This window comes from Aegilops tauschii, chromosome 6, assembly GCF_002575655.3.
Source record: "Aegilops tauschii subsp. strangulata cultivar AL8/78 chromosome 6, Aet v6.0, whole genome shotgun sequence".
NCBI classification, from domain to species: Eukaryota; Viridiplantae; Streptophyta; class Magnoliopsida; order Poales; family Poaceae; genus Aegilops; species Aegilops tauschii.
Window position 1 is genome coordinate 492,345,301 of NC_053040.3, and position 71,191 is coordinate 492,416,491.

General features: G+C 46.3%; 5 protein-coding genes and 1 long non-coding RNA gene across 9 annotated transcripts; 5 read left to right on the forward strand and 1 right to left on the reverse strand.

Annotated features, from left to right (window-relative positions):
* Window positions 1-11,521: 11,521 nt before the first annotated feature.
* LOC120966019 (uncharacterized) lies at window positions 11,522-15,335 on the forward strand. Its single transcript, XR_005758974.2, has 3 exons — window positions 11,522-14,719; window positions 14,837-14,938; window positions 15,036-15,335. It is a non-coding gene; the product is annotated as an uncharacterized lncRNA (long non-coding RNA).
* Window positions 15,336-18,090: 2,755 nt separating this feature from the next.
* LOC109777453 (F-box/kelch-repeat protein At1g57790-like) lies at window positions 18,091-22,357 on the forward strand. Its single transcript, XM_020336086.1, has 3 exons — window positions 18,091-18,939; window positions 19,756-19,940; window positions 22,330-22,357. The coding sequence occupies exons 1-3, from the start codon at window positions 18,091-18,093 to the stop codon at window positions 22,355-22,357; spliced, it is 1,062 nt and encodes a 353-aa protein (XP_020191675.1).
* LOC109777454 (uncharacterized) lies at window positions 22,137-24,692 on the reverse strand. The gene is made up of 2 exons (XM_020336087.4): window positions 23,965-24,692; window positions 22,137-23,288 (listed from the first exon to the last, which is right to left on the reverse strand). Exons 1-2 carry the CDS (start codon window positions 24,507-24,509, stop codon window positions 22,568-22,570), a joined length of 1,266 nt encoding a protein of 421 aa, XP_020191676.1. The 5' UTR covers window positions 24,510-24,692; the 3' UTR covers window positions 22,137-22,567.
* Window positions 24,693-55,617: 30,925 nt separating this feature from the next.
* On the forward strand, window positions 55,618-56,343 carry LOC141026256 (uncharacterized). Its single transcript, XM_073502268.1, has one exon. It carries the CDS (start codon window positions 55,618-55,620, stop codon window positions 56,341-56,343), a length of 726 nt encoding a protein of 241 aa, XP_073358369.1.
* A 2,141-nt stretch (window positions 56,344-58,484) lies between these two features.
* LOC109739856 (uncharacterized) lies at window positions 58,485-62,200 on the forward strand. 4 transcript variants are annotated; one of them, XM_020298937.4, is made up of 11 exons: window positions 58,485-58,874; window positions 59,566-59,842; window positions 60,018-60,092; window positions 60,198-60,256; window positions 60,322-60,457; window positions 60,555-60,651; window positions 60,768-60,834; window positions 61,014-61,112; window positions 61,347-61,436; window positions 61,536-61,690; window positions 61,803-62,200. In XM_020298937.4, exons 2-11 carry the CDS (start codon window positions 59,587-59,589, stop codon window positions 62,005-62,007), a joined length of 1,239 nt encoding a protein of 412 aa, XP_020154526.1. In that variant the 5' UTR covers window positions 58,485-58,874; window positions 59,566-59,586; the 3' UTR covers window positions 62,008-62,200. The 4 variants fall into 4 exon arrangements, with proteins under 4 accessions (XP_020154526.1, XP_020154525.1, XP_020154527.1 ...); XM_020298936.4 differs by having other exon boundaries at window positions 58,715-59,468; XM_020298938.4 differs by having other exon boundaries at window positions 58,729-58,874; window positions 59,572-59,842.
* A 3,097-nt stretch (window positions 62,201-65,297) lies between these two features.
* LOC109739857 (protein LAZY 1) lies at window positions 65,298-70,390 on the forward strand. The gene is made up of 5 exons (XM_020298940.4): window positions 65,298-65,467; window positions 66,026-66,095; window positions 67,258-68,063; window positions 69,444-69,711; window positions 70,089-70,390. Exons 1-5 carry the CDS (start codon window positions 65,462-65,464, stop codon window positions 70,106-70,108), a joined length of 1,170 nt encoding a protein of 389 aa, XP_020154529.1. The 5' UTR covers window positions 65,298-65,461; the 3' UTR covers window positions 70,109-70,390.
* The last annotated feature ends 801 nt before the right edge of the window (window positions 70,391-71,191 follow it).

Consider the following 71,191-nt stretch of genomic DNA (forward strand, 5'->3'; position numbering starts at 1 on the left):
GAAGGAGCTCATCAACCTTCCAAACTGGACGCCTCCGCCTCCTCCTCCTCCTCTGGCGAGTCAGGGCACTCCACCTCCTCCTCCGCCTCCTCCTTCGGCGAGTGATCAGGGCACTCAGCCTCCTTCTCCGGCGCGTGGCGGCACTCCGCCTCCTTCTCCGCCTGCGCCGGCGCGCCCGAGCAGCCAGCCTCCTCCTTCTCTGCCTCGTCAACAAGGGCGGAAGAGACCCGCCGCCGCTCCGGCTGCTCCGGCGCGTCGTCCTTCTCCTCTGCCTCGTAAGAAAGGAAAGACAGCCGCAGCCGCTCCGTCTGCTCCTTCGTCTAGCAGTACAGCCAGAGGCGGGAGGCAATACAGATTCGGTCCTTCTCTGAAGACTCCAGAGAAGTTACCATACGAGAGGAGCCTGGAGGAAAACACGAAGATCGTGCGAGCCGAAGTGAAGAACTTCTTTGAAGGGGTGAATGCACAGAAACATCCACCTCCGGAGGAGAAGATAGATCCGGTGAAAGCGAAGCGTACTCTGGCTGCCCTGAAGAAACCACCAAAGTCTCCGCCGAAAGGCAACTATGAGCGCATTATTGAAAAGTCATTTATCGAAGCGGAGCGGTCAGGAAGTATTGTCAGTGATCAAAGGTTAGCAGAATGACGAGCTGGGAAAAAAATTGCCCAGCTCGGCGAACAAGCGAACCAATCGTTCCCCCCGCTCCAGGTGTCTAGCGATATCGTCGCTAATGATCCGGGCGGGATGGTGCCCGGTTATAACAATCTTGGAGATTACCTGCCCGATGATGTACATTATGATTTCTTGGAGGTGGACGAACACAAATACGTGTACGGGAAGCCTCTCGTCAAAGATGAAAGATCTCTAACAACGATGATGTGAAGATTCCATGATTGGTACATGAAAACCTACAGAGAGTCTGAGGGGAGGAATATTTTGACGCTGAGAGTTAGAGAGGAGCATGACCTCGTTGGAATTGAACTGTTGAATGTTCCATTTGAGGAGTTCTTCGCGTTTTTCAACCAAAAGGCCCTCGATAAATTAATGATCACTTGCTACTGCCTGTAAGTAGTACTACTTCTGTCATTAATTAAGTCTCTATATATAGGTCAGCTCTTTCATTGCATGTATTTTTAATTATCCTCACTATATTATGCAGATTGAAGATCGCCGAATTGAAGAAAAGACAAATCGGTGATATTGGGTTCATTAACACAAATCTCATAGATGCATATATGGTTGAATTTCAGGCTAGAGATACCGAGGCCAAGCTGCTACAATCGTTTGTATTAAATCAAAACAAAGCTATAATACTCTTCCCTTGCGAATTCAAGTGAGTGTTACTATCTTGTGCATATTCGGTTTCCCTTATTAGTCGAGGTTATAGTAATGTAATTGATGAGTTATGCATGCATGCGCAGGTTCCACTATATCCTCCTAGAAATTAAGCTTGAGCAGGGACTAGTGAGCGTGTTAGACTCGAGACGAAAAGATCCCAAGGAGTATGCGGACATGACTGAAATTCTAGAGAAGTAAGTTAAATCGATCATTATCGCACCTGTCACAGCCTGATTTTTGGCCCTTTCTTTTTCATTTGTTTTTCTGAGATTTTTGCTTGAGTTTTCTTTTTCCGTGGCTTTGTGGTCTGGAAACTGAAGAAGATGCCCTCTTCTTTATTTCCAGAGTGGCTTGTCATCCTCAAATATTTCCCTAGATCATATCATTTCCATCCTAGCCCAATCCCAAAATTCTTTTGCTAGGGAATATTCCTTTTTCTATTAAAGGAATAACCCTGTCTGCCCTAGGTTGTGAAGCAACCTATATTTCCATCACTCCTAAAATTTCCAAATAATTCTCATAAATTGTTTGCGTCCTATCTTCATCAAATATGGCAACACTTTGCATTTCCATGTTCAAAATATTCCTCCAATAATTCTTTTCCCATTCTGCCCTAAATGGCACTTTGTGAAGCAAGTGCTATTTTCCTTTGCCGAATTGCCCTCAAACTCCTTGGAAATCTTTTCCTGTCCATATCATTGCCACATGCCAAAATGAAACCTCATTTTCCTAGTAGTCATTTAATTATGATTTTCCAAAGTTTCTGTCCAGAAAGAAACTTTGTGAAGGAGGTACAAGCTAGACATATCCAAATGAGTAGAAATTTTGCATGATCCTTCATATCATCAAATCATAGCCCTCCCCCAATGTAGAGCTCATGTAATGCCTCCATGTGAGCTCATGTTCAATTCTTGTATTCTGTCCAAAATTTCAGTTTGTTAAGCAAGTATATTTTATCTTGCTCCATTATGTCTGTAAATTTTCCTAGGCCTTATATTATCCATATTACCTATCTCCACCCAATTTGGGCATATTTCATACAGCCATTTTCCCTCTAGAATATTTGCAAGCTTCTGGTCAGTGGGGATGTTTGTGAAGGAAGTACCATTTTGGTTAATCCAAATGTTATGAAACCTTTTGCAGAATCTTCATATGACCAAATAACTCAGCCTTGCCCTAGTTGAGCTCAGGTGGCTTGACCATTTGAGTGCATCATCCTGCTTTCTTTTCTGGACCAGTTTATGCATTTGCAAAGCAAGTGTATTAATTCTTGGTCCAAATCCCCTCCAAATCTCCAGGATCATATTCCTTCCTAATCTAAACCTCCCAGACAACTCCATTGACCCCAATTATCTCACTGTTGATCAGCAGTACTCATCCAAAATTGATACAGCAACCTTCAGAGGAGTTATCCCATCGATCCAGTGAACCTCTTCTTGATATATCTACTTCCTCAGCCTCTCTGATGGAAGGAAAAAACACTAGACAACGTTTCCTTACCTCTTGCGTCCCCTCCTTGCCGGCCACAGTGGTGACCACCGTTTTGGCATGTCACCCGCGCGCTCTAGCGCCTCTGTCATCTTCCCCCTTGCTGTGCGTTTGTCCCCTCGTCGCCTAGCCTTGTCTAGCAGCTTCCCCGAGAAATCGCCGTCTCTCTGGAGCGCTTGCCCCCTCCGATTTCCTCTCCGGTGAGCCGTCCCCGTCGCCGCACAGTAGCACCCGTGAGCATCGTCGTTTCCTCGGCCATGTCTTCTTCCCCCTCTTGTCCCCGAGCCCCTCTCGTCTCCGTGACCCTCGTCCACTTCCCCCTCGTCGCTGTCTGAGCTTGGCCGCGAGCACACGCGTCCGCGGCGCCGGCCACGCGTCCGCGGCGACGCCAGCTCGGCCAGCCCCTCCCCCGTCTATTTAAGGCCTCCCCGACCTCGCCTCTCTTCACCAGCGCTCCTCCCTCACTCCCTGAGCCCTTCCTAGCCAACCCCTCGAGCTCGAGGAGCTCTCTGTGGTCGCCATTGCCTCCATGGCCGCCACCTCCCCTCGCTCAAATTCGGGCAAGCCCGAGCGCTCATCTTCCCCTAGTCGCCACCAATAGAAGCCCCTCACTCCTGCGATCCTCCCCACGCCCTCTCCCCCTCGCCGGATCCACGGTGGCCTCAGGCCCATCCGCACCCGAAGCCATTCCCGCCGGAGTCTTCACCACCGCTGCCTCGGTCCGTCCCGGAGTCCGTGCACCCCAGGGATGGATGCGCCACTCTTCCACGAGCTCGCCGGTGTGCCGAGCACTGTGAGAGGTGGCCGGAGCCGGCCGGACGGCAGCCCGCAGCGCGCGCCTTCCCTCTGTGCAGCGGGCGCGCGAGAGGTTGAAGACGAGGTGAGGAAGAGAGAGAGAGGTGCGCGGGCCCCACGCGTCAGTGAGCCAGGAGCCGGCCCCGCGTCGACTCGGCCCGCTGACGTGGCAAGTGGAGACGTAATTGCGCGAGCACGTTTTCATCTACCGAAAGGGTATTTCCAATTTGCGCCTCTGCCTTATCCACTCAGGGACCCGTCTGTGAATATTCTTTTTACAGAAAAGTCCCTGATGTTCCAACCCTCATATCTCCGCAACCGTAACTCCGATTTAGGTGATTCCAACGCCCACGTCTTCGTCTCGTTGAGCCCGTTCTGTTCCTATCATTTTCACTATGTTTCAACATTCTGAAAATGACCATGTTGCCCTTGCCCTAATCAGCCCCCTTCGAGAGAGTACCCTTTCCGGCGATTCCTTCCGCGGTCATTCCGCACTTCTTCCCGGAGTATCCTTCATCCCCAGGCAAGCCACAACCACCATTTGCATGATAGCCATGCAGAATCCTTGATTTTCAACTTGAATCTTTAATAATTGTCTGTTTGTTTTGCTTCTGCGGTTGGTATTTCAGTTAGGCTTATGGATCGGTGTTTACCGTCCTACTATGTTTTCTTGCACTCTGTTAACATGCTCTACCTGCTAGTATTACTTTCATATGCCATGCTTGATAGTAGTACATGTTGGCGCTGGTCTTCGGTGCATGACTGTCGTCTGCTCCGAGTACTGTTGTTATGCATGTTTCTTTGCATCCAGTTGATTAAATACTTGCATGGTAGTTTTATCGTTATATTATTGCATGGTATTTATTGTTGATGTTAGTGGTCATGTTATGCTTTGGGTAGTGCTCTAGTTGTGATATTCATGCTCGTCACTATGCCATGCTCATCCAGATATATGGTTAAATGTTGTTGTTATTCTCGTTGATTGTGATGCACCCCCATGCTTATGTTAGTATCATGTCCATGCATTGTAGTTGCATCATGTTACTTTTATCATGCCTCAGCATATTGCATTCAAGTTTAACCGGATTAAATTGAACTTGAACAACTGTTGGCTGAGTCATGGTGCCACCATATCGTGCTAACCAGTGCAATCACGCTTACCCTATGGGGGGGTCCTAATTGGGTCTACTGTCATGCCTCTCACCGGTGCCTCCCGCGAGGGAAGGTTATGCGCGGGCGCTACCCTGATCAGGTAAGACGGCATATACCTTGTGTGCTCGTTTTTCTTTTTATGGATCCTTGTCCCCGTTTGGGACCTTTTGCCACGACGGTGGCCGTTGGTGCCTTTGGTAGGCACGGGGCCACCCAGGACCAAGCCCAAAGGGGAGTTGGTCGGAGTGGCCGGGAGAGTGTCATGACAGTAGGACGGTTTTGTCGGAACGCTTTGGTCCACCTGAATGGGAGTGTGAGGCCAGGGTTCCGTGGTGTGGGTACAGTGTGCTAACCTCTGCAGAGTGTGTGTTTAATCTATCGATAGCCGCGCCCGCGGATATGGGCCCAGTTATGTTGGGGAACGTAGCAGAAATTCAAAATTTTCTACGCATCACCAAGATCAATCTATGGAGTTTACTAGAAACGAGAGGAAAGGGGTGCATCTACATACCCTTGTAGATCGCGCGCGGAAGCGTTCAAGAGAACGGGGTTGATGGAGTCGTACTCGTCGTGATCCAAATCACCGATGATTCTAGCGCCGAACGGACGGCACCTCCGCGTTCAACACACGTACGGTTGAGAGAGACGTCTCCTCCTTCTTGATCCAGCAAGGGGGAAGGAGAGGTTGATGGAGATCCAGCAGCACGACGGCGTGGTGGTGGAAGCAGCAGGGATCTCGGCAGGGCTTCGCCAAGCTCAGCGAGAGAGAGAGGTGTTACAGGGAAGAGGGAGGCGCCAGGGGCTTGGATGCACAGCCCTCCCTCCCCCCTCTTTATATAGGGGCCCTGTGGGGGGGGCGCCGGCCCTAGAGATCCAATCTCAAGGGGGGCGGCGGCCAAGGGCCCCCCCCCCCCAAGTCAGGTGGGGCGCCCCCCACCCCCAGGGTTTCCAACCCTAGGCGCAGGGGAAGGCCCATGGGGGGCGCACCAGCCCACCAGGGGCTGGTTCCCTTCCCACTTCAGCCCATGGGGCCCTCCGGGATAGGTGGCCCCACCCGGTGGACCCCCGGGACCCTTCCGGTGGTCCCGGTACAATACCGGTGACCCCCGAAACTTTCCCGGTGGCCGAAACTGGACTTCCTATATACAAATCTTTACCTTCGGACCATTCCGGAACTCCTCGTGATGTCCGGGATCTCATCCCGGACTCTGAAAAACTTTCGGGTTACCGCATACTAATATCTCTACAACCCTAGCGTCACCGAACCTTAAGTGTGTAGACCCTACGGGTTCGGGAGACACGCATACATGACCGAGACGACTCTCTGGTCAATAACCAACAGCGGGATCTGGATACCCATGTTGGCTCCCACATGCTCCTCGATGATCTCATCGGATGAACCACGATGTCGAGGTTCAATCAATCCCGTATACAATTCCCTTTGTCTATCGGTATGTTACTTGCCCAAGATTCGATCGTCGGTATCCCAATACCTCGTTCAATCTCGTTACCGACAAGTCACTTTACTCGTACCGTAGTGCATGATCCCGTGACCAACCACTTGGTCACATTGAGCTCATTATGATGATGCATTACCGAGTGGGCCCAGAGATACCTCTCCGTCATACGGAGTGACAAATCCCAATCTCGATTCGTGCCAACCCAACAGACACTTTCGGAGATACCTGTAGTGTACCTTTATAACCACCCAGTTACGTTGTGACGTTTGGTACACCCAAAGCATTCCTACGGTATCCGGGAGTTGCACAATCTCATGGTCTAAGGAAACGATACTTGACATTAGAAAAGCTCTTAGCAAACGAACTACACGATCTTGTGCTATGCTTAGGATTGGGTCTTGTCCATCACATCATTCTCCTAATGATGTGATCCCGTTATCAATGACATCCAATGTCCATGGTCAGGAAACCATAACCATCTATTGATCAACGAGGTAGTCAACTAGAGGCGTACTAGGGACATGTTGTGGTCTATGTATTCACACATGGATTACGGTTTCTAGTTAATACAATTATAGCATGAACAATAGACAATTATCATGAACAAGGAAATACAATAATAACCATTTTATTATTGCCTCTAGGGCATATTTCTAACAGTCTCCCACTTGCACTAGAGTCAATAATATAGTTCACATCACTATGTGATTGTAATGAATCCAACACCCATGGTGTTTTATCATATCACGCTTGTGAGAGAGGTTATTAGTCTACGGGTCTGAACCTTTCAGATCCGTGTGTGCTTTACAAATCTCTATGTCATCTTGTAGATGCAGCTACCACGCGCTACTTGGAGCTATTCCAAATAACTTCTCTACTATACGAATCCGGTTTACTACTCAGAGTCATCCGGATTAGTGTCAAAGTTTGCATCGACGTAACCCTTTACGACGAACTCTTTTACCACCTCCATAATCGAGAAAATTCCTTAGTCCACTAATTACTAAGGATAAGTTCGACCGCTGTCATGTGATCTATTCCTGGATCACTATTGTACCCCTTGACTAACTCATGGCAAGGCACACTTCAGGTGCGGTACACAGCATGGCATACTGTAGAGCCTACGTCTAAAGCATAGGGGACGACCTTCGTCCTTGCTCTCTCTTCTGCCGTGGTCAGGTCTTGAGTCTTACTCAATACTCACACCTTGTACCACAGCCAAGAACTCCTTCTTTGCTGATCTATTTTGAACTCCTTCAAAATCTTGTCACGGTATGTATTCATTTGAAAGTACTATTAAGCGTTTTTGATCTATCCTTATAGATCTTGATGCTCAATGTTCAAGTAGCTTAATCCAGGTTTTCCATTGAAAAACACTTTTCAAATAACCCTGTATGCTTTCCAGAAATTCTACATCATTTCTGATCAACACTATGTTAACAACATATACTCATCAAAAATCTATAGTGCTCCCACTCACTTCTTTGGAAATATAAGTTTCTCATAAACTTTGTATAAACCCAAAATCTTTGATCATCTCATCAAAGCGTACATTCCAACTCCGAGATGCTTACTCCAGTCCTTAGAAGGATTGCTGGAGCTTTGCATACTTTTTAGCATCTTTCAGGATTGACAAAACCATCTGGTTGTATCACATACAACCTTTCCTCAAGAAAATCGTCGAGGAAACAATGTTTTGACATCCTATCTGCAAAATTTCATAAATAATGCAGTAACTGCTAATATAGTTCCAACAGACTCTTAGCATCGCTACGAGTGAGAAAATCTCATCGTAGTCAACTCCTTGAACTTGTCGGAAAACATCTTAACGACAAGTCGAGCTTTCTTAATGGTGATACTTACCATCATTGTCTGTCTTCCCTTTAAAATCCATCTGCACCCAACAGCCTTACGACCATCAAGTAGTTCTTCCAAAGTCTATACTTTGTTTTTATACATGGATCCTCTCTCGGATTTTATGGCCTCGAGCCATTCGTCGGAATCCGGGCCCACCATCGCTTCTCCATAGCTCGTAGGTTCATTGTTGTCTAGCAACATGACTTCCAAGACAGGATCACGTACCACTCTGAAGTAGCATGCATCCTTGTCGTCCTACGAGGTTTGGTAGTGACTTGATCCGAAGTTTCATGATCACTATCATAAGCTTCCACTTCAATTGGTGTAGGTGCCACAGGAACAACTTCATGTGCCCTGCTACACACTAGTTGAAATCATGGTTCAATAACCTCATCAAGTCTCCACCATCCTCCCACTCAATTCTTTCGAGAGAAACTTTTCCTCGAGAAAGGACCCGTTTCTAGAAACAATCACTTTTGCTTCCAGATCTGAAATAGGAGGTATACCCAACTGTTTTTGGGTATTCTATGAAGATGCATTTATCTGCTTTGGGTTCGAGCTTATCAGCCTGAAACTTTTCCACATAAGCGTCGCAGCCCCAAACTCTTAAGAAACGATAGCTTAGGTTTCTCTAAACCATAGTTCATACGGTGTCGTCTCAACGGAATTGCGTGGTGCCCTATTTAAAGTGAATGCGGTTGTCTCTAATGCCTAACCCATAAACGATAGTGGTAATTTGATAAGAGACATCATGGTATGCACCATATCCAATAGGGTGTAGTTATGATGTTCGGACACACCATCACACTATGGTGTTCCAGGCGGTATTAGTCGTGAAACAATTTCCACAATTTCTTAATTGTGTGCCAAACTCGTAACTCAGATATTCATCTCTATGATCATATCACAGACATTTTATCCTCTTGTCACGACGATCTTCAACTTCACTCTGAAATTACTTGAACCTTTCAATAATTCAGACTTGTGTTTCATCAAGTAAATATACTCAGCATCTACTCAAATCATCTGTGAAGCAAGAACATAACGATATCCACTGCATGCCTCAGCACTCATTGGACTGCACACATCAAAATGCATTACTACCAACAAGTTGCTTTCTTGTTCCATCTTACTAAAAACGAGGCCTTTCAGTCATCTTGCCCATGTGGTATGATTTGCATGTCTCAAGTGATTCAAAATCAAGTGAGTCCAAACGATCCATCTGTATGGACTTTCTTCATGCATATATACTAATAGACATGGTTCACATGTCTCAATCTTTTCAAAAAACGAGTGAGTCCAAAGATCCATCAACATGGAGCTTCTTCATGCGTTTTATACCAATATGACTCAAGTGGCAGTGCCACAAGTATGTGGTACTATCATTACTATCTTATATCTTTTGGCATGAACATGTGTACCACTACGATCGAGATTCAATAAACCATTCATTTTAGGTGCAAGACCATTGAAGGTATTATTCAAATAGACAGAGTAACCATTATTCTCCTTAAATGAATAACCGTATTGCGATAAACATAATCCAATCATGTCCATGCTCAACGCAAACACCAAATAACAATTATTTAGGTTTAACACCAATCTCGATGGTAGAGGAAGCATGCGATGCTTGATCACATCAACCTTGGAAACACTTCCAACACATATCGTCATCTCACCTTTAGCTAGTCTCCGTTTATTCCGTAGCCTTTTATTTCGAGTTACCAACACTTAGCAACCGAACCGGTATCTAATACCCTAGTGCTACCAGGAGTACTAGTAAAGTACACATTAATATAATGTATATCCAATATACTTCTGTCGACCTTGCCTGCCTTCTCATCTACCAAGTATCTAGGGCAGTTCTGCTTCAGTGACCGTTCCCCTCATTTCGGAAGCACTTAGTCTCGGGTTTGGGTTCAACCTTGGGTTTCTTCACTAGAGCAGCACTGATTTGCCGTTTTATGAAGTATCCCTTCTTGCCCTTGCCCTTCTTGAAACTAGTTGTTTTACTAACCATCAACAATTGATGCTCCTACTTGATTTCTACTTTCGCGGTGTCAAACATCGCGAGTTGCTCAAGGATCATCATGTCTATCCCTGATATGTTATAGTTCATCACGAAGCTCTAATAGCTTGGTGTCAGTGACTATGGAGAACCATCACTATCTCATCTAGAAGATTAACTCCCACTCGATTCAAGCGATTGTAGTACTCAGACAATCTGAGCACATGCTCAACGATTGAGCTTTTCTCCCTTAGTTTGCAGGCTTAAGAAACTTGTCAGAGGTCTCATATCTCTTGACGTGGGCACGAGCCTAAAATCCCAATTTCTGCTCTTGGAACATCTCATATGTTCCGCGACGTTTCAAAATGTCTTCGGTGCCTCAATTCTAAACCGTTCAACTGAACTATCACGTAGTCATCAAAACATGTATGTCAGATGTTCGCAACATCCACAAACGACGCTCGAGGTTCAGCACACCGAGCGGTGCATTAAGGACATAAGCCTTCTGTGCAGCAATGAGGAAAATCCTCAGTTTACGGACTCAGTCCGCATAATTGCTACTATCAACTTTCAACTAAATTTTCTCTAGGAACATATCTTAAACAGTAGAACTAAAGCGTAAGCTACGACATAATTTGCAAAGACCTTTTGACTATGTTCATGATAATTAATTTCATCTAATTATTTAATGAACTCCCACTCAGATAGACATCCCTCTAGTCATCTAAGTGATACATGATCCGAGTCAACTAGGCCGTGTCCGATCATCACGTGAGACGGACTAGTCATCATCGGTGAACATCTCCATGTTGATCGTATCTACTATACGACTCAGGTTCGACCTTTCGGTCTCTTGTGTTCCGAGGCCATGTCTGTACATGCTAGGCTCATCAAGTCAACCTAAGTGTTTCGCATGTGTAAATCTGGCTTACACCCGTTGTATGCGAACGTTAGAATCTATCACACCCGATCATCACATGGTGCTTCGAAACAACGAAGCTTCGCAACGGTGCACAGTTAGGGGGAACACGTCTCTTGAAATTTTAGTGAGGGATCATCTTATTTATGCTACCGTCGTTCTAAGCAAATAAGATGTAAACATGACAAACATCACATGCAAATCATAAAGTGACATGATATGGCCAATATCATCTTGCGCCTTTGGTCTCCATCTTCGAGGCGCGGCATGATCACCTTCGTCACCGGCATGACACCATGATCTCCATCATCGTGTCTTCATGAAGTTGTCTCGCCAACTATTACTTCTACTACTATGGCTAACGGTTAGCAATAAAGTAAAGTAATTACATGGCGTTTTCATTGACACGCAGGTCATACAAAAAATAAAGACAACTCCTATGGCTCCTGCCGGTTGTCATACTCATCGACATGCAAGTCGTGATTCCTATTACAAGAACATGATCAATCTCATACATCACATATATAATTCATCACATCCTTTTGGCCATATCACATCACATAGCATACCCTGCAAAAACAAGTTAGACGTCCTCTAATTGTTGTTGCATGTTTTACGTGGCTGCTATGGGTTTCTAGCAAGAACGTTTCTTATCTACGCAAAAGCCACAACGGTGATATGCCAATTGCTATTTACCCTTCATAAGGACCCTCTTCATCGAATCCGATCCGACTAAAGTGGGAGAGACAGACACCCGCTAGCCACCTTATGCATCAAGTGCATGTCAGTCGGTGGAACCTGTCTCACGTAAGAGTACGTGTAAGGTCGGTCCGGGCCGCTTCATCCCACAATGCCGCCGAATCAAGATAAGACTAGTAACGGCAAGCAAGTTGAACAAATCATCGCCCACAACTACTTTGTGTTCTACTTGTGCATAGAATCTACGCATAGACCTAGCTGATGATGCCACTGTTGGGGAACGTAGCAGAAATTCAAAATTTTCTACGCATCACCAAGATCAATCTATGGAGTTTACTAGCAACGAGAGGGAAGGAGTGCATCTACATACCCTTGTAGATCGCGAGCGGAAGCGTTCAAGAGAACGGGGTTGATGGAGTCGTACTCGTCGTGATCCAAATCACCGATGATCCTAGCGCCGAACGGACGGCACCTCCGCGTTCAACACACGTGCGGTTGGGAGAGACGTCTCCTCCTTCTTGATCCAGCAAGGGGGAAGGAGAGGTTGATGGAGATCCAGCAGCACGACGGCGTGGTGGTGGAAGCAGCGGGGATCTCGGCAGGGCTTCGCCAAGCTCAGCGAGAGGGAGAGGTGTTACGGGGAAGAGGGAGGCGCCAGGGGCTTGGATGCACAGGCCTCCCTCCCCCCCTCTTTATATAGGGGCCCTGTGGGGGGGGGCACCGGCCCTAGAGATCCAATCTCAAGGGGGGGGCGGCGGCCAAGGGGGAAACTTGCCCCGCAAGTCAGGTGGGGCGCCCCCCACCCCCAGGGTTTCCAACCTTAGGCGCAGGGGAAGGCCCATGGGGGCGCACCAGCCCACCAGGGGCTGGTTCCCTTCCCACTTCAGCCCATGGGGCCCTCCGGGATAGGTGGCCCCATCCGGTGGACCCCCGGTACCCTTCCGGTGGTCCCGGTACAATACCGGTGACCCCCGAAATTTTCCCGGTGGCCGAAACTGGACTTCCTATATACAAATCTTTACCTCCGGACAATTCCGGAACTCCTCGTGATGTCCGGGATCTCATCCGGGACTCCGAACAACTTTTGGGTTACCGCATACTAATATCTCTACAACCCTAGCGTCACCGAACCTTAAGTGTGTAGACCCTACGGGTTCGGGAGACACGCAGACATGACCGAGACGACTCTTCGATCAATAACCAACAGCGGGATCTGGATACCCATGTTGGCTCCCACATGCTCCTCGATGATCTCATCGGATGAACCACGATGTCGAGGATTCAATCAATCCCGTATACAATTCCCTTTGTCTATCGGTATGTTACTTGCCCGAGATTCGATCGTCGGTATCCCAATACCTCGTTCAATCTCGTTACCGACAAGTCACTTTACTCGTACCGTAATGCATGATCCCGTGACCAACCACTTGGTCACATTGAGCTCATTATGATGATGCATTACCGAGTGGGCCCAGAGATACCTCTCCGTCATACGGAGTGACAAATCCCAATCTCGATTCGTGCCAACCCAACAGACACTTTCGGAGATACGTGTAGTGTACCTTTATAGCCACCCAGTTACATTGTGACGTTTGGTACACCCAAAGCATTCCTACGGTATCCGGGAGTTGCACAATCTCATGGTCTAAGGAAACGATACTTGACATTAGAAAAGCTCTTAGCAAACGAACTACACGATCTTGTGCTATGCTTAGGATTGGGTCTTGTCCATCACATCAATCTCCTAATGATGTGATCCAGTTATCAATGACATCCAATGTCCATGGTCAGGAAACCATAACCATCTATTGATCAACGAGCTAGTCAACTAGAGGCTTACTAGGGACATGTTGTGGTTTATGTATTCACACATGTATTATGGTTTCCAGTTAATACAATTATAGCATGAACAATAGACAATTATCATGAACAAGGAAATACAATAATAACCATTTTGTTATTGCCTCTAGGGCATATTTCCAACAAGTTCGTGTCAGTCACACTATGGGTCAACAGTAATAATAATAATTTGCTTAATAACAACCCCGGTTCTATGATGAAAGAAGTTGGTTGATATTTATGTGATCGTGAGAGGATCACTGAGGTATCGTGAAAACCGACTTGTTGGATATTTGTGGTGTTATGCGAAAGTCAAGGGTAAAGGTCAAGCTCCTTGTGGTCATAAATGATTACTACGGTATTGTTAATAGCAAGCTTGATTGGATCCTGAGATGATCGTGTGATGTCAGCGATGGTAAGTGCTACACGTGATGGTTACAATGTAACCCGAGAAGAGTAAGTTGGTGCATGATAGTTTCATCATGTTGCATGCTAGTCTCATCATGTTCTTATGTTTATGCCATGCTCGTATTGTTCTAGCGGTATCATCTTGTTGATGCTATGATTGATCTGATAGTATCATGTTAATCCTTGTTAACCTGTAAGTGCCATGCTGTTGTTTGTCTTGATTGCTTTGGTTGTTGTGAGCTTGCGAGTACATTCATTGTACTGACCTGGCGTGTCATGCCAGTTTGCAGGTCATGACAGATTTGATTGCTTGTTTGCCGTGGATTCCTTGTTTGCGAGCTAGGATAAGCGTTCCAGCCAGAGTCCCTGTGGAGTGGGGTTCACCACCGTCGCCGTCATTCCACTGCCAGTAGTCATTCCGCTACGTCGTGTTGTTCTGCTGCTTGCATGGAGCAACCATGGCAGGCGTAGTTTCGCCGTGCCAATGTAACCCCCTTGTACCCACATAGATTGCAATAAAGAGCTGGTTTGTTCTATGCTAAGCAGTGCCGTATTCCAGAAGACTTCTCCTCGATCTCTGGGCTGGAATACGGGGCGTTTCGGTTTCTCCGAGCCAGGGTGCCACAACACCATATCGGCAACTTTGTTCATTTCCTGATATCAAGTAATTGTTTTCTTTGTCTGGCAGGGTTTGGAAAAAATTCACCTCAAAAACTCCGGGACTGCCGAAGAAGCTGCAATTTAGACACCCGAAAGTAAGTACTATAGTAGCATGTTCCACACATCTCCTAGTGATTCAAGCGCTAGTTTCATCAATACCATTTAGCATGCTTGCTAATTATCAGTTTGATTGACCTCTATTTCTTGTAAAGTGGTTGTGGCAGGAACAAGAGAATGATTATTGTGGATACTACATTTATGAGTCCATCCGCCACACGACCTGTGAGCGGGGCTACTCTGACAAACAATATGAAGTGCGTAAATAATAATATTCATAATTTTATTTTATTACTATCATTTGTGTTCAGTTTCATATTCATATATATGTATTGACCCCCTTCTTCAAATTAGATATTTCGGATGTGGGATGAACTCCTACCACCAGATCGTATGCGAGCAATTCAAGAGGAATTGGCGGCATTCTTTCTTGACCACGTGATCGCTAAAGACGGAGAATACCATGTGGACCCTGAGTTTATTTTTAATTAGGAGATTATATTGTAAGAGAAAATTATATTGTATATATGTAGCCAGTAGCGTCGGATAGATATACGAGAGCTTGTTGTTCGACCAATCTCTCAGAGAAGGAGAGGTGGTCGATATCACTTCTCTCTGTATGCATATGTTCATGACGATCTTCTGTTTCCTTCATTTGCTTACTAGCTAGCGTGTCTAGTCCTCTCTATACGTATAGTACGTAGCGTCGACCAAGCACGGAGATAAGAGAGGACACTTCTCTCTATTAATTAGCTAGCTTACACAATATATGAAACACCTAAATAAACCCCGCAAAATCGCCTAAAACCCCCCTTTAAAAAAACCCAGCATCTGAAATGCTGACGCGTGGATGCCTATTGATCCCGGTTGGTGCCATCAACCATGACCAAAGGGCCTCCTGCCTGGGCTCGCCGCACCGGCCATGTGGAGGCCCATCTGTCCCGGTTTGTGTAAGAACCGGGACTAAAGGTCTAGGGCATTAGTAACGACACTTTAGTCCCGATTCAACAACCGGGACAAATGGCCTTTACGAACCGGGACAATAGACCTTTTTCTACTGGTGCATGGAGTAGAGCACACCGGTGAGGAACGGGAGGGTGGCCTGGTTCAGCTCATGGGAAGAGGCGGGTTTTTGAAGGAGTGGCTTGGTGTGCGTCGACAGCGTCGAGGATTTGTTGGTGTACACATGCAAATATTTTCCATTCCAGTGAAAAGTATACGCAGATACATGACATGTTATAGTCTTCTTTCTTAGCACCGCTAGCAAGCCATACAGGCCAGGATGGTTGCTCACTTCCCTTTCATGGGCTGCATGGAGCAGCCCTTGTGTGAGCAACAGTCGACGGTTGATGCTCTGGATTCTGGAAGTTGTGGCCGAGCTTGAAGATGGCCATGAAAGTGGCTACCAGTTCATCGGAGAGCTTCACGAGCGCCTTTCCGAGAAGCCACCTCGCAGCGTCGACATACACCTTCATCACCTCCTCCAGCCAATTATTGGGTTTGTAATGTGCGTGCAGTTTGGTGGATGGCCTCAATGTGCTCGTCTTTATAGCCAGCCAGTGCATTGCTAGCGTGGTCGTGTTTCTCACCATTGTTTGATGTGCGCTCAGAGGATGGAGCGGGTCGAGGTTTTTTCTTTCTTTCTCTAAGATCAAAACTAGAAAATTTAGGTGCAAAATACATACAAACATATACTCTCTGCGTTCGAAAATACTTTTCGGGGGAAATGGATGGACGTATTTTAGTTCTAGATACATCCACTTTTATCTATTTCCTCGACAAGTATTTTCAGGTGGAGGAAGTAGATGATTACATGGGAAAATATCTAGTGATACAAACCCGTATATGCTCCCAATTTAACAAGTACAAAATTAGACATTTTAAATAGTTCTAAAGGAAATCAGATCTAAATTTGAAATACACATGGAGAGGGAAAAACTATAAATCTAGATGTGAATAGTGTCATTTTTTGCTTTTGCCTTTTTTTAGTTGTTGAATGTTTTTGAGATAGCTAACCGCTTATTTCAAGCGGAGCTTTTGTCTTCTTTTGACATTATTCATAACGGATTTTACTTCTTTTTGTTTCTCAAAGTGTATTTCAGATCTGAATTTTTAGGGCCACATGTGTGGGAGCAACTAGTTAAAGAGCGCTTCTTCGGGAGCCTCGCAACGATCAGCGCCATTTGGCGCTCTCAGCCATTCGTCACGTGTCGCGCTCTGGACGCTTCCTTCGGATTTTGTTTTTTTTTAATTTTTTCGCACGCGTTTTCGGCTTTTTAAACGGTTTCTTTTTCGGGTTTTTTCGACGTTTTGGTTTTCCCCCGGTCTTTCTTAGCTTTTCGATCAAAAAAATTGGAAAAAAAATTCACGAAAAAACGCGTTTTCTTTTTTTTTCTTTCACGAAAGTCACGGTTTTTCTTCCGCGAGAGGCACGGTTGTGCTTTAGCGAGAGTCACGGCCGTGCCTCTCGGAAAGGGAAAAACAAAACGCGTTTTGTGTGTTTTTTTCTTTCGTGAGAGTCACAGTTTTGCTTCCGCGAGAGGCACGGTTGTGCTTTCGCGAAAGTCACAGCCGTGCCTCTCGGAAAGGGAAAAAAATACGTGTTTTCTGTTTTTTTTTTCTTTCGCAAGAGTCACGGTTTTGCTTTCGCGAGAGGCACGGTTGTGCTTTCGCGAGAGTCACGGCCGTGCCTCTCGGAAACGAAAAAAGAACATGTTTTCTGTTTCTTTTTTCTTTCACGAGAGTCACGGTTTTGCTTTGAGAGGCACGGTTGTGATTTCGCGAGAGGCATGGGCGTGCCTCTTTCGAAAAGGGAAAAAAACCGTGCTCTCGGTTCTGTTTTTTCGCCCGGTTTTTTTGTCCGGTTTTTTTTAAAAAAAATTCATCAAAATCTATCAACATGGGATCTAGTTTTGAAGATCTCGACGCAAGGAATCCAATGATGAAAACGGTTCGAGATTTGGACGCACGGTTTAAAAAATAAAACGTTTTGAATAAACGGATCTACGAAAAAAGGGAAAACTTTCAGGTTGCGACAAGTGGCGCGCTGCATGTGCGCCACTTATCGCGACCTGGGAAAGTCGAGTGTTATTTGCAACGAGTACTCTTAATTAGTGATTTCGCACGTGTGTTCCGAAAATTCCTGATGGTGGAACTGGTCACGGGCCCTAGTTATTGGACCGCATCATCATCTCTATCATAGCAGGCCCAACTTCAATGCAAAAGAAAAGGTAATTAAACCTAGACCTCACGTCCCGTGACCTGATCGGAACTCAGCCAAACAAGTCTTCGATCGAATTTTCGCAACAACAACAAAAAAAAAGTCTTCGATCGACCGATCGTCGGCGCGGATCCATCGATGGGCCGCCGGCGCCGCCACACCCCTAGAGTCAAGCCGACAACGCCATGGATGACGATGCCAGTCCGGTGGTCCGATCTCCCCGACGACCTCCTCCAGTTGGTCTACAGCAAGGTCGCCGGCCCGCTCAACCGCGTCCGCTTCGCCGCCGTGTGCAGGTCGTGGCGAGCTTGTGCGATCACGTCGCCGCATGCGTCGCCGCCCGTCCTCCCATGGCTCATCTTCATCGACACCCGTGAGGACGTCAACAAGACGAAGGTGTACTGCCCTGAGGATGGCCGGGTCTTCCGCATGTCGCTGCCGAGCCAGGCGGTCGGCAAGCGGTTCGTGGGAGCCCATGATGGCGGCTGGGTCGCCGTGCTTGGGCACGACATGCAGCTCGCGGTCGTCAACCTCTTCTCCGATGTCGAGGTGCCGCTCCCCGCCAAGAACATGTGCTACCTAGGCGGCTGGTACAACATTAGAAAGATTGTCTTTTCGGAATCCCCCACTTCAAGCGACTGCATCCTCGCCACCGTCACATCTGGAAACAATGTCGCCCTCTGTAGAATTGGTTGTCCGAACAGGGGATGGACGGAAAAACAACTCGGGTTGTACCTTGTGGACATTGTATTCTGCAACGAACAACTCTATGGACTCACCATCTCCGAAGAGCTGATCAAGTTCGAAATAGGGGTGGACAAAGATGGCAGGGCGGTGCTCAGCAGCAAACCGCACGTGATGTCCATCCGAGCGCGTCCCGGCGGTATCACGCAATTGAACAACATCATCGAGTTACACGGCAAGCTAGTGATGGTGGTTCGAACATTATCAGATGAAGCCTTCCTTGAGCCTTTCTTCAAGGTGTTTGAGCTTGTTAATGAATCGACGATGGCAGAGTACGCTTACAAGTGGGAGGAGGTAACGAGTTTGGGTGACTATGCCATCTTTTTAGGGAAAGCATGGTCCAAGGCTGTGTATGTGTCATCTGTTGGACACGGTGGGTTGCGGAGAAGTTGCATCTACAGTACCAATGATATGGTGTGCTCATCGTGGTTGGAAGATAATCGTCGCCATTTACATCCTACGAGTGATGATGCCATGTGGAAGATCAGATCATATGTAGTTGCTCGTGCTCCAGGTGGCATGTGGGTTCTCCCTCCGGATTTCTAGCAACCAAGAGTATAGTCTAGCGTGGCAACTTTGGCTTAGTATATATATGAGGTATTGAAGTCAACCTTTACCATAAATTGAACCCTATAAATTACAAGAATAGGTGTAGTATATAAACTCACAGTTTATGTGGAGGCATACGTGCCTCGTTAAAATAGTCATTATCAATCTATAGGATGGTTGCAATATTGTGTTGTGACATATATATACAAAAAATATGAATCATTCATTCTTGTCTTACTTTTGTCACTTAATGTTTTTGGCTATGTATCTCGACAATACATTTTGACTTTCTATGCAAAGATCAGTTTTGGATTCATGGTAATGACTTATATCATGCAATAACACATATAGAGATTCATATTGGATCCTTGTGTAATTCAAACAAGCACCTAGACAAATATTAATGTTACATGCCATATGGTTTAAGTACAGACTGTGTAGCATGACATACTAGTGGTGTTGGAAGCACAAGCATGATGTCGTCGTCAAATAGGATGACCACCAGCAGCACCATTCGTAGCATAGGTCCGGTGGTCTGATCTCCCCGATAACCTCTTCCAGTTGGTCTACAGCAGCAAGGTCGCCGGCCCGCTCAACCGCGTCCACTTCGCCGCGGTGTGCAGGTCGTGGCGAGCTTGTGCGATGACGTCGCCGCATGCGGCGCCGCCCGTCCTCCCATGGCTCATGTTCAGCGACGCCTGCGAGGACGACAACAGGATGAAGGTGTACTGCCCCGAGGATGGCCGGTCCGCATGTCGCTGCCAACCAGGCGGTCGACAAGCGGTTCGTGGGAGCCCATGATGGCAGTTGGGTCGCCGTGCTTGGGCATGATATGCAACTCGCGGTCGTGAACCTCTTCTCCGGTGTTTCTGTGCCTCTCCCCGCCAAGAACATGTACAAACTCTGCCTAGGCAGCGGCTGGAACAACATCCGGAAGATTGTGTTTTCAGAATCCCCCTCCTCAACCGGCTGCATCCTCGCCACCATCACCCCCCGACACCGTCTCGCCTTATGTAGGATTGGTTGTCCGAACAACAAGTGGACGGAAAGAGGACCCGTACTCGGGCTTGTGGACATCGTATTCTGCAATGGGCAATTATTTGGCCTCACAATGTTCAAGGAATTGGTCAGGTTCCAAATAGGTGTTGATCAAGATGGCAAGCCGACGGTCACCGGCGAACCCCACGCATTATCAATCCGAACAGGTAGCTGCCCTGCCATGCATCCGAAGAACATCATTGATCTACATGGCAAGCCAGCGATGATGGTGAGGACCTGGTCGTCATCATGTGAAGCCTTTTGCGGGCCTTTCTTCAGGGTGTTTGAGCTTGTTGATGGATCGGCGATGGCAGAGGAGTACCCCCACAAGTGGGAGGAGGTAACAAGTCTAGGTGACTACGTTGTTTTCTTGGGGATAACGTGGCCAAGGTTGTGTACATGTCGACTGTCGGGCGCGGTGGGTTGCAAAGAAACTGCATCTACAGTACCGATGACATGGTTTGCTCGACGAGGTTGGAAGATCGTGGTGGCCATTTATATCCTACAAGTGACGACGCCACGTGGAAGATTAGATCGTATGTAGTTGCTCGTGCTCCAGGTGGCATGTGGCTTCTCCCTTTGGATTTCTAACCAACCAAGAGCAGTCTACCATGGCACCTTTAGCTTAGTAGTATATATGAGGTATTAAAGTCAACCTTTTACAATAAATTGAACCCTATAGATTATAGAAATAGTTGTAGAATACAAAGTCACCATTTATTTTGAGGTATATGTGACTTGTTAAGATAGTCATTATCAATCTATAGGATGGTTGAAATATTGTGCCGTGACATATATGTACAAAGATTATTGATCATCCAATATTGTCTTCTGTCGAGTAATGTTTTTGGCTATGTGTTTCCACAATACATTTTGAAGTTACGCTAATCAGTTTTAGGTTCATAGTAATAACTTGTATCGTGCAATGACACGTACCATACCACATATATATAGATTCATATCAGATCCTTATGTAACTCAAACAAGCACGTATAGCATATACAAACATTTATTGGCTTAGAAAAGAAAATATAATTTTATTAGGTCAATTAATAACACGTTGAGTTTGTTGAGGTGGTTTTCAAAGAAAGCTGGGCAAAATCGGGAAACCAGAAACAAAGGTGGAGTAAGGGAGGACGAAAGAAAGGGCATAATGTGAAATTTTATGTGGTTTAAATGATGCACCGGAGAAAAGTGTTTCTAAATTAAGCACACACAGATGCTTACAGCTCAACTCGCATGGGGATGGAGCTGACTGTCGAGCAGACCATGTGAGTGAAAGGTGGTGGCGAGCAAACCAGTGAAGAAATGCCTTCAGGATTGTGCTGCTGCTACAAGTTTTCAGTGTCAGTTTCGTGTCAGTCATGCCTGACGCTTGAGGTTCTCAGGCAATGGGTGTAAGGATTTTTGTTTGTTTGATTGAGGGTCTACTGCATCATCTGACAGAAAATACTAGGGCACTTGATCATTAGCTCGACGATTTGCCATGGAAAAATTAGTTAGACCTTAGTGTTGATGCATGCTTAAATTGCAGTGGTGAGTGTCTCTGTAAGAACTGCCATCGAAAGATATTGGGTGCTCTGATGCATTGCTGCTATGCTGGTACAGTACATTCTAGCACTACAAAGCATGCAAATATCATCCATCAGTGAAGAGAATTCCGCAGTTAATATGCAGCAAGTATTCATGCTGTCCATATAATTTAGTATGCCATATGTTTTGGTACATGAATGGCATTCATTCATGTGTCAGAAATCCTAAAGATCAAGTTGTTGGAGATCTGTCTGTCCTCCTTGGTATGGTGTTCATACAGTAGAGTTAATATACACTCCATGATGTTTTGGCCTTCTTATAAGCTGTAGGGTGTTGATAATGTAAAAACTAAATAAATCAAGACTTACATATAGACATCAATACACTGTGTATACAATCATCACAATCACATCTTTTTACAAGGAAAATGGCAAATCCATCTTAATGGTATATCATTTATTCAACTGACGCGGGTATATCTTTTCATACCTTTCGTGCTAACCCTATGCCGCGAAGACCATAAGACAGAGTCAACAATGATGTTTTGATCCCTTTAAATTGCAGGGACAATACTGATGTTCAGAACATCTAAAGAACTTCCCTGAGACTACTGTACAGACGTGAACACAATATCTATAGGGTAATCAGAATTGTGTCTTTTTTTCACAGGGAAAACGATGATCCATCGTCGTGCAATAGTGTCTGTGAAGTCACTTATTTGATTACTGCAGAGATATCATTTCATACCTTTCGTGCTAATCGTATCATATGTTGCCGGGACCGTAACATGGACGGACAGCGGCTACTTGACAAGGCCTAGGCTGAGGATGCCGAAGGAGGTATGGGGCCAATCCTTTTCCTTGGCCTTAGTCAGCATGGCTCTGCCCCAGGACACCCACCCCTCCCATGGCATCCTCTTGTCCCAGCTGCTCCCCCACTCCAGCAGCAGCTTCAGCCCTTCCTCCGCCTGCTCCTGTGCCTCCTCGTACATCTCCGCGTTCAGGCACATCTGCGCGAGCACCAGCCGTGGCTCCCCCACGAACGGGTTCTTGGCGACGCTCTGCCGGAGCAGCTCCTCCACTTTGCATCGGTCCGTTGCCTCCTCATCGCTGCACACCGCCTCCCAGTAGAGATCTCGTGCTGCCTTCTGGTCGTCGGCGTCCAGCACCTTTGTGCAGCCATCGAACACCGGAGGGATCACCAGGGCGATGTCCTCGTCGCGTGTGGCAGAGTCGTCGCCTTCCTTGCCGGTGGTGTGCGCCCGGTGAGCTATGTATATCTCCTCCTCGCGAACAATTAGGCTGTAGAGCACACCCATGCGGGAGATGGACGTGGTCCAAAGGCCGGGCTTGCCTGTGCCAGGCCACAGTGACGTCCAAGTGTTGCCTCGGAACTCAAGGCGGCCGTTGGCGTTGTTGAAGAGGCGGTCCTGCCAGTCGAAGAGCTGGTCACTGAAGTCTGCCATTGTCATCATAAGGAATGTCGCCGCCACCCGCCTAGAGAGAGCCACATCCTCACCAGTCCTGCAGGATAGCAATTTACATCAGGTGCGCAGTAGAAGCAGAGCAATCTTTTCTGAACTCCAAATTCTCATTCAGTTTGGATAAGGTGCAGAGACTAGCTACTAGTTTGCTTAGCAATTTCCCTTTTGCTTCACTCGGCTGCCAAGTTCAGAACAGATATTTTTACTAGTGAATCATAAATCAATTGCAAATTGGAAGTATTTTCACAACATACATATGTTGCAGCAGAACAGATTAAATAGACAAACTTCAAGTTTAACATATCTTGGCAAGATGCCACATAATCTTGCAAATTTGACATAACTAAGTTTTTCTCTCACAGCAACATGAGTGAGGTTTTTAACTGTATACTTTGCCTGAAACAAAGTTGTGAGATACAGAATTTTCCTGATCCTGAATCTGGATAAACACCGCATGGGCTCAGCCTGAATCTTACAACTTATAATGATCAATGAGACAAGCGTACATGCCTCAATTCATTCTTAACTTATAATGATCATCTTGCTGCATAACCTTGGATTTCTTGGTGAACTCTATACTTCTGTCAGTACTACGTATATCTACCAAGAAACACTACACAACAGTGTCTAATTCAGTTATCTGAACATGAGCACTGATTTCCTTCAGGCAGGCAACAGAACAAATGCTGCCGTCAAAGTCAGAGAGACACACGGACCTGATGTGCTTGACTGTGATGCCGTCGGCGGGGAGGAGGCGCTGGATCTTGCGGCGCCAGGGCTCATCCTCGTCGAACACGCCGCGGCGGGCATCCCGGAGGGACTCCTCGGACCGGGTGAGGTCGGCGACGAGCTCACCATCGTCATAGTGGAAGAGCAGGTCGTCGTGCACGAGCTGCTGGCGCGGGACGACGCAGAAGAGGTGGACGAGCCGCTCGGCCTCGTCCCCGACGACGGCGGCAACGCGGCCCCGGCCGACGTCGGGCTCGAAGATGGCGAGGTTGACGTAGGAGTTGGAGTAGGCGGAGTGGTAGAGGCCGCAGCGGGCCACGGCGTCGGGCGCGGCCCAGAGGCGCAGGATCCGGTGGACCTCGAGCAGGTGGGCGAGGAAGGTGCCGTGCTTGTGCCAGCACTCGCCGGCGCCCGCGGCGCGCAGCACGGCGGTGAGGGCGGGCAGGGCCGGGTCGCCGCACTGGTCCTCCTCGCCCCGCAGGTACGGGCGCGCGGCCGCCAGCGCGTCGGCGAAGGTGGTGCGTGACGCCATGGGTGTCGGGGTCGTCGGTCGTCGCCGGCGGTGGGGAGAGATCGGGGGCGGGGCAGGGCAGGAGGATGATGCCAAAGTTGTCTGTTTTGTTTAGCTGCTGGGCGGCTGGGCCACCAGTTGCCCACTTGCTACTCCACTCTCTGGTGGATGTGGATAGACAACCTTTGGCATAGAGAGGAGGTTGCCAACAATAGAGAAACGTGTTGGACCAAAGTGAGGTAAAATGTTTGTTTTGTTCCAAGTAATGTTTCTTCTTCTTTTTTTAAGATTCCAATTGGGATTTGATAATTTATACTGAGAAAATATATCTGATATTTATTCTTTACATTGCTTATTCTTCAATTATATAGTAGGAACTCCCCGGGAAAAACAAATATAGTAGGAATTTATTTTGTATGCTCAGAGCATATACAGCCGGGCGGCTCAAACCCCCTCATACGCCCGGGCGGACGGCGCGGTAAACAAAAACCAACCCAGATGGGTGCCTCAAACCGGCCTCGAACGCCCGACTAACCGACACTCCTCATATCCAGCCGAAATATGGGGCGCATATGACGTGGCCCGGGGGTGAGCGGGCACATCAGCCACATTGGACCCCGCTCACGCGGGCCCATCTGGCACCACATATATTTTTCCCCATCCGCTCCCGGGACCAAACCCTAACTGTTGGGGAACGTAGTAATTTAAAAAAATTTCCTACGCACACGCAAGATCATGGTGATGCATAGCAACGAGGGGGAGAGTGCTGTCTACGTACCCTTGTAGACCGTAAGCAGAAGCGTTATGACGACGCGGTTGATGTAGTCGTACGTCTTCACGATCGACCGATCCTAGCACCGAAGGTACGGCACCTCCGCGATCTGCACAAGTTCGGCTCGGTGACGTCCCATGAACTCACTATCCAGTAGAGTTTCGGGGAAGAGCTTCGTCAGCACGACGGCGTGATGACGATGATGATGAAGCTGTCGGCGCAGGGCTTCACCTAAGCACTACGACGATATAACCGAGGTGGATTATGGTGGAGGGGGCACCGCACACGGCTAAGAGATAAAGGATCAACTTGTGTGTCTATGGGGTGCCCCCTCCCCCGTATATAAAGGAGTGGAGGAGGGGGAGGGCCGGCCCTCCTATGGCGCGCCGCATGGGGAGTCCTACTCCCACGGGGAGTCGGATTCCCCCCCTCCCTAGTTGGACTAGGAGTGGAAGGAAGGGGGAGGAAGGAGGAAGGAAAGGGGGGCCGGCCCCCTTCCCACTTCGGATTGGGCTTGGGTAGGCGTCCCCTACTTTGCTCCCTTCTCCTCTCTCCCACTATGGCCCAATAAGGCCCATATACCTCCCGGGAGGGGGGGGGGGGTTCCGGTAACCTCCCAGTACTTCGGTATATGCCCGATCTCACCCGAAACCATTCCGATGTCCAAATATAGTCGTCCAATATATCGATCTTTATGTCTCAACCATTTCGAGACTCCTTGTCATGTCCGTGATCATATCCGGGACTCCGAACTACCTTCGGTACATCAAAACACATAAACTCATAATACCGATCGTCACCTAACGTTAAGCGTGCGGACCCTACGGGTTCGAGAACTATGTAGACATGACCGAGACTCATCTCTGGTCAATAACCAATAGCGGAACCTGGATGCTCATATTGGTTCCTACATATTCTACGAAGATCTTTATCGGTCAAACCGCATAACAACATACGTTGTTCCCCTTGTCATTGGTATGTTACTTGCTCGAGATTCGATCATCGGTATCTCAATACCTAGTTCAATCTCGTTACCGGCAAGTCTCTTTACTCGTTCCGTAATGCATCATGCCGCAACTAACTCATTAGTTACATTGCTTGCAAGGCTTATAGTGATGTGCATTACCGAGAGGGCCCAGAGATACCTCTCCGACAATCGGAGTGACAAATCCTAATCTCGATCTATGCCAACTGAACAAGTACCATCGGAGACACCTGTAGAGCACCTTTATAATCACCCAGTTACGTTGTGACGTTTGGTAGCACACAAAGTGTTCCTCCGGTATTCGGGAGTTGCATAATCTCATAGTCATAGGAACATGTATAAGTCATGAAGAAAGCAATAGCAATATACTAAACGATCAAATGCTAAGCTAACGGAATGGGTCAAGTCAATTACATCATTCTCTAATGATGTGATCCCGTTAATCAAATGACAACTCATGTCTATGGTTAGGAAACATAACCATCTTTGATTCAACGAGCTAGTCAAGTAGAGGCATACAAGTGACACTCTGTTTGTCTATGTATTCACACATGTACTAAGTTTCCGGTTAATACAATTCTAGCATGAATAATAAACATTTATCATGATATAAGGAAAATATAAATAACAACTTTATTATTGCCTCTAGGGCATATTTCCTTCAGTCTCCCACTTGCACTAGATTCAATAATCTAGATTACACAGTAATGATTCTAACACCCATGGAGTCTTGGTGCCGATCATGTTTTGTTCGTGAGAGAGGCTTAGTCAACGGGTCTGCAACATTCAGATCCGTATGTATCTTGCAAATCTCTATGTCTCCCTCCTTGACTTGATCGCGGATAGAATTGAAGCGTCTCTTGATGTGCTTGGTTCTCTTGTGAAATCTGGATTCCTTTGCCAAGGCAATTGCACCAGTATTGTCACAAAAGATTTTCATTGGACCCCATGCACTAGGTATGACACCTAGATCGGATATGAACTCCTTCATCTAGACTCCTTCATTTGCTGCTTCCGAAGCAGCTATGTACTCCGCTTCACATGTAGATCCCGCCACGACGCTTTGTTTAGAACTGCTCCAACTGACAGCTCGACCGTTCAATATAAATACATATCCGGTTTGTGACTTAGAGTCATCCGGATCAGTGTCAAAGCTTGCATCGACGTAACCATTTACGACGAGCTCTTTGTCACCTCCATAAATGAGAAACATATCCTTAGTCCTTTTCAGGTACTTCAGGATGTTCTTAACCGCTATCCAGTGATCCACTCCTGGATTACTTTGGTACCTCCCTGCTAAACTAATAGCAAGGCACACATCAGGTCTGGTACACAGCATTGCATACATGATAAAGCCTATGGCTGAAGCATAGGGAACACTTTTCATTTTCTCTCTATCTTCTGCAGTGGTCGGGCATTGAGTCTTACTCAACTTCACACCTTGTAGTACAGGCAAGAACCCTTTCTTTGCTTGATCCATTTTGAACTTCTTCAAAACTTTATCAAGGTATGTGCTTTGTGAAAGTCCAATTAAGCGTCTTGATCTATCTCTATAGATCTTGATGCCCAATATATAAGCAGCTTCACCGAGGTCTTTCATTGAAAAACTCTTATTTAAGTATCTTTTTATGCTATCCAGAAATTCTATATCATTTCCAATCAACAATATGTCATCCACATATAATATTAGAAATGCTACAGAGCTCCCACTCACTTTCTTGTAAATACAGGCTTCTCCAAAAGTCTGTATAAAACCATATGCTTTGATCACACTATCAAAACGTTTATTCCAACTCCGAGATGCTTGCACCAGTCCATAAATGGATCGCTGGAGCTTGCACACTTTGTTAGCATCCTTTGGATCGATAAAACCTTCAGGTTGCATCATATACAACTCTTCTTCCAGAAATCCATTCAGGAATGCAGTCTTTACATCCATTTGCCAAATTTCATAATCATAAACTGCAGCAATTGCTAACATGATTCGGACGGACATAAGCATCGCTACGGTTGAGAAAGTCTCATCGTAGTCAACTCCTTGAACTTGTCAAAAACCTTTCGCAACAAGTCGAGCTTTGTAGATAGTAACATTACCGTCAGTGTTAGTCTTCTTCTTGAAGATCCATTTATTCTCGATGGCTTGCCGATCATCGGGCAAGTCAACCAAAGTCCACACTTTGTTCTCATACATGGATCCCATCTCAGATTTCATGGCCTCAAGCCATTTCGCGGAATCTGGGCTCATCATCGCTTCCTCATAGTCTGTAGGTTCGTCATGGTCAAGTAACATGACCTCCAGAACAGGATTACCGTACCACTCTGGTGCGGATCTTACTCTGGTTGACCTACGAGGTTCAGTAGTAACTTGATCTGAAGTTTCATGATCATCATCATTAGCTTCCTCACTAATTGGTGTAGGAGTCACAGGAACAGATTTCCGTGATGAACTACTTTCCAATAAGGGAGCAGGTACAATTACCTCATCAAGTTCTACTTTCCTCCCACTCACTTCTTTCGAGAGAAACTCCTTCTCTAGAAAGGATCCATTCTTAGCAACGAATGTCTTGCCCTCGGATCTGTGATAGAAGGTGTACCCAACAGTCTCCTTTGGGTATCCTATGAAGACACATTTCTCCGATTTGGGTTCGAGCTTATCAGGTTGAAGCTTTTTCACATAAGCATCGCAGCCCCAAACTTTAAGAAACGACAACTTTGGTTTCTTGCCAAACCACAGTTCATAAGGTGTCGTCTCAACAGATTTAGATGGTGCCCTATTTAACGCGAATGCAGCCGTCTCTAAAGCATAACCCCAAAACGATAGCGGTAAATCAGTTAGAGACATCATAGATCGCACCATATCTAGTAAAGTACGATTACGACGTTCAGACACACCATTACGCTGTGGTGTTCCGGCTGGCGTGAGTTGCGAAACTATTCCGCATTGTTTCAAATGAAGACCAAACTCGTAACTCAAATATTCTCCTCCACGATCAGATCGTAGAAACTTTATTTTCTTGTTATGATGATTTTCCGCTTCACTCTGAAATTCTTTGAACTTTTCAAATGTTTCAGACTTATGTTTCATTAAGTAGATATACCCATATCTGCTCAAATCATCTGTAAAGGTGAGAAAATAATGATACCCGCCGCGAGCCTCAACATTCATTGGACCACATACATCAATATGTATGATTTCCAATAAATCTGTTGCTCGCTCCATTGTTCTGGAAAACGGAGTTTTAGTCATCTTGCCCATGAGGCATGGTTCGCAAGTACCAAGTGATTCATAATCAAGTGATTCCAAAAGTCCATCGGAATGGAGTTTCTTCATGCGCTTTACACCAATATGACCCAAACGGTGCTACCACAAATAAGTTGCACTATCATTATCAATTCTGCATCTTTTGGCTTCAATATTATGAATATGTGTGTCACTACTATCGAGATTCAAAAAGAATAGACCACTCTTCAAGGGTGCATGACCATAAAAGATATTACTCATATAAATAGAACAACCATTATTCTCTGATTTAAATGAATAACCGTCTCGCATCAAACAAGATCCAGATATAATGTTCATGCTTAACGCTGGCACCAAATAACAATTATTCAGGTCTAAAACTAATCCCGAAGGTAGATGTAGAGGTAGCGTGCCGACCGCGATCACATCGACTTTGGAACCATTTCCCACGCGCATCGTCACCTCGTCCCTAGCCAATCTTCGCTTAATCCGTAGTACCTGTTTTGAGTTGCAAATATTAGCAACAGAACTAGTATCAAATACCCAGGCACTACTGCGAGCATTAGTAAGGTACACATCAATAACATGTATATCACATATACCTTTGTTCACCTTGCCATCCTTCTTATCCGCCAAATACTTGGGGCAGTTCTGCTTCCAGTGACCAATCCCTTTGAAGTAGAAGCACTCAGTCTCAGGCTTAGGTCCAGACTTGGGCTGCTTCACTTGAGCAGCAACTTGCTTGCCGTTCTTCTTGAAGTTCCCCTTCTTCCCTTTACCCTTTTTCTTGAAACTGGTGGTCTTGTTGACCATCAACACTTGATGCTCCTTCTTGATTTCTACCTCCGCAGCCTTTAGAATTGCGAAGAGCTCAGGAATTGTCTTATCCATCCCTTGCATGTTATAGTTCATCATGAAGCTCTTGTAGCTTGGTGGCAGTGATTGAAGAATTCTGTCAATGACACTATCATCCGGAAGATTAACTCCCAGTTGAATCAAGTGATTGTTATACCCAGACATTTTGAGTATATGCTCACTGACAGAACTATTCTCCTCCATCTTGCAGCTGTAGAACTTATTGGAGACTTTAAATCTCTCAATCCGGGCATTTGCTCGAAATATTAACTTCAACTCCTGGAACATCTCATATGCTCCATGACGTTCAAAACGTCGTTGAAGTCCCGGTTCTAAGCCGTAAAGCATGGCACACTGAACTATCGAGTAGTCATCAGCTTTACTCTGCCAGACGTTCATAACATCTGGCGTTGCTCCTGCAGCGGGTTTGGCACCTAGCGGTGCTTCTAGGACTTAATTCTTCTGTGCAGCAGTGAGGATAATCCTCAAGTTATGGACCCAGTCCGTGTAGTTGCTACCATCATCTTTCAACTTAGCTTTCTCTAGGAACGCGATAAAATTCAATGGAACAACAGCACGGGCCATCTATCTACAACAACATAGACATGCAAAATACTATCAGGTACTATGTTCATGATAAATTAAAGTTCAATTAATCAAATTACTTAAGAACTCCCACTTAGTAGACATCCCTCTAATGATCTAAGTGATCATGTGATCCATATCAACTAAACCATGTCCGATCATCACGTGAGATGGAGTAGTTTTCAATGGTGAACATCACTATGTTGATCATATCTACTATATGATTCACGCTCGACCTTTCGGTCTCAGTGTTCCGAGGCCATATCTGCATAAGCTAGGCTCGTCAAGTTTAACCTGAGTATTCTGCATGTGCAAAACTGGCTTGCACCCGTTGTATGTGAACGTAGAGCTTATCACACCCGATCATCACGTGGTGTCTCGGCACGACGAACTTTCGCAACGGTGCATACTCAGGGAGAACACTTGTACCATGAAATTTAGTGAGAGATCATCTTATAATGCTACCGTCGATCTAAGAAAAATAAGATGCATAAAGGATAAACATCACATGCAATCAATATAAGTGATATGATATGGCCATCATCATCTTGTGCCTTTGATCTCCATCTCCAAAGCACCGTCATGATCACCATCGTCACCGGCGCGACACCTTGATCTCCATCGTAGCATCGTTGTCGTCTCGCCAACTATTGCTTCTACGACTATCGCTACTGCTTAGTGATAAAGTAAAGCAATTACATGGCAATTGCATTTCATACAATAAAGTGACAACCATATGGCTCCTGCCAGTTGCCGATAACTCTGTTACAAAACATGATCATCTCATACAATAAAATTTAGCATCATGTCTTGACCATATCACATCACAACATGCCCTGCAAAAACAAGTTAGACGTCCTCTACTTTGTTGTTGCAAATTTTACGTGGCTGCTACGGGCTGAGCAGGAACCGTTCTTACCTACGCATCAAAACCACAATGATTTTTCGTCAAGTATGTGCTGTTTTAACCTTCACAAGGACCGGGCGTAGCCACACTCGATTCAACTAAAGTTGAAGAAACTGACACCCGCCAGCCACCTGTGTGCGAAGCACGTCGGTAGAATCAGTCTCGCGTAAGCGTACGCGTAATGTTGGTCCGGGCCGCTTCATCCAACAATACTGTCGAATCAAAGTATGACATGCTGGTAAGCAGTATGACTATTATCGTCCACAACTCACTTGTGTTCTACTCGTGCATATAACATCTACGCATAAACCTGGCTCGGATGCCACTGTTGGGGAATGTAGTAATTTCAAAAAAATTCCTACGCACATGCAAGATCATGGTGATGCATAGCAACGAGGGGGAGAGTGTTGTCTATGTACCCTTGTAGACCGTAAGTGGAAGCGTTATGAAATCGCGGTTGATGTAGTCGTACGTCTTCACGATCGACCGATCCTAGCACCGAAGGTACGGCACCTCCGCGATCTGCACACGTTCGGATCGGTGACGTCCCACGAACTCACTATCCAGTAGAGTGTCGGGGAAGAGCTTCGTCAGCACGACGGCGTGATGATGAAGCTACCGGCGCAGGGCTTCGCCTAAGCACTACAACGATATGATCGAGGTGGATTATGGTGGAGGGGGGCACCGCACACGGCTAAGAGATCAAGGGTCAACTTGTGTGTCTATGGGGTGCCCCCTCCCCCGTATATAAAGGAGTGGAGGAGGGGGAGGGCCGGCCCTCCTATGGCGCGCCCCATCGGGAGTCCTACTCCCATCGGGAGTAGGATTCCCCCCTTCCCTAGTTGGACTAGGAGTGGAAGGAAGGGGGAGGAAGGAGGAAGGAAAGGGGGGGCGGCAGCCCCCTTCCCAATTCGGATTGGGCATGGGGGGCGCTCCCTCGCTCCTTTGCTCCCTTCTCCTCTCTCCCACTATGGCCCAATAAGGCCCATATACCTCCCGGGGGGTTCCGGTAACCTCCCGGTACTCCGGTATATGCCCGATCTCACCCGGAACCATTCCGATGTCCAAATATAGTCGTCCAATATATCGATCTTTATGTCTTGACCATTTAGAGACTCCTCGTCATGTCCGTGATCATATCCGGGACTCTGAACTACCTTCGGTACATCAAAACACATAAACTCGTAATACCGATCGTCACCTAACGTTAAGCGTGCGGACCCTACGGGTTCGAGAATTATGTAGACATGACCGAGACTCATCTCCGGTCAATAACCAATAGCGGAACCTGGATGCTCATATTGGTTCCTACATATTCTACGAAGATCTTTATCGGTCAAACCGCATAACAACATACATTGTTCCCTTTGTCATCGGTATGTTACTTGCCCGAGATTCGATCGTCGGTATCTCAATACCTAGTTCAATCTCGTTACCGGCAAGTCTCTTTACTCATTCCGTAATGCATCATCCCGCAACTAACTCATTAGTTACATTGCTTGCAAGGCTTGTAGTGATGTGCATTACCGAGAAGGCCCAGAGATACCTCTCCGACAATCGGAGTGACAAATCCTAATCACGATCTATGCCAAATCAACAAGTACCATCGGAGACACCTGTAGAGCACCTTTATAATCACCCAGTTACATTGTGACGTTTGGTAGCACACAAAGTGTTCCTCCGGTATTCGGGAGTTGCATAATCTCATAGTCATAGGAACATGTATAAGTCATGAAGAAAGCAATAGCAATATACTAAACGATCAAATGCTAAGCTAACAGAATGGGTCAAGGCAATCACATCATTCTCTAATGATGTGATCCCGTTAATCAAATGACAACTCATGTCTATGGTTAGGAAACATAACCATCTTTGATCCAACGAGCTAGTCAAGTAGAGGCATACATGTGACACTCTGTTTGTCTATGTATTCACACATGTACTAAGTTTCCGGTGAATACAATTCTAGCATGAATAATAAACATTTATCATGATATAAGGAAATATAAATAACAACTTTTGCCTCTAGGGCATATTTCCTTCACTAACTACTCCACTCCACTCCAATCCGCCACCTGCGCTCCCGTCTGGCAATCTCCTACCTTCTCCGACATGGTGGGCAGCGGATCCGAGTTCTACACACCTCCAGAACCATTGATCCAGAACTCGTCCCACGCGACCCTGAGAAGGAGATGGCCATCCGCCTTGCGCTCCACCCCCTGGTAGGAGCCCGCTCGACGACAGCACCGGACTCCTTCTATCGGGAATCCATTATATCCGCCAAAATGGCGCATGGATCCGGCACGAGGTGTATCACCGCTGCCTCACCGGAGGCGGTGGGGTCTGTCTAGCGTCCGAACGCGGTGGCGGATGCGCAACTGCTTTGTTGGTGCGCCGAGGCAAAGATGAACGCATGGTCGTCATTCGACGCAGATATGGCGCGGCGTGCCTGATAGCAGGAGCGAGAGGCGAGAGAAGCCTTCATGGCTGTGGACATTCACGAGGCGGAGTCGCATTCTCTGGTGCCCCGCATGGTGCACCACTCCGTGCGTCGCAACCGCGTGGTGGTGGACGTCACATGCTCCTCCCACGATGGATCCATCATCGATCTCACGTCCACCAGCACTGTGAAGGCTCTAGACTCCGACGAGAAAGAGTGGGGCATGGGAGAAGGCAGTGCCTTGAGTCTCGTGAGTCGATGTGTATCCCATGTCCGACCCTATCTTGCCGACGACCGGAGCAACACTTCGAGGGTGTAGTTAGCCACCGGACATGAGAGCGGCAAAGCCGGATGAGCTTCATTTATAATAGATTTTACGTTGCATGTAATAGTATGGATTTGAAGTTTCTTAATTAAGGTATCCGATTGTCAAAGAGATTATTTTATGGCATAACCGGTCACTGTCAGTGGACGCGCCCAGACGTTTTCATGGTTGTAGATGCTCTTACCGTGGTAGATAGTGCCCGACTGAAGCGTCTTGCACCCCAATGTCGCGTCGTGAACCTAGATTGAAGTAGCACCTTCCTGCGTCGTGAAGCTAGTGAGTCATTTTTACTATGACCAGAAAGTCACCAGACTTTGCCATGACAGATGCCAGCAATGATCCAAACATGTACCATCAACAAGGAGAAGAAGGCGAAGGCATATGCGAACTTGAAGTAACTAACATAAAATGAAATAAACGAGTGCAGTAGGACTAGAGTAACAAGTGGACTGGTAGAGGAGCAAGGTGTTCTCATGGAGTCTGAAATTTTCATTGGTATGTATCTATTACGACATATGGTACGACATAGTGTTAACTAGATACTTGAGCCACTCTTTACGTTGCTTGCCGGAGCCGGGTACAGAACACATTCTACTCTAGGTAAACTTCGTGCCATGCACGCCACCACTGTAGTTTCTCCCTGGTAGTTACAACTTTATAATTAAGGGTTTCCTCGTGGACGAGGCCTCGCTAACAAGGGTTCTCCGTAATTCCCCTATCAATTGTAAAAGCTAGGGTGAAGGCTTTTACTGTCACATCGAATTACCTTCACTTCCTAACCTTTGCAACGACAGTGATACACCTCGTGGCCTTCTTGTGGTAATGCTGAGTGGGGCCTCTTCACAACATTCACGAAGTTTATTAAACTAAACATTCAACAGAAAATCTCATATCCTTATTATCATTTCAACACCTATACATACCAAGGTTCATCCATATCTCCGGGAACTAGGGCTTTATTCGTACATAGGAACAACATACATCATGCAAGCGGTGATGACAAACATGGATGATATGAATGAGTAATACACACAATGATCCACCAGAGTTTCGGCATTACAACGAGGTGGAGATGGATGTGGATGATGATGGTTGGTGAAGGTGGATGATGCCGGCGTCCCCTTGCACATGGTGATGAAGATGTCGATCTCCACTTTGCCAATTCCCCTTCAGATGCCTTCCAGAGGCTAGGGTTCGTCCTTCTGGATGAGTTTCTGGTCTGCGAATGCATCTATTCTCCGATCCGATCACGCAGTATGGAAGTAGTCAACCAGGGAGGCGGTGCCGCTTCAACGACCGATCATATGAATACGAGCACGCTTGTATGGTTGGACGTCTTGTGCTTTGGATGAGCCACACAAGCTCCAAATGCATCCAAATGTTTTATTCTTTCTATGGTTGGTGATAATCACATTTATTGACACGATTCCACCATAATTTCCTAGGATTTTTCCATGGTATTTCATTTTCTCCAAAAGACGTATCCTGGGAAAACCGACAAAAAGTAGTGTGCTGGCGCGGTAAAATTTCTCAAAGCCTACTATGTAGTCTCAAAGTAACCATAAAAAATATCATACATTTTGGACTTATGATCCACTTATGTGTTGATCAAACCAGTGGAGGGTCATCAGTTTTATCGTTGATTAAGGGTTGAGTTTGGGAGAGGCTACGTTTTGATTCACTAGTAGAAAACATGGCTTTGGTCCAAGCTCAATGCACCCTTTAGTCCCGTTTGCATTACGAACCGGGACTAATGTGAGCATTAGTCCTGGTTCGAGCGGCTAGGGCATCGGGAAGGCATTACTCCCGGTTCAAATGGGACCTTTAGTCCCAGTTTAAAAAGACGAACTGGGACAAAAGGGTCCGATGCCCTTTAGTCTCGGTTTGTGTCTCAAACCGGGACTAAAGACCTTTAGTCCCGTTTTGAGACACCAACCGGGACTAAAGGGTGCGATGCCCTTTAGTCTCGGTTCGTGTCTCAAACCGGGACTAAAGGGGTTCTGAAATTTGTTTTTTGTTTTAAATTTCTTATATCCTTTAGGATATTTGATGTTTTTGAGTGATTCTTTTTGCATTAGATTCAAAAAAAATCTAGTTTCTTTTTGTGCCATTAGTTTTCAAATCTGAATGATTTAAATATGAATTTGTTCAAATTTGCTTCAAACCCTAGATTGTGAATAATTTGAGTTTAAAAATAGATTTTAATTTAATTCTTTTTGCTCCTAGTCACATGTCAGATTATTGTCATAGTAAGATTTATTTGGTTATTTTTAGAATAATTTAAATTAGGATTTTAATTAAAACAGTACTGCTTTGCTTATATATTGTTTTAGTCCTTTAATTGTTGTTTTACATTATTTTTAGTTAAAAATTAATTCTTTTTGCCACTTTAATAGAACGTGACTCTGACTTGGTTAACCTTACTTGTGACTCTAGCTGGGACGGTGCTAGCAAATGTAGTCAACGGTACGATTGGATGGACACCATCCCGGACTAAAGGGGTTCAAACTCTACCCCCCCTGGTGTATCGCCATTTCAGTTTTGAAAAGAATAAAAGAAAATGATAAAAACTTCAAAAATTAAAATACTTCGAGATGTAGTTATGTTACTACATCTACTAGTTAGGAAAATTTAAAAACTTAAATTTGGACATGTTTTGCAAAAAAGTGCGATGAAAAAGTAAAACGACTATATCTTTTGCATACGATGTCGAAAAAAGTATAATATATCAAAATGTTCAGCACGAAAATCCGCATCCGATTTTGATGGCCATAGGTCGTTTTGCAAATATTTAGAATCCTCAAATTCTAAAAGGAAAAAAAGTTATGCTCAAATTTCAGTATTTTTAAATTTTGGTTAAATATGGTCAAACTGTGGTCAAACTACTTATTCAAGAAATATTAGTGTTACTAAATAATTATTCAAGAATATTAGTGTTACTAAATAATTGTTTCAGTTTTTTTTAATTTTGGTCAAATCTGGTCAAACTATGGTCAAACTATGGTCAAACTACTTATTCAAGAAATATTAGTGTTACTAAATAATTATTGGTTTTAAGAATAATAATTTCAAACTCAAACGGTGTAATGTGTGACTTCATGCTCAAGTTCAACTCCTAAGGGTTAATAGGATTGACAGCTTACTATTGTCAGGAAAACAATAAGTGCAGACTTGGAAACAAGGGGGAATAGAACTCAGAAGTTAAGCGTGCTTAGACTGGAGTAGTGAGAGGATGGGTGACCGGCCGGGAAGTTAGACGATTTGGAATGATGAGGGGTGATTAGAGATTATAGATTAAATTGAGCAGTGATGAGGGGTGATTAGAGATTAAATTCAAATAATTCAGAAATTTGAAAATCGGGAAAGAAATTCAGAAACAATTTCCAAAAGATATCAAAAAAATTCAAAAACATTCCTTTAGTCCCGGTTGGTGTTACCAACCGGGACTAAAGGTGGAGCTCCAGACAGTGGCCACGTGGAACCCCTTTAGTCTCAGTTCATAAGTGAACCGGGACTAAAGGTTTTGGGCTTTAGTCCCGACCCTTTAGTCTCGGTTCCAGAACCGGGACTAAAGGCCCTATGGAACCAGGACTAAAGGCCCGTTTTCTACTAGTGATTAGGGGTGGAATTTTTGGTTTTGGGAGAAGGACGGTTTGGTAAACTGTCTTACATGACGGTCTTCGCCGAGGTGAAGTGCATGTGCTAGGATGTTAATTTGGGTTTTATTGTGATGCACATTGTAGTTTGATTTATGTTGTGGTCAATTGTGTGTTTACTGATATTTGTCATTACAATCGTATGTAGGCAAGTTGGTCATCGATGACAATACTCTGGCCAACTACTCCAAGGATAAATTTGTGGTATGGTCGTATGGGTCAGGCCCTCCAACAAGCGTAGGGGAAGGCCGGCGAACGTTTTTCACTTCAAAGAGGGTATGGGTCTAACCCAGTTTTGGAAGGTCACTTTTGCACTTGAGATGGAGTTACTTTCGATCGCCAAGCCCTTTCTACAGTTGCTTTGGAGGGGTATCTTTTCAACCCATGGATAGAGAGGAAGACACTGCCCAAGTTCAAGATCCCAATGTTTCTCAGCAACTCATGGTGTGGGAGGTCACTACTAGAAAGGATGCCATTCCGAGAATTCATCCACCCTTGCCCGCCCCCACACGTTGGCTGAGCATCACTCATATGAGGAGCGGTGTCAAGCACATGATCTTAGGCCTGCGAAATGGAGTCAAGCCCGTCTAGGAGAACCTTCTGGTTCACCTATAGAGACTTCCGGAGAACCAACCCAGGCCTTCTAGCTTCACAAGCGTCTCAGCACAACCACCTGATGTAGCAAAAAGGTGAAGGTCTATGAGCTTAATGGGAGACTCGCCATTGACCAAGTGTGGCCTAGCTTCGTGGTCGTTCTCCATGTGAAGATTGGGTACTTCCTCACCTTCAAGGTCCTAGCTAAGGATAATTGGAGGCTTATCATGTTCGACCTTTTCGATGCGGAGGTCGTGGCTAAGTGTGGTCAACACGAAAAAAGCTTCCCATGATCCAAGAGTAGTTGTCCCTATTGTCATTTATAGGTTACTTGGATTCTTGGTTGCAATTAGTCTGCATCAGGGGCGCAATCGGTCATCTAGTTTAGTTAAATATTAGTTAACTGAATCCTTAACCCTTTATTTTTAGTTAATTCTCTTAAATTCAAGACAATTATCCTCCCTCAAACTTTAAAAAGGTTTTTTTATTTTATGTTTTGATGTAAATTCGGTCAGTCTCCTTTGTCCTTTATAACCCTAGTCTAGTCTCCTTTGTTCCACTCGTCCTTGCTTTTTTCTTCTTATTGGTCCCATGGCCAATGAAATAGGTTATAGTGTAAATATTTTGGAACAATTCTAAAATATATTGACCGTGCCATGTAATGTGTAGAATCCAACAAACTTATTGATATGGATTTTTTTAGTTATTTCTATCTTAGCTGTAAGTAAATATGAAACTAAGTATATTAGGTGTTTATACATGATTTATCAAATTGATATTTTAGGTCTTGAATTCTAGTATGTCCTATGTCGGGATATTTATATTTTTAGACTAGTGCCCTAGAATATTGTACTAATGTACTTAAAAATTTGTAAGCCATAAAACATTAAGTGGCAGAACATAGTTCATCACTAAACCTGATCTTTTTAATTTGCTAAGATTTATGAAAAAATTGATCTGCTTAATAACCAACGCTAACATTGTCATGGGAAATATGCCTTCTAGCGAAAAAATGGCATTTCCATCCTTTTGTACTTGTAATAATGACCCAAACATAGCTATTTCTGACTCCTTTGAGAAATGACATGGAAAAACAAAAGAAAAATTTATATTAATAGATGTACCATAAGCAAATGACATATAATTTCTCACAGAATAAAGTTTCTTATAAAATTAAAAGAGTTTAGTATAAATAGCTAAACCCAATTATTAGTGAATGTGCGCATGCTCTTGATCAATGTGCATGCTCTTGACCAGCCAACTAACATTAGTGTGCAACCATATTGCTTCCATGCTAGCTCGTGCTTCACCCTCAACTGTTTTGTTTCCTTGACACAATCCCTAAGCAATGGCTCCCGCAGCTCATGAGGAGGAGGCTTGTAACCCGAGCCATATTGACAAGAGGCTTCTATTGCAATCTGGAATTGCCTAGAGCTTGCAACATTGAAAGGTATGCCGCACTCATAGAAAAACAATGCTCACTGCATACACATATAGTGCCTCTCTTCCGGTGTTTTTGTGTTGGACTCCATGGTGCTTTGGGAGCAACCGGAGTGTCTTTCATCAACAACATTCTCAGGTTTTTTCCTAAGCATGGAAATAATTGACTTCGCTGCAATAGATTGACACTTTTTGCCTGAGATTTTTCCCGCAAAGGCTTTCTTGTTCTTCTTGGCTATTGTTCCTGAACTTGGTCTTGTAGCGGAGACTTGAACTGCTGTTGCATTAGTGGAGCCTTGAACTGTTCCTGCTGCATCTACCTCCACTACATCATCATCATCATCTCGCTGTCCTATCTTTCTCCTGTTCTTTTCCAAATATTCTAACATTTCCCTCCTAAGTTGTGTGGTAGCCTTTGGACAACCTGTTGCATCCCCACCGGTGCCAGCAAGATGCTCTTTCTGTCTCTTGATCCCTCCAGAAGTTATCTTGCCACAAAGATTGCATACAACATTATCGATGTTGCCATGTTTCCACCAATACCCATAATTCCAGCCCGGATCATTTGACCTCCGTGGCCTGCGTACGTTTTGGATCTTTCATTGGATCGTAAGCATCACAATCCCCACCAGCTCCTGCATCTACCATTGTGGGACTGCAAAGTGCAAACAATTAACAATATAATATAGGGCAGAGGACAATCAACATTCAGCAAGCATCGACGCATTAGTTAAGTAGACAACAGTGAGCAACACAACATTATTCTAATCAATTCAAGAGCCCATCATTCCTTATTATAATTTTATAGCATAGTAGCAAAGTTAAGCAGCAAAATTTACTACATTAAACTAATCTCTAACAACAGCATGCATTATTTTAGTCAACCAAGGAGCCCATCATGCATTATTCTAAACATCCAGGCATCCACTAAGGCACTAACCACTATAAGAGAGGCAGTGAGCAACCAGCAAAGCAACTAGCACAAAACAGTGAGCAACCAGCAAAGAAGAAAGAGAGCAGAGGAGGGTGTGGGAGAAGGGAGAGGGAGGTATACCTTACACTGTTGGCAGTTGGCTCCTTGCTGTTGCTTGTTGCTGCTGTACTGGAGAGGAAGAAGAGCTGCTGGACATGAGGAGGAGGAGGAGGAGCTGCTGCTGGAGAGGAAGGAGCCGTTGGAGAGAAGGGGGAGGAGCCGCCAGAGAGGATCTGTTGCAGAGGAGGAAGCAGATCTGCTGCAGAGGAGCCACTGGAGAGAAGGAGGGGGGAGTGTGTGGATTGGGGGTTGTTTCTCTCTCTTTCTCTTTCTCCCCTCTTACCTGTTGGCCCCAACAACATTTCCGTTTCCCGCCAAAACTCCGTTTCCCGCCTAAAACAGCTCCCCTGCCTGCCTGGCAAGGTAAGGCGTCCAAAATGGACTAAGGCAACAACCTAGACGCCTAAGCAGACACCTCGGACACCTTAAAGCTTAAGGCGGACGCCTTACACAATCACCTAAGGTGAGGTGGACGCCTCGAGCTCGCAGGACGCCCTGACGCCTAAGCGTCGCTTAAGCGATGCCTTAGGGACGCCTTAAAAACAATGGTGACAAGTTTTAGGGGTAACGAACTAAAATAGTTATAAATAGTTAATCCCAAATGTTAATAAATGCACTTCAGATGTATGTTAGTAATTTCACGGGTGACCGTATGATCGCGGAGCCGGGTTGATAGGGAAAATTAGTGAGTGTATATGCTGGGAAGAAATGGGATTGGAAGGGCCGCCAGATAGTACTCTGCCACTGCGACCAGGCGGGCCACCAAGCGGTAGTCCTTTGCTGGCATCCTTTCTGTAGGCCTCCACGACCACCGCAGTCGACCATCAGATTGGGAGGATGTTGGGCACCAATAGCTACAACTGTAACAATGCCAACGTGACTTATGAGAATAGTTGTTTCTTTGTGAAGGAGAGAACTAGAAATCGCATAGATAATTTTTTTATATAAAGTGTGTTTGTTTGTGATGGTGGGAATCCATATAGTAAATGGATCGAGACTTACAATAACAGCCTTTGCATAACTAATATTTACAAACAGACTCAAGAAGAATTCGTTGTCATCTCTAATTTGTACAAGCCAGTGTTGCGACGTGAATCTAGAACGATGTTGCACCTACCTGCACTGCGGAGCTAGCGAGTCATCGTAATTATGATCGGGAAGTCACCAAATGTTGCCATGAGATGAGAACGATGATCTGAGTATGGATCATCAACATGGAGAAGAAGGAGAATACAACTAGGAAAACTCAATCCCACATCGATGCTGAAAGTATCATCATGGGATCTTATTGATGCGACCACGAGTGTTGGAAAGGATGGGTCGCCACACTAATCCTCCTCACCCTATAGGAAAGGGCGCACCACCAAGAGTGCAAGGTGTGTGACACCATGGTGTCATTGTTGTCAGCTTTGGGAAGGGGCGATCTTTTTGTTTGTTGTGTTGCTGGGCCACTCCACTCTCGAGTGGATAGAGATAGCTTTTTGCGGGGAAGTTGCCAACAATACATCAGTGCACAACCCAAAAAACATTCCAATTTGGTCAATAATATGTGCTAGGGATCATATTTTGATATTATTGGTTTCTCAATTATTGTTTTCCTCAAACCACTCATTTTCTTCTTCATTTATCAACCAAAAACAAAGTATGAGAGGGAAGAGCTAAGAAAGAGAAGGGTGTGGTCAACGCACGTGTAGCAAGTCCACTATCACTTAGAGCACGGTTTATAGTATAGCCAGCTGCTGGCTACATGGACATGTCATGTCACCAAGAGTTAGCATTATTAATTGGTCATACAATAGGGTGGGCTATTGATGACCCATAAGTATAGGGGATCTATCGTAGTCCTTTCGATAAGTAAGAGTGTCGAACCCAACGAGGAGCAGAAGGAAATGATAAGCGGTTTTCAGCAAAGTATTCTCTGCAAGCACTGAAATTATAGGTAACAGATAGTTTTGTGATAAGATAATTTGTAACGAGCAACAAGTAACAAAAGTAAATAAAGTGCAGCAAGGTGGCCCAATCCTTTTTGTAGCAAAGGACAAGCCTGGACAAACTCTTATATAAAGAAAAGCGCTCCCGAGGACACATGGGAATTATCGTCAAGCTAGTTTTCATCACGATCATATGATTCGCGTTCGGTACTTTGATAATTTGATATGTGGGTGGACCGGTGCTTGGGTGCTGTCCTTACATGGAAAAGCATCCCATTTATGATTAACTCCTATTGCAAGCATCCGCAACTACAAAAGAAGTATTAAGTAAACCTAACCATAGCATGAAACATATGGATCCAAATCAGCCCCTTACGAAGCAACACATAAACTAGGTGTTGGAAATATGCCCTAGAGGCAATAATAAATGGTTATTATTATATTTCTTTGTTCATGATAATTGTCTATTATTCATGCTATAATTGTATTGTCCGGAAATCGTAATACATGTGTGAATACATAGACCACAACGTGTCCCTAGTAAGCCTCTAGTTGACTAGCTCGTTGATCAACAGATAGTCATGGTTTCCTGACTATGGACATTGGATGTCATTGATAACGGGATCACATCATTAGGAGAATGATGTGATGGACAAGACCCAATCCTAAGCATAGCATAAAAGATCGTGTAGTTTCGTTTGCTAGAGCTTTTCCAATGTCAAGTATCTTTTCCTTAGACCATGAGATCGTGCAACTCCCGGATACCGTAGGAGTGCTTTGGGTGTGCCAAACGTCACAACGTAACTGGGTGACTATAAAGGTGCACTACGGGTATCTCCGAAAGTGTCTGTTGGGTTGGCACGGATCGAGACTGGGATTTGTCACTCCGTGTGACGGAGAGGTATCTCTGGGCCCACTCGGTAATGCATCATCATAATGAGCTCAATGTGACTAAGGCGTTAGTCACGGGATCATGCATTGCGGTACGAGTAAAGAGACTTGCCGGTAACGAGATTGAACAAGGTATTGGGATACCGACGATCGAATCTCGGGCAAGTAACATACCGATTGACAAAGGGAATTGTATACGGGATTGATTGAATCCTCGACACCGTGGTTCATCCGATGAGATCATCGTGGAACATGTGGGAGCCAACATGGGTATCCAGATCCCGCTGTTGGTTATTGACCGGAGAGGCGTCTCGGTCATGTCTGCATGTCTCCCGAACCCGTAGGGTCTACACACTTAAGGTTCGGTGACGCTAGGGTTGTAGAGATATATGTATGCGGAAACCCGAAAGTTGTTCGGAATCCCGGATGAGATCCCGAACATCACGAGAGGTTCCGGAATGGTCCAGAGGTGAAGAATTATATATAGGAAGTCCAGTTTCGGCCACCGGGAAAGTTTCGGGGGTTACCGGTATTGTACCGGGACCACCGGAAGGGTCCCGGGGGTCCACCGGGTGGGGCCACCTGTCCCGGAGGGCCCCGTGGGCTGAAAGTGGAAGGGAACCAGCCCCTAGTGGGCTGGGCGCCCCCCCTTGGGCCTCCCCCCATGCGCCTAGGGTTGGGAACCCTAGGGTGGGGGGGCTTCCCTCTTGCCTTGGGGGGCAAGGCAACCCATTCCCCCCTTGGCCGCCGCCCCCCCCCCCTTGGAGATCCCATCTCCCAGGGGCCTATATAAAGGGGGGGGAGGGAGGGCAGCAACCTACAGCCTTGGGCGCCTCCCTCCTCCCCTGTTACACCTCTCCGTCTCGCAGAAGCTCGGCGTAGCCCTGCCGGAGACCCGCTACATCCACCACCACGCCGTCGTGCTGCTGGATCTCCATCAACCTCTCCTTCCCCCTTGCTGGATCAAGAAGGAGGAGACGTCGCTGCACCGTATGTGTGTTGAACGCGGAGGTGCCATCCGTTCGGCACTCGGTCATCGGTGATTTGGATCACGGTGAGTACGACTCCGTCATCCACGTTCATTGGAACGCTTCCGCTCGCGATCTACAAGGGTATGTAGATGCACTCCTTACCCCTCGTTGCTAGTAGACTCCATAGATGCATCTTGGTGAGCGTAGGAAAATTTTAAAATTATGCTACGATTCCCAACAGTGGCATCATGAGCCAAGCCTATGCGTAGTTACTATGCACGAGTAGAACACAAAGCAGTTGTGGGCGTTGAGTTTGCCAATTCTTCTTGCCGCTACTAGTCTTGTCTTGTTTCGGCGGCATTGTAGGATGAAGCGGCCCGGACCGACCTTACACGTATGCTTACGTGAGACAGGTTCCACCGACTGACATGCACTAGTTGCATAAGGTGGCTAGCGGGTGTCTGTCTCTCCTACTTTAGTCGGAACGGACTCGATGAAAAGGGTCCTTATGAAGGGTAAATAGAAATTGGCAAATCACGTTGTGGTCATATGTAGGTAAGAAACGTTCTTGATAGAAACCTACAAACCACGGAAAAACTTGCAACAACAATTAGAGAACGTCTAACTTGTTTTTGCAGCAAGTGCTATGTGATGTGATATGGCCAGAAGATGTGATGAATGATATATGTGATGTATGAGATTGATCATATTCTTGTAATAGGAATCACGACTTGCATGTCGATGAGTATGACAACCGGAAGGAGCCATAGGAGTTGTCTTTATTATTTTGTATGACCTGCGTGTCATTGAATAACGCCATGTTAATTACTTTACTTTGTTGCTAAACGCGTTAGCCATAGAAGTAGAAGTAATCGTTGGCGTGACGACTTCATGAAGACACAATGATGGAGATCATGATGATGGAGATCATGGTGTCATGCCGGTGACGAAGATGATCATGGTGCCCCGAAGATGGAGATCAAAGGAGCATAATGATATTGGCCATATCATGTCACTATTTGATTGCATGTGATGTTTATCATGTTTTTGCATCTTATTTGCTTAGAACGACGGTAGCAAGTAGGATGATCCCTTATAATAATTTCAAGAAAGTGTTCACCCTAACTGTGCACCGTTGCGAAGGTTCGTTGTTTCGAAGCACCACGTGATGATCTGGTGTGATAGATTCTAACGTTCGAATACAACGGGTGTTGACGAGCCTAGCATGTACAGACATGGCCTCGGAACACACGCAATACACTTAGGTTGACTTGACGAGCCTAGCATGTACAGACATGGCCTCGGAACACGGAGGACCGAAAGGTCGAGCATGAGTCGTATAGAAGATACGATCAACATGGAGATGTTCACCGATCTTGACTAGTCTGTCTCACGTGATGATCGGACACGGCCTAGTTAAACTCTGATCATGTTTCACTTAGATGACTAGAGGGATGTCTATCTGAGTGGGAGTTCATTAAATAATTTGATTAGATGAACTCAATTATCATGAACTTAGTCTAAAATCTTTACACTATGTCTTGTAGATCAAATGGCCAACGTTGTCCTCAATTTCAACGCGTTCCTAGAGAAAACCAAGCTGAAAGATGATGGCAGCAACTATACGGACTGGGTCCGGAACCTGAGGCTCATCCTTATAGTAGCCAAGAAAGATTATGTCTTAGAAGCACCGCTAGGTGATGCACCAATCCCACAGAACCAAGACGTTATGAACGCTTGGCAATCACGTGCTGATGATTACTCCCTCGTTCAGTGCGGCATGCTTTACAGCTTAGAACCGGGTCTCCAAAAGCGTTTTGAGAAACATGGAGCATATGAGATGTTCGAGGAGCTGAAACTGGTTTTTCAAGCTCATGCCCGGGTCGAGAGATATGATGTCTCCGACAAGTTCTTCAGCTGTAAAATGGAGGAGAACAGTTCTGTTAGTGAGCACATACTCAGAATGTCTGGGTTGCACAACCGCTTGTCACAGCTGGGAGTTAATCTCCCGGATGACGCGGTCATTGACAGAATCCTCCAGTCGCTTCCACCAAGCTACAAGAGCTTTGTGATGAACTTTAATATGCAGGGGATGGAAAAGACCATTCCTGAGGTATATTCAATGCTGAAATCAGCTGAGGTAGAGATCAGAAAAGAACATCAAGTGTTGATGGTGAATAAAACCACTAAGTTCAAGAAGGGCAAGGGTAAGAAGAACTTCAAGAAGGACGGCAAGGGAGTTGCCGCGCCCGGTAAGCCAGTTGCCGGGAAGAAGTCGAAGAATGGACCCAAGCCTGAGACTGAGTGCTTTTATTGCAAGGGAAGTGGTCACTGGAAGCGGAACTGCCCCAAATATTTAGCGGACAAGAAGAAGGCCGGCAACACCCAAGGTATATGTGATATACAAGTAATTGATGTGTACCTTACCAGTACTCGTAGTAGCTCCTGGGTATTTGATACCAGTGCGGTTGCTCATATTTGTAACTCAAAGCAGGAACTACGGAATAAACGAAGACTGGCAAAGGACGAGGTGACGATGCGCGTCGGGAATGGTTCCAAGGTCGATGTGATCGCCGTTGGCACGCTACCTCTGCATCTACCCACGGGATTAGTTTTAAACCTCAATAATTGTTATTTAGTGCCAGCTTTGAGCATGAACATTGTGTCTGGATCTCGTTTAATTCGAGATGGCTACTCATTTAAATCCGAGAATAATGGTTGTTCTATTTATTTGAGAGATATGTTCTATGGTCATGCCCCGCTGGTCAATGGTTTATTTTTGATGAATCTCGAACGTGATGTTACACATGTTCATAGTGTGAATACCAAAAGATGTAAAATTGATAACGATAGTCCCACATACTTGTGGCACTGCCGCCTTGGTCACATTGGTGTCAAGCGCATGAAGAAGCTCCATGCAGATGGACTTTTGGAGTCTCTTGATTACGAATCATTTGACACGTGCGAACCATGCCTCATGGGTAAGATGACCAAGACTCCGTTCTCCGGAACATTGGAGCGAGCAACCAACTTATTGGAAATCATACATACCGATGTGTGTGGTCCAATGAGTGTTGAGGCTCGCGGAGGATATCGTTATGTTCTCACTCTCACTGATGATTTAAGTAGATATGGATATGTCTACCTGATGAAACACAAGTCTGAAACCTTTGAAAAGTTCAAAGAATTTCAGAGTGAGGTTGAGAATCAACGTGACAGGAGAATAAAATTCCTACGATCAGATCGTGGTGGAGAATATTTAAGTCACGAGTTTGGTGCACACTTAAGGAAATGTGGAATAGTTTCACAACTCACGCCGCCTGGAACACCTCAGAGAAATGGTGTGTCCGAACGTCGTAATCGCACTCTATTGGATATGGTGCGATCTATGATGTCTCTTACCGATTTACCGCTCTCATTTTGGGGTTATGCTTTAGAGACTGCCGCATTCACTTTAAATAGGGCTCCGTTGAAATCCGTTGAGACAACATCGTATGAATTATGGTTTGGGAAGAAACCTAAGCTGTCGTTTCTAAAAGTTTGGGGATGCGATGCTTATGTCAAGAAACTTCAACCTGAAAAGCTCGAACCCAAATCGGAAAAATGCGTCTTCATAGGATACCCTAAGGAAACCATTGGGTATACCTTCTACCTCATATCCGAAGGCAAGATCTTCGTTGCCAAGAACGGGTCCTTTCTGGAGAAGGAGTTTCTCTCGAAAGAATTGAGTGGGAGGAAAGTGGAACTTGATGAGGTGATAGTCACCCCTTCTGAACCGGAAAGTAGAGCAGCGCGGGAAAATGTTCCTGTGGTGCCTACACCGACTGGGGAGGAAGTTAATGATGATGATCATGAAGCTTCGGATCAAGTTACTGAACTTCGTAGGTCCACAAGGACACGTTCCGCACCAGAGTGGTACGGCAACCCTGTCCTGGAAATCATGTTGTTAGACAACGGTGAACCTTCGAACTATGAAGAAGCGATGGCGGGCCCGGATTCCGACAAATGGCTAGAAGCCATGAAATCCGAGATAGGATCCATGTATGAAAACGAAGTATGGACTTTGACTGACTTGCCCGATGATCGGCGAGCCATAGAAAACAAATGGATCTTTAAGAAGAAGACAGACGCGGATGGTAATGTGACCATCTATAAGGCTCGACTTGTCGCTAAGGGTTATCGACAAGTTCAAGGGGTTGACTACGATGAGACTTTCTCACCCGTAGCGAAGCTGAAGTCAGTCCGAATCATGTTAGCAATTGCCGCATACTATGATTATGAGATATGGCAGATGGACGTCAAAACGGCATTCCTTAACGGCTTCCTTAAGGAAGAGTTGTATATGATGCAGCCGGAAGGTTTTGTCGATCCTAAGAATGCTAGCAAAGTATGCAAGCTCCAGCGCTCAATCTATGGGCTGGTGCAAGCATCTCGGAGTTGGAACATTCGCTTTGATGAGATGATCAAAGCGTTTGGGTTTACACAGACTTATGGAGAAGCCTGTGTTTACAAGAAAGTGAGTGGGAGCTCTGTAGCATTTCTCTTGTTATATGTGGATGACATATTATTGATGGGAAATGATATAGAATTCTTGGAAAGTATTAAGGCCTATTTGAATAAGTGTTTTTCAATGAAGGACCTTGGAGAAGCTGCTTATATATTAGGCATCAAAATCTATAGAGATAGATCAAGACGCCTCATTGGTCTTTCACAGAGTACATACCTTGACAAGATATTGAAGAAGTTCAATATGGATCAGTCCAAGAAGGGGTTCTTGCCTGTATTGCAAGGTGTGCAATTGAGCACGGCTCAATGCCCGACCACGGCAGAAGATATAGAAAAGATGAGTGTCATCCCCTATGCCTCGGCCATAGGGTCTATTATGTATGCCATGCTGTGTACCAGACCTGATGTCAACCTTGCCGTAAGTTTGGTAGGAAGGTACCAAAGTAATCCCGGCATGGAACACTGGACAGCGGTCAAGAATATCCTGAAGTACCTGAAGAGGACTAAGGATATGTTTCTCGTTTATGGAGGTGACGAAGAGCTCGTCGTAAAGGGTTACGTCGACGCTAGCTTCGACACAGATCTGGATGACTCGAAGTCACAGACCGGATACATGTATATTTTGAATGGAGGAGCAGTAAGCTGGTGCAGTTGCAAGCACAGCGTCGTGGCGGGATCTACATGTGAAGCGGAGTACATGGCAGCCTCGGAGGCAGCACAGGAAGCAGTCTGGATGAAGGAGTTCATTACCGACCTAGGGGTGATTCCCAATGCGTCGGGCCCGATGACTCTCTTCTGTGACAACACTGGAGCTATTTCCCTTGCGAAGGAGCCCAGGTTTCACAGGAAGACCAGACATACCAAGCGTCGCTTCAACTCCATTCGTGAAAGTGTTCAAAATGGAGACATAGATATTTGTAAAGTACATACGAACCTGAATGTAGCAGATCCGTTGACTAAACCTCTCCCTAGGGCAAAACATGATCAACACCAGGACGCAATGGGTGTTCGATTCATCACAATGTAACTAGATTATTGACTCTAGTGCAAGTGGGAGACTGTTGGAAATATTCCCTAGAGGCAATAATAAATGGTTATTATTATATTTCTTTGTTCATGATAATTGTCTATTATTCATGCTATAATTGTATTGTCCGGAAATCGTAATACATGTGTGAATACATAGACCACAACGTGTCCCTAGTAAGCCTCTAGTTGACTAGCTCGTTGATCAACAGATAGTCATGGTTTCCTGACTATGGACATTGGATGTCATTGATAACGGGATCACATCATTAGGAGAATGATGTGATGGACAAGACCCAATCCTAAGCATAGCATAAAAGATCATGTAGTTTCGTTTACTAGAGCTTTTCCAATGTCAAGTATCTTTTCCTTAGACCATGAGATCGTGCAACTCCCGGATACCGTAGGAGTGCTTTGGGTGTGCCAAACGTCACAACGTAACTGGGTGACTATAAAGGTGCACTACGGGTATCTCCGAAAGTGTCTGTTGGGTTGGCACGGATCGAGACTGGGATTTGTCACTCCATGTGACGGAGAGGTATCTCTGGGCCCACTCGGTAATGCATCATCATAATGAGCTCAATGTGACTAAGGCGTTAGTCACGGGATCATGCATTGCGGTACGAGTAAAGAGACTTGCCGGTAACGAGATTGAACAAGGTATTGGGATACCGACGATCGAATCTCGGGCAAGTAACATACCGATTGACAAAGGGAATTGTATACGGGATTGATTGAATCCTCGACACCGTGGTTCATCCGATGAGATCATCGTGGAACATGTGGGAGCCAACATGGGTATCCAGATCCCGCTGTTGGTTATTGACCGGAGAGGCGTCTCGGTCATGTCTGCATGTCTCCCGAACCCGTAGGGTCTACACACTTAAGGTTCGGTGACGCTAGGGTTGTAGAGATATATGTATGCGGAAACCCGAAAGTTGTTCGGAGTCCCGGACGTCACGAGAGGTTCCGGAATGGTCCGGAGGTGAAGAATTATATATAGGAAGTCCAGTTTCGGCCACCGGGAAAGTTTCGGGGGTTACCGGTATTGTACCGGGACCACCGGAAGGGTCCCGGGGGTCCACCGGGTGGGGCCACCTGTCCCGGAGGGCCCCGTGGGCTGAAAGTGGAAGGGAACCAGCCCCTAGTGGGCTGGGCGCCCCCCCTTGGGCCTCCCCCCATGCGCCTAGGGTTGGGAACCCTAGGGTGGGGGGCTTCCCCCTTGCCTTGGGGGGCAAGGCAACCCCTTCCCCCCTTGGCCGCCGCCCCCCCCCCCCCTTGGAGATCCCATCTCCCAGGGGCCGGCGCCCCCCCCCCCAGGGGCCTATATAAAGGGGGGGAGGGAGGGCAGCAACCTACAGCCTTGGGCGCCTCCCTCCTCCCCTGTTACACCTCCCCGTCTCGCAGAAGCTCGGCGTAGCCCTGCCGGAGACCCGCTACATCCACCACCACGCCGTCGTGCTGCTGGATCTCCATCAACCTCTCCTTCCCCCTTGCTGGATCAAGAAGGAGGAGACGTCGCTGCACCGTACGTGTGTTGAACGCGGAGGTGCCATCCGTTCGGCACTCGGTCATCGGTGATTTGGATCACGGCGAGTACGACTCCGTCATCCACGTTCATTGGAACGCTTCCGCTCGCGATCTACAAGGGTATGTAGATGCACTCCTTACCCCTCGTTGCTAGTAGACTCCATAGATGCATCTTGGTGAGCGTAGGAAAATTTTAAAATTATGCTACGATTCCCAACACTAGGGTTTAAGCTTCTGTCACTCTAGCAACCCATCATCTACTTATTACTTCCCAATGCCGTCCTCTAGGCCCAAATAATGGTGAAGTGTCATGTAGTCGACGTTCACATAACACCACTAGAGGAGAGACAACATACATCTCATCAAAATATCGAACGAATACCAAATTCACATGACTACTAATAGCAAGACTTCTCCCATGTCCTCAGGAACAAACGTAACTAGTCACAAAGCATATTCATGTTCATAATCAGAGGAGTATTAATATGCATATAGGATCTGAACAAATGATCTTCCACCAAATAAACCAACTAGCATCAACTACAAGGAGTAATCAACACTACTAGCAACCTACAAGTACCTCCGAGACTTAGAGACAGAAATTGGATACAAGAGATGAACTAGGGTTTGAGAGGAGATGGTGCTGGTGAAGATGTTGATGGAGATTGGCCCCCTCCGGATGAGAGGAGCGTTGGTAATGACGATGGTGATGATTTCCCCCTCCCGGAGGGAAGTGTCCCCGGCAGAACAGCTCTGCCGGAGCCCTAGATTGGTTCCGCCAAGGTTCCGCCTCGTGGCGGCGGAGTCTCATCCCGAAAGCTTGCTTATGATTTTTCTTCGGACGAAAGACTTCATATAGCAGAAGATGGGCACCGAAGGGCCAACAGGGGGCCCACGAGGCAGGGTGCGCGCCCAGGGGGGTAGGGCGCGCCCCCACCCTCGTGGCCAGGGTGTGGGCCCCCTCTGGTATTTCTTCCGCTCAGTATTTTTCATTATTTCCAAAAACAACTTCCGTGGAGTTTCAGGACTTTTGGAGTTGTGCAGAATAGGTCTCTAATATTTGCTCCTTTTCTAGCCCAGAATTCCAGCTGCCGGCATTCTCCCTCCTTATGTAAACCTTATAAAATAAGAAAGAATAGACATAAGTATTGTGACATAATGTGTAATAACAGCCCATAATGCAATAGATATCGATATAAAAGCATGATGCAAAATGGACGTATCAGCTATAAGGTTGACTATAAGCTCACATTTTTTCATTTTCTCTCTATCTCTTTTCTCTCATAAATGATTTTGCCTAGGAGCACGCGTAGAGCCTGCCTTTTGTATGAGAGCCCACTCCTTCACTTTTTTCTTGTCTCTCTCCTTCACATAGACAAAAGTGCCATGTAAGCGGGCTTATAGCCCACTATTGTACTTGCTCTTATGGTCTCGAGAGATGTACTACAGGACAAAAGCCTACGAGCACCTAATACATATTTATGGTTGTCAATTGAATTTCCTTTCTCTCGATTGTAGGTCAAGAGAGGATAGAATAAGACATGGAAAAGATCAAAAATAAATTGTTTACCAAAAAATGGTTGTACGTTAACTGTAGCACAACAGTTACGTATCCACCACTTACCCCCCCCCCCCCTCCTGCGGCACTTGTTGCGTCGTGTCATTTTCCTCCTAGCTAGCCCCTTCTCTCATTCTCCTTTGAGCTGGTGTCCTCTTGAAATTATCCTCAACTATCCTCTCCATGCCCCCATATGATGCCATTCTCCTCCTCATGTTCTTCGCCCTAAATCCAGGAGGCCATCTTCCGGCGCTCCCTCCTCAACTTCTTCCCCGGCGCAGATAAAATAGTTTACTCACTAAAACCTCATACAGAACGTCCAATATGATGATTATTCATCATATGTGTTCTTTGATATCTTGTCATGAACTTTACCAAGGAAAAGTAACTATTAAGTAATTGTGTGCTTCCTAGCTACACATTGGCGTGTTTCGTGTTAGGCTAGTTTTACTAATAAGTTAAATATGGCTATAGATTTGAACACATAAGACTATATATACAACTTTGGTAAAATAATTATTGAACAAACTATGGCAAATTAAGTTAGCTTCCAGCCAAGCACTTGCCCTACGATCGATATATGGCTGTTGTTTCAAGCTCGTCGATGGACGTATGATGAGACGATCCTTCTGTGCGACTGTGGCCGTACGTAAGATGGATATAGTTAACCGCTTGGGATTGGCTGGCTTGGCGAGTTGGTGTGGCTACAATGCCAATGACTTACCCCTCTGAGAGTCATCGGACTCCATATCAACGACACGGATTTGATGCTATAGGATTAATTAATGGGATAGATGCCACAGTGTCGCCCATAAGAGGAAGAAGCCTCTCTTGTTTCTTAAGTTGTATATTGCCAAAGCGTTTGATTCGGTTAGTTGGCCTTATTTGTTGGAGGTGTTGGAAGCGTTTGGTTTTGGGCAGCGTTGGAGAGACATGATTAGTATTCTGCTGGCTTCGGCTTCCTCTCGGGTTATGCTCAACAGAGCCCCTGGTGTTCCTTTTCTGCACAAGAAGGGTTTGAGGCAGAGCGACCCCCTGTCCCCAATGTTATTCATACTCGCCTTGGACCCATTGCAGCGGTTGTTTCAGAGGGCTACTGAGGAAAGCATCCTCTCCCCCATTCCGTTGAGGGCTGCCCGCCTTCGCACAAGTTTCTATGCGGATGACGCTGCACTTTTTGTGAACCCTTGCTGTGATGAGATTGCTGCCGTGAAGCGGATTCTCTCGACGTTTGGAGAGATCTCCGGGTTAAAGATTAATGAAGCCAAATGTGTTATCTACCCAATACAGTGCAATGATCTGAATATCTCTGAGTTGGTCCAACAGTTTGGAGGGCTGGGAGGCTCCTTTCCGTGCACTTATTTGGGCCTTCCCCTCTCCACCCGCAAACTTCGACGGATTGACCTTCAACCTTACTTGGATAAAGGGGCTGCTACGTTAAGAGCTTGGAAAGGAAGGCTTTTGCAACGAACCGGGAGGCTGGCTCTCATCAATTCGGTGGTCACTAGCACGGTGACCTTCTTTCTGACGATCTTTGCACCTTACAAGTGGTTCATAAAAAATTTGATAAACTAAGAAGAAACTTTCTGTGGAATGCCGACGAGGAAGCTCATGAGGGCAAATGTTTGGTGAATTGGAAGCGAATCTGCGCACCCAAAGCAGTTGGAGGACTAGGCATCAAATACCTTTCCGCCTTCAGCACGGCCTTGCGGCTGCGCTGGCCCTGGTTTGAGTGGGACGATATGGATAGACCGTGGAAGGGGACTCCTACACCGTGTGACGCTGCTGATCAACAACTCTTTCAGTCATGCACAAAAATTACTGTTGGAAATGGAGCGAGAACCACTTTCTGGACTGATCGTTGGATGGATGGAGTGGCACCTATGGAATTGGCACCTGGCCTCTATAACATTGCGAAACACAAGATGATTTCTGTGGCTGATGCTATTCGCGAGGGTGGATGGATGAAGGGGCTGCAGCGCATGGCCTCGGCTGAACTGCTGCAGTCATTTGTTTCTCTTTGGCATAAAGTTCAGCAATTCAGCTTAAATGGAGAGGAGGATAAGATCACTTGGAACATCTCGGCCAATGGGAACTACTCGGCCAAGTCTGCATATGAGCAGCAATTCATTGCGCGTATTCCAATGCCGCGCTTATTAAGAGTGTGGAAGGTGAAGGCTGAATCTAAGGTCCAATTCTTCATTTGGACCCTTATCCAGAACCGCCTCTGGACGGCCGATCGCTTGCAGCGTAGAGGATGGGAGCATCAGGCCACTTGTTGCGTCTGCGATCAGGTCCTTGAATCGGCTAACCACATCATCCTGGGCTGTCCATTTGCGAAGGAGGTCTGGCACCTGATGGCCAATCAGTTCAGTAATGCTGCGACGGCTGCGCTCCAATCCTCCTCTATCAACACCTGGTGGGATAAGACTTTCAAACTAAAGAAAAAAGGAGTATTGCTGGACGAGTGTACGGGGGCTGTGTACGTAGCTTGGAACCTATGGAACAAGCGCAACATGCGGATCTTTCAGAATCAACGGCGCTCTGCCGCGGGGGTATGTTCTTTGATTAGGGATGAATTAGGCCTCCTGAAGGAGGCATGGGAGTAGTACCATTTGTTCTCGCCAGGATGCATGTCGCATCTCTGGCTTAATGCTTTGCTTTCCCGGCTGATTCTTCGATCTGTTGTACAGTTTTCCCTCTCTTAATGAAAAGGCAGAGCACCTGCCATTACGGTCAAAAAAAAAAACTTGTATACAATGAAACAATCTTCACCACTTGTTTTTGATCCCACGGTTCAAAATGACCAAGTCAGAGAACCGTAGCTGTGACTTGACCACTCCAAGTCAGCCAAGCCGGGCCCAGAGTTAACATACATAGAACACACAACATAAGAAGTAAAAGGTCTCTTTTTTTGCGGGTCAGAAGTAAAAGGTCTTAACAAAAGCTTGCACGACTGCGAGTGATCCAGTGCAGCTGGTACAAACATGATGATACATCTCCATCCACTGGTATTAGGTTGGTCATAGTGGGAGTAACATAGCTTGTAACATAACGCACCCAATGCAAAATTGCTTATGTGGTAAGTAGTTAATCAGGAGAGAGGTGATTAGAATAACATAATATGTTACTATAACATAGCACTTCCCAAGGATAAATGAGTCTTGAAGTTAATAAATGCAATCATCTATGTTACTACTTCTTTGTTACTTTGCACTATGAACGTGGTAACATAGACTAGTGTCATATGCATGACACTAGTCTAAGTTACTCCCCACTATGACTAGCCTTAACTATGAGTAGTTATCACTCAGACAATCTATGTTAATTACAGTTCTAGCTAGGGGGCACACAGCTATCATGTCGCCGTTAATTGCAGCTCTTGAGGGCACAGACGCAGCTATCATGTCGCACGCACTGAATTGAAGTGACCGGCGCCCTGCAGCTCAGAGCAACCTGCTGCTAGGAGCTTTCTGTCCAGGCTGTTTTCATGTTTCTGACTCTATCCCTCTCTCTTGAACTTGTACTCGGCAATTAATAATGCAGGTGCAGCTCCTTTTGGAAAATAATAATAATGCAGGTGACGGCTGTGTTGATCCAGCGACGTTTCTTGACGTACTCACTCTCTGTTTCTGGCGCATTTCTTGACGTACTCCCAAGCGTGCATCGACCTCCTGTATTTAACTTGATCCTCTGTGAACGATCGACAGTTTACCTTGAATTGATCGGATCATGTTCTCTCTGTAAAAAGAAATCATCATCCTATGCTGCTGGTGGCTTTGGAAGCACCGGAACGGGGTGGTTTTCGTGTCGACTCCCCCCTCTCACATGTCTCAAATGCCTCTGCCGTGAGGACGTGGTTCTTTGGAGAGAGCATCCACTGTCGGTTGGTGGGAGCAATGTATAATTTGGTCAAATTTTTCAATGTTTTCCTTGATAAAAAAACTAATATGCATATATAGTAAATAAAAAACAATCATCCATGTAGTTAGAGTAACTCTAGCAGAGTTGCCATATTAACAATCTTCATATCCATATGAAGCACACTCTATATAGATTATGGAGGCCATCGAGCAAGCGCAAAGTCTGAATTGCCATATTGACAGCCTCCATAATCATAGGACCCACTCGTCAGTGAGATATCAATATGTTTCTTTCCTTTATTTAATAAACGGGAGGTATATGACTTACATCAAGTGGCCTGCGTTTTCTTTTTCCTTTCCTTCAGACAGCCGTCAGTCTTATTTTAGGTTTGATCACATATATAGTGACACGTGTCGGACCAAGTACCATTCTGGACCCTAACTTACCAAATTTTAGCATGCTCCTTCTTATCTCCTCTTTTCACATAAAAGGTAAAGTACATAACAGATTTGAGCCATTGATTTGATTAAGTAGTGGTGTGATTAGCTTTTACCTTTCTACCTCCCATGCGAAAAGAGGAGGTAATAAGAGGGAACATGTTAAAATTACTCAACTTGCTTCTTCTGGCGAACTACCATTGTTTTACAACGAAGAAAGCCCAAACCGTACGCCAATTGTACCATACATATATCATATTTTATACTGCTGGCATGCACTAAAAACCTACAGTATTTCTTACATACATACAGAATTAATTAATGATAAGGTGGAGGGAGAAAACTTGCATTGGTCTGCATGGCATGGCAAAGCTTGAAGTGTGTCCATCCTCGACGTTCACGTCACTCGCATATAGTTGGCCTACTTGCATGCAACGCACTGGACTGGAACTGGATCCATCCATGGTTTTATCCTCATCAACCCGGCCGGCGAGGCCTCCTAACCATCGCCGTGAGCGCTTGCGTTTGTACCGCGTTAAAAAAAAGATCGAACCAGTCACGGAACAATAACCGAAGAAGAAAACCGCAGGGATCATGGGAAGGGCCCACTGGTCAGACTCATCGATCCTTGCTCGCTTCTCCCTGCTTTAAAACGGAGACGGGCCCCTCCCAAACGGTTGCAGGGGCGCCATTTCTCTTTCTACTACATACAAGAGCTTTATTCTTCTCTTCCCCTCCCTCACCGCCAACGCAACACAGCACAGCACGCCAGCTCCTCCTTCCTCTCCGCCGCCGGGTGGCCAAGGGCGCCGATCGCCGGCGGAATCCGTCTACAGCAGGTAACCCAAGGTCGTACTGAATGTACTTTTGTTTGACAATCTTTTCTGAACTATAATTGTTCAGTCAATTCAAATAAGACGTAATCTTGTTCAAGCTGACCGAATGCTCTTGACACTTACTTTTTCGAAAGAGGCACAAATTATTGTCCGTTTTTGGTCGCGTGTGCAGTTGACTTGTACATCATTGCCATGTCTGAATATGTATGGCAACAGCAATCCTCTGAGACTGAGTTAAAAGTCGGCACAACTTGCTGCTAGCTTTGGTGGGAACTGACAAGTTTTCATGGGAAGAATAGAAAGTGAGAAATTTAGTTGTGAGACGCGGCTGTGATCCATGCTCGTGATGCTTGCCTGCGGCCACTTTGCTTAGCTGTTGGACGTGGATGTGAGGCTCGTGAGCGACATAAATTGGGCGCCCTCAGTTTGTTAGTTGGCAACTTGGCGTCCAATTTGACCAAAAATCACCGCACCCTAATTACTTAGCACCCGGGCTTCAGATTCTCCTCTTCTTGCCTACCTCTCCCTCATGCAACTTGCACCACCATTGATCCTGCTGCAGCTTGAGCTCATACTTCATACCCCCGGGGCTCTGAGGTGGCACCTCTGTTCTCTTCTCTCATTCTCTGTGTAGCCAAGTCTTCATCTCTGAATTACTTCTCCTGTCCAGTGCTTCATGATCTCTCACCTGCAGCTGCAGGAGATAGGCTGACAGATGGGGTGCTTCAGCTCCAAGCCGGATGACGCCAGCGTGCTGATCAGGAGGCGGCCTGCCAGCATCGGCGAGGTGGCCGTCTTCGTGCCGGGGCTGCGCGTCCCCGAGCCCCTGGAGCTGCCCCCGCCGCTCGCCGACAGCCTCCCGAGGCGGCTCACCGAGCGGCTGGCCGCGTCAAGGGACCGCATCGCCAACATGGCCGCCCGTGAGGCGCTCGCCGTCACCAAGCCCCGCAGGCGTGCGGCCACACAGCATGGTTCGTCTTCGTCCATGATTCATTTGTTACACAGTTGTTGATAGTGCTAGTGTTTGTCTGAATTTGGTACCTGACAGTCTGAATCTTGTATGCAACATTATGAACTTGGGGACTGACAGTCTGAACCTTGCATTTGACAATCTTGCATTTGACGGTCGGAATCTTATGCTTGCAGGGGCATCGACGTCGGCTGATCTTGTGCAGGCCTTGGAAGAGTACCTGCCAGTAATTCTAGGGATGGCAAAAGATGGTAGCTCACCATTTTAACCTGTACACCTTGTGATTGATCCATCTCTCTCTGAAGATTTTTTAGACTTTTTTTGTGTTGCCATCATTGTTACTCGACTCTTGGCAGGGAGTGAGCTGGAGGACAAGATACAGTTTGCATGGATGAACCAAGAAGATGATGCAGAGGTATAGCCAATCTTTGTTTGTTGCATGGATAAAACCTGAAGATTAACCTGTCTCCATGTTGGCAGGAGACGGCACTGCCCAGCGCCTGGTACGAGGTGCTGTCGGTGCTGCACATGATGGCCATGCTCCGTCTATCCCAGGCAAACTCCCTGCTCCTGCCAAAGACGTCTCTCGAGGGATACCACACCAAAGTATCCGAAGGTCTGTCATCATACTGTTCATCACCCTTTCAGAATCAGTCTCCGTTACAGTTCTGAATGTTTCTTTGTATCTGCCTGAATGACGCATACTTCTTCAGAGAACAAACGCGCATCAGTCGAGGTGTTCCTCAAGGCGGCCGGGCACCTGGAGTGTGCCATGCACCAAGTTCTTCCCAGGATGTCGCCTGAAAAGAGGTGGTGATCTTGCCACTTGCCCTAGCCAGCCCGGCATGATGAGCAATGCTCCAAGCTTCCATTTTTCTTCAGTTATTGTTCAGCAAGGACTGAGTACTGACTGCCATTTCGTGTAGGAAAGGTCTTCCCGTGGACCTGTCTGAAGGGGTCCTGAAAGCTACCTGCATGCAAGCACTCGGTCAGGTAACATAACAACAATGCTTTTGTTTTTCTTGTTAATATCTGATAGTAACTAGCGAGAGAGTCAGAGAGGGATCACATGATTCATCATGCCTGGTGCGAGTAAGATATCATGCAGTTGAGATGTCAGCTTCTCGGTTAGTTCATCGATCATGCTATCCATGTGTGTGCTTGTTTGCCAGGCAATTGATGTTCAACTTGGGTTGGCAATTGACAGTCCAAAGGCTACCCTGGCTGTCAAAAGGAGGCTGGCATGTGAGATGGTCAAGTGCTGGCAGCAGGTAGGCATCATCATTGATTCATTCATTTCAACTTGTTTCTGTTTTTTTTCTCTATTTAGATGATGACATTTATACATATGTCAGAGTTCTGCTTATGTTTGCAATAGACAGATATCTACAATGTTCATCTTCACATAAAACATAACATAGTTTAAAAAAATTAAATTACAGAAAAAAAATTCATAATCTCTTCCATTGTTTTAACATGCACAATCCTGATGATTTGATCCGCAGGCACATGAAAGCATCGCGGACATACCTCTGCTCGATGGCTGGGGCGAAAAGCACAGGCTCTTTGTGAAGTGGAAGCACATGGAAGCAAAAGTATATATGCAGCAGGCTTTGTTCATGTCTCTGAACTCCGAAACAATAAAAATGACCGAATTCTGATGACTAACCAATATCGTTATAATAATCATGCAGGCTGCCGCGTACTACTACCACGGGTTGATCCTCGATGAAGGCAACACCGAGAAGTCTCACCGAGCGGCCGTAGCGGCGCTGCAGTCCGCGGAGGAGTCCCTGAGGGAGAGCAGAGCAGTCTGCGAGGCCTTCCACACCGCATCCCCCTTTTCAAGGCAATCTACATATATTATCAAAAACAAAAATTGCCATTAATTTACCTAGCGATGTGAGATCGATGCTAGCTATCTGTATGTGTTTTTCATGGTGTTCTGAATTTTACTGCAGGAGCCCGACCCTATGGGGATCGATGAAGTACCTCCACGACAAGATCCACAAGGACTCCAACTGCAAGGTTCGCATCAACAAGGACCTCTACAGCAATGTTGACAGGACACACGAGACGGTGCCAGCGCTGCCGGATTTTGCGGTGGCCCTCCAGCCGGAGGAGTACCGGCTTCCTCGCACAGACGCTGCTTCTGCAAATGACTGACTAGCTGCCAGCTGAAGCATGTCTGTATGCAGGTCCTCGACTCACTAGATTCTAAGTAATCTGATGTGTAATTTCCCATAGATGGATGGATGATTAATTTGTGGCCGAATCAGATGATGAACTGAACCGCACAATCTGGAAATGCCAGTCACCGAAAGGAATAACATTCTTGAGCTAGTTTCAGCAGCCGAAATAGAGCAATTGCCATGTGTTGTTGTTCAAGGATGTACCAGTCCATGTCCATGAGTACATCTCCGTATCTCTAGCTAGTATCACAAACACCAATCACTTGTAGAAAGGGCTACAAGACCCAAAATTGCTGAAGATGCAGGACACAAGACCATCAAACAGGGAGTATAAAAATGCCGCCGTGAATGTGACACCTACAGTACGCATTCTCCACTGAAGCGGCATAGAAAAACCAGTAATCAGATGACCGGTGTTACCATGAAAATTAAGTTTCAGGATTCCAGGATCCCACTGTGCCACAGCTGCATCTTCTTACAGGAAATGCTGTAAGCCCCAACATTCTTTCGCATCAGTGTTGACTGAAAGTCTGTAACCATACTTCCAGGACACCATTTTGGTTCTGCATTGAATACTGTGGTGTGTGATGTGTCCAATGGTTCTGCTCTCCTCTGTATATGTTTGCCTGCCACAAGCTTGCATGGCTTAGCAGCACATCAAAGTCGTCAACCTAACATCGTGCTGTATCTCTGCTCGGATTGGATTACCATTGTGCTATAATATAAGAAACAGCTGGAACTCCGATGCCATTATTGTACTAGCAGGCTAGTAGGCAGTAGCATCCACGCATAGCTCTGGAAACAAACAGGGAGAAACCTCCAACCGCGCTGGTGACGGTGAGCACCTCGGAGATGTCGGACTTGTCGGCCGACACGCCCGGCATCCCATCGAGCGCGACAGTGGCCGAGGATTCGCTCGGCGTCGCTTCCCAGGCGAACCGGGGCAGCCACACGGCGGCGTGGGCGTGGCGGCATTTCGTCGAACACTTGGCGCGTGCCGGCGCGGGAAGCTCGAGGACGTTCATGGGCCGTCCGGGAATGCCGGGATGGCCCGCGGAAGCGTGGACGTGGCCCCGGCATTCACAAGGTGGGAACTGATGCCGGGCGTCGCCGGCCGGGAGAACAGCGTCCGCTTGCAGAGCGCTAGCAGCCAGGGCACGGCTCGTACCCTGCCTGGTGTGCGCCACGGCCGCCTGCACCCTCATGTGCCTTAGGAACTTCGGCCTGCCGTGCCTCGCTCCGGCGGCGGCGAGGCCGTCGCATTTGTTTCGCCGGAGGCGTATGAGCTAGGCTGGGCTGCCGCTGAGAGGACCTGGGCCGGGCTTGCATCGGGCCCATTCCACATCTGGATATGCTATGTAGCTAGACCGACCGAGACCATCCCACCCCAGATCCCACACGCCGGACCGCCGCCGCCGGCTCCCAATCTTGCGCCGGATTCCAGCTCGAGGCTAGTAGCACTGCTAGTTCGAGGTCACCGGCGTTGGCGGTGGAGCAGGCCACCTGAGACAGGGAGGAGGATGGAGGCGAAGCGCCGGCACGTCCCCGGCCACGACGGTCGAGCAGCGGCCACTCGGGCCAGGTAAGAGCATCTACGGCCACGATTACCAAATCCGGCGCGGTATACGTCCACGAAAATTCTCACCCAAATTCTCACCCATGTAGCCGCCTACCTCATATATATCCACACGGTATGTTCATATCAGAAGTGCAATACGATGAACTACTCTACATGGTCAAAAGGCAAAAACAAAAGTTCGACATCAAATTCACGATGAAATGCACATAAATCCATTTTACACTATCCATAAGATTACCAACGTTCATCGGCGGACACGTTCTAATTCTAAACTTATAAACAACTGGAAAACGACAATATAAACGGAGGAGGAGCGGGATCACCACTTTCTCGCCGACCCTTTGCCCTTTCGATCATCGGCGCAGCTATAGGCGTTTGCGGCTGATATTGGATCGTCTGAGTCGTCAGAGGAGGAGCCGTGGTCGTCGCCGTCATCGGACGAGTAGTCAGAGATGACAATGAGCCCCTTCATCTGTCGGACGGCCCTGTCTTCTGGCGGCTTCAGCTTCGCCACCCGAGCCGCCTTCATCACCTCGGGCTCCGACAACTCAATGGCAAGTCAGATCACCTTCGTGTTCTTCCTCCGTAGCGCCCACGAGCACCCGTCTCCTTCGTCGTCAGTGACCGGCAGTAGACCCAAGTAAGGAGCTTCACGTCCTTGTTGGGCTCCACCGGCAACCCGCCGCGGCGGCACGCAGATTGCTCCGCCGCGTCCCTCTTCTTTGCCCGTTGCATCTCGCGGGGGGCGACAGGCACCTCCGATTCTGGCGTGCGTGTCCGGGCCGGCAGAGCAGGCACTAGCACCCACCGCTGCCCTCGTGGAGCAGCGGCCGGCGGGCGAAGGGGACGACGTGTGGGCGGCGCGGATTGCACAACCCTTGTGGAGCTGCGCCAGCTCCGGCATCCGCGCTACGCCGGCACGGGAGCAGGGTAGATCCGGAGCTCCCCCCCCCCCCCCCCCCCCCCCCCCCCCCCGTCCACCTTGGACCGCTCCAACGCAATGCGGAGGGTCAGCTCCTCGTGGATGTTGAGTTCGGAGCCGGAGCTCGACATCCTTGCCGGGGTCGGCGGATTCGATTCAAATCGGAGAGGGGACAAAGCGAAAGGAAGAATGAACTGAGTTAGGGTTCTGGTTTAGTTTTTTTGTGGGAATGGAGTAGGGTCGGTGATGGCCATGCTGACGTGGCGGATGGACCCGGCCGGCCCATATCCACCCTTCATTTGGGCTGGATATGATGGACGCCGGACAACCTGAATGTTTACACGATTGGATCGGTTTTTATGACCGGTCATTCGCCCGGGCGTTTGAGGCGCTTGACTGTAGATGTTCTAAGAAAAACAGAACTTCACCTGGATTTAACCATTCTGTCTGTTCGCACCCACGTCGCGACTTTACTTTAGTACTCTACTTTACCTGGATGGATGGATGGATATATGTCCCCACATCAAAAGCAAAAGCACCACACGATCGTGCACGTACCATCTGCCGGAGTGAGAGTGAGAGCGAGATCACTCACTGATGACTCTGACACGCGCGCACGTCGCTGTGAGATGCCGGACAAAGTACATGTGTTGTGGGCGTGCATGGATGGAGTACTGGCTACAGTAGCTAGCTAGGCTAGCTAGTCTAGCAGGCATACATGGGAGGGAGGGACGGACGGGACCCTGGCCTGCTCGGCCATTCCATTTGTAGCCTTCCCCATGTTTCCATCTACCGACTGCAACCCATGACCGGATCACCCTCTCCTGCCTCGCATCTGCAGTGCCTACCTTCCCTCTTCCTCCATTATTAATGCCCTCCTCCTCCCCCCACCCTCTCCGATAGATCAGCTACGCGAGCCTCTCCAACATGACGGTATGCCGTCAGCGCCTCCCTCCCTTGCTTGCTCCCTTCCTTCCTCAAGATCATATCGCTACTACGCATTTCCTTTTTATTTTTCTTATTATCTACACCAGCTCCGTTCGTAAATATCAGACGTTTTGGCCGTTTAAATTAAACTGCCCAAACGTCTTATATTTAAGAACGGAGGTAGTACGTCTCTTGCAGCCACTGGTTCACATTTTAATTTGTGTTTCTCTGCTTCGGGTGCCGGCTTGATGCTGCTTTCGCGCGCTTTCACTGCTCCCCCTTTGTTTGGTTTCCTTCATGTTGGCTGCCTCGGCCGTTTTTTATCTCGAGCATTGCAGGGCGAAGGCCATGCAGGGATCATGCCCCTCTTCTCACTTGGCAGTTTTCTTTACTGTTTTGTTTGCCAATAATGTGGCAAAAAGCTTTGTTGCTTTGTGATTTGCGGTCTGATTAATCACGAGAAAACGTTTCCATCAAGGCCCGGCTCGCTCTCTTCAGTTTAGCTAATACAAATGGCAGTTTCATCCATCAGTTCATCACCATCTTGTGTTCTTGGTGTCACAGCTCCTGGGTTGGATGCACCGGAAGCTGCGAAGCAATAACGACGTCTTCAAAGAGTTCAACACCACCGGAGGTATATACGCTGGCTTACTATCCGTCGATGCACTCACTTTTTATATACTCATCTTTCATGCTTCTCTCGTACTAGTAGCGCGACCATCTGATCCACGTTGTTTTTAAGTTACACCCAAGTTTTACTTATATACTGGTCTTTTGGCCCGCATCCGAAGGTGCTGACCATTTACTACGGACCAAGAATATACGGCTAGATATGAGGCCCATGCATCGGTGATATTTTTTAGCTGCTTTGTGATACGTGTGTGTTTTGGAAAGCTGGGCAATAGTCCAGTGGTAACGTCGTAGTGGCCCATCCTTTCTGACCGTCAGAAGCGAATCTTCGATATCATATAGAGTATATCCAGAAAGGCTTTATCTTAATATATATACTTTCCACGGGGTTCCTTCCCCGTGGGATCTCGAATCATGTATAATTTGCTAGGATAACGGTACATACGTGAAGGATGGATCATTTTTTCGTTAGTGTACAGTTGCATGCCGGGATTTGAACAGTATATACTATGGACCACCCAGGGAAATCTATGCACGTTGATTTGCCATCTTGCTCTTGGTCGCATTGGGCATGGCAAACCCGGCCTACACACATGCCACTCCTTTCCAGCTTGAGCATAGCCAGTCCAACTGTGGCACCCAAATAATTCTATAGATAGATAGTACGGAGTATTTCTTTAAGCATATACTCCAACCAACCTTGTCCAATGTGTTTTTTCCCTTCTGTTTCCAAATGCCCGTATGTATTCCTGGATCACGAGGGCACATTCCTTGGGGAGATGATAGGGCCTACGCACGGCATTGTCGACCAGTCTGCAACTTGGGATTGGTGGCCTAGGAGCCTGTTTGGCATCACTGTTAGCAACCAGTGTGTTGCTTTGTCTCATAGTTTGGCTAGCCATTTTTTCTTCTAAGTTCCATAAATTACATTGTAAATTTAGTTTGGAAAAATTAAAACAAGTTCAATGTGTGCTGCCAGGACAGTTTTCCCATCTAACCATCGAAGTTGTCAAGCCTCTATATATGCATGTCAATTGATATCCTTTTTTTTTCTGAACGCGGATTTATGAATATCACATAGTCAACAATTGGATTGGTCTATCCCCCAAAAGGAAAAAGGTTGAAATGATTTAGCAAATGTATGGTTCTTAATATGTTCAATGTAGGCGGGGCCTGCAACTGCATCGCTGGACTAGCCTCGCAGGACCACGAGTACTACGATGATGATGCTTTCGTCGCCAACCATCCTTCACCGCCGGTCAACGCCGACGACCTCTTCACCTTCGGCGGCAGCGGCCTCCTTACCATTGGCACGCTAGGGTTCGCCGCCATTAATGTCCCCGGAGAAGACGAGGGCCACGAAGACTATGATGTTGATGATGACGACTGCGTCGACATTGACCTTGACAACATCGATGGCACCATCGACGAAGTTAACGATGGCAATGTTGATGATGGTGCTCTCACACCTACCTTCACCTTCCCCCAGCTTGAGTCCACCACCGCGGAGAAGGTGATGGTCAGCGTCGAGGCGATCGCGGAAAAAGATGACGTCGCCACCACGGAGGACGAACTCATGCTGGTGAGCGCTGAGTTGGAGAAGGTCCTCGGGGGCAGCAACGTGCCGTCGGCACGGGTAAGCTTCGCCATGGGCATCGATTGCCCACTGCAGGGCTTCCTACTTGGTTCCCCAGTGTGCAGCGACACTGAATCATGGCCAGAGAAGCCAAACGGCGGTGGACGTCGTGCCTCGCTCGGTGAGTTGTTCATGCGGACACGCTTCACGGAAGAGAAGGGGGCCCTAGTCGCCGTCCAGGAGAGCGAGGATGGTGGTGAGAGGGAGGAAGGGAAAGTAGGGAAAGGCGGAGACGGCGGTCACAAAAGGACGAAGAAGTGGAGGGTGAAGGATGAGAAAGGCGCTGGCGGCGACGGAGTGCCAGCCAGTGCAACGGCCAAGAGCAAGTTTCAAAAGGTACGCTTCTTGTTCCTCGTTTCCTTTGGCACATCGTCTATAAATTCGACAAATTAATTGATCTTTGGCTGTAAATTACTCTACTTTTTGTTAATTCCTAAACATCGACATTATTGTTTGAGTTTCTCTCTTTGGGCTTTGACCATTGCATATGTATTACGTTCTGTATGACTGGTCAATATGTTTTAACCATTTTCGCTATTTTTCAGTCCATTGAAATATTTCTGTCTCAACTAGATTTTTGGAAATATAATTCGGTTTAATGAGAGTTGCAACTTGCACTTTGAACCGATCCTAAGACATAGGCAGACAATATTTTATTTGAGTTGAGTAACACAATTATCACGTCACAATAATATCATCCCTACTAATTGTATCACTATACATTGCACTAAGTTTTCAAATTAAAAACACAAGTAGTTAAATTATAGCTTAATTGAACATTTTAAGCAGTTAGCTAGCTAGTTATCAAAATTGAAAAATATACTGAGCTTATTTGGAATATTTATGTATTTGTCAATCCATAAAAATCAGGGACGAAAAGGAAGAAAAAAACCATTAGACCTAATTATTTGATGGATCTTTCGGTAGAATTATCAGAAATGATTATGATCTTTTGTCCAATCAATCACCTCTGAGCACGTTACAATTTCAAAAGGAAAAAAAATCATTGTCTGTTTTTCTTTGGCAGTTTGCTTTAGGGTTCAGCATAGGTGTGTTGGAAATTGGTCCAACAGTACTTAACAATTCACTTATCTATATATATATATATATATATATATATATATATATATATATATATATATATATATATATATATATAGTTAATGAATTACCAAGCAAAAGATCAAAGCAGCACTAAAAGTCCAATTACTGATCAGAAGAGACCTTGCAATTAGATGATCTGGTGATCCTCTATTCTTTTTTAGAAAAGGAGGAGGACCCCCGGCCTCTGCATCTGGACGATGCATGCAGTCATTTTATTAATTATTCACACAACTGCTTCAGTAATATCATTTCGTTTCAACCATCATTATCATAATTATTAGTTATGTTCCTATGGGAAACGTCCATTCCAATCTAGCTTCTGATCAATGCGTACGGCTGCCAAGTGCCAACTAGGGTATTGTCAACTTGTTGGTAAAAGTGGGCGCATTGAGTTGACATGGCAATTTGTTTGGAAACTCCTGTCTAATGCTATCATTATGCATCCCAACTTTCTTGATGGACCATTTCATTTGTCAGTTTATCCTTAGCCACTTAAGAAAGATGCCTGGCCTTAGCCTTTGACATGATGCTTTAAATTGGAATATATGTTTTATTTTTCCAGGTAGAGTTCATTCAAAGGAAGAAGCGTTAATTTGTTCATGTGTATTGCAGATCCTGAAAATCTTCCACAGGAAAGTCTACCCTGAAAGCACTATGCTGACCAAGAAGAACCGCAAGCGGGGTACCCCAGACAACGGCGGCGGTGGCGGTGCCACCGACGAGTCGGTGCCCTCACCGACTCCGAAGAAGACCGGGCCACGCAGGCTGAGCTTCGGCTGCTGCTGCACGAAGCGCTCCTTCAGCGCCTCCCCTGTTGACGACGGCGGTGAGGAGCTCAACGGCGACAAGAGCGGCCACTGGATCAAGACCGACGCAGACTGTGAGTGCAATTAATTAATATCGCCTTTTCTTTCTCTTTCTAGTGGATCAGTCAGTGTTACTAATAGTGCTTGTGCATGCCCATCATTCATTCTCGAAACCACCTAGCATGCATGTACAGTAACAACCTTTCCCATCACCTAAATGGACACTTGACAGTGAGATATTCCCTACTATTTTTGGAGAATGTTCAAGAATTAGCCAGCTATATCAATCTAGCATATGCACAGTAATTCCATCACTAAAATGGACACCTGACAGCGAGAGATATGTTCCTTACTATCATATGGAGAATCTTCAACCAGATACTACTGTATGATGCTGCAGATTGCACTGTACTTACACTCACACCTTCACGTCTTTGTGACTTTGATGCAGACCTGGTACTGGAATTATAGATGGATGCAAGGAAGAATCAACAACTGCTGGCCTGAATGTGATGATGAACGACTGGATCATATATAGTGAGTGTGTATCATATGTGTTTTCAATCCTTATCCCCCTGAATGTGTTGTATGTGTCAAGATCATAAAGAGAGAAAACGACTGTGAAATTATATCATGTCAATCAAGTGTGTGGTGATGTGTACAAGTCCCTGTGGGCTTGTGACAGAGATCACCACGACGTGTACTAAGATTTGATTTGCCTCCTGTTGATGCGATTGGTGCTTTGGGAACTTAGCTGATGGCCTTGTGTGGGTGCAACAGTAGTAGGGCCTGCTCTTTCTTTGCTTCCTCTTGAATGAACTCTTATTAGTGGATTGCTTGCATGATTGGCGAGATTGCTTTCAGGCTGGTTGGTGCGTAGGCTATTCCAGATCATCTCGTGCCGGCCCGGGCCTAGCTATCTACTCTAGCCGCCAATGACAAGTACGCGCTCAAATCCAAACGATAGGAGCACACTTACTTGGCCGTGTTTTCTGATTGATCTCGTGAGACGTTGTGCTGCCGATCAGGAGGTGCACCTAAGCCTAAGCTCCACAACATATTTTCCGATCGGACATGGTCTTGGTTTTTAGGACCGGACCTAACTAAGCACGGATGCCTGAAGGCCTCTTTTTGATCAATTATTAGGGGGGAGGGGGCAGGGCGAAGCGGATTAGAATCCAAGTCAAAATCAGCCTCAATTCCCTCAATTTTCATCGGATTCAGTGTATCAGTTTGACAATTCATGGCGTAGCAAAATAAGGATCAGAGGTTTGGTCTAAAAATACCTTTTATCCAACTTGCACCGTAGCCATCACTAATGCTCTGTGTATGCACGTATGTTTAAATTACATCACTATAAGGATCCGATCTGAATCTATATATGTGGCAGTGTGCGATACATGTATAAAAGGAATCCCAAAACCGACTAGCATAACATTGAACGACATAAGCCAAGATTGAACAAATAATCTAACAGATCGGCAACGACAATTTTAACAAGGCTTATATAGAACTCTGAGTCAAATATTACTCTGTACGTACTACTATTTCTCT

Coding starts and splice junctions, on each gene's coding strand:
- LOC109777453 (XM_020336086.1), top strand. CDS start 18,091: ATGACGATGCCAGTCCGGTGGTCCGATCTCCCCGACGACCTCCTCCAG. Junction 18,940..19,755: donor ACGCTTACAAGTGGGAGGAG/GTAACGAGTTTG, acceptor AACCTCTTCCAG/TTGGTCTACAGCAGCAAGGT. Junction 19,941..22,329: donor TACTGCCCCGAGGATGGCCG/GTCCGCATGTCG, acceptor TTTAAATTGCAG/GGACAATACTGATGTTCAGA.
- LOC109777454 (XM_020336087.4), bottom strand. CDS start 24,509: ATGGCGTCACGCACCACCTTCGCCGACGCGCTGGCGGCCGCGCGCCCG. Junction 23,289..23,964: donor ATCACAGTCAAGCACATCAG/GTCCGTGTGTCT, acceptor GCTATCCTGCAG/GACTGGTGAGGATGTGGCTC.
- LOC141026256 (XM_073502268.1), top strand. CDS start 55,618: ATGGAATTGGCACCTGGCCTCTATAACATTGCGAAACACAAGATGATT.
- LOC109739856 (XM_020298937.4), top strand. CDS start 59,587: ATGGGGTGCTTCAGCTCCAAGCCGGATGACGCCAGCGTGCTGATCAGG. Junction 59,843..60,017: donor GCGTGCGGCCACACAGCATG/GTTCGTCTTCGT, acceptor TTATGCTTGCAG/GGGCATCGACGTCGGCTGAT. Junction 60,257..60,321: donor ACCAAGAAGATGATGCAGAG/GTATAGCCAATC, acceptor CCATGTTGGCAG/GAGACGGCACTGCCCAGCGC.
- LOC109739857 (XM_020298940.4), top strand. Junction 66,096..67,257: donor AGAGTTCAACACCACCGGAG/GTATATACGCTG, acceptor TGTTCAATGTAG/GCGGGGCCTGCAACTGCATC. Junction 69,712..70,088: donor GATCAAGACCGACGCAGACT/GTGAGTGCAATT, acceptor ACTTTGATGCAG/ACCTGGTACTGGAATTATAG.